Source organism: Quercus robur, chromosome 2 (genome assembly GCF_932294415.1).
Source record: "Quercus robur chromosome 2, dhQueRobu3.1, whole genome shotgun sequence".
NCBI lineage: Eukaryota > Viridiplantae > Streptophyta > Magnoliopsida > Fagales > Fagaceae > Quercus > Quercus robur.
This window is the reverse complement of record NC_065535.1, coordinates 30,223,766-30,295,854: the sequence shown is the minus strand read 5'-3', so window position 1 is coordinate 30,295,854 and position 72,089 is coordinate 30,223,766. Positions and strand designations below refer to the sequence as shown.

The window sequence follows — 72,089 nt, the reverse complement described above, 5'->3', positions numbered from 1 at the left end:
GCATTCATAGCCTTGCTATTGAATGCGGTTGCTTCCTTTTGAGAAGTTTGCCATTCACTAACAGAAGTAGTGGGCTTCTCCTATCTGTATTCAATGGAGTTCCAAACTCTCTTATCAATCGATTTCAAGAATGCTTTCATCCTTACTTTCCAATAAGCATAATTATTCCCATCAAAATGAGGAGGAATAACAAGAGAGTGTTCGTGTTCCATGACAACAGGGGTCAAGGATCAGCTCAGTGATCAAAAGATTAACAACAAGAGAGCAACCTGCTCTGATATCATTTAATAGTTTTTAAACCCCTTAAAACATAATTAGATTAACCTAGGTAATTAGCCAAGTTGTTACTTAGTCCAAATTCCAAAACTAGGTTATCACAATCAAATAATCATATCATGCAAAGCAGCAGAAAGATAAATAATACAATGATATGATCACCCAGGAAATCAAACCAGTAAAAACCTGGGGAGGATTTAACCTAGCTATCCTCAAGGTAAACTTGAGTTCACTATCTTGAAAGAATCGAAGTTCATACAACAAGACTTACAAGCCCCCACGCTTGACTTCTTATTGCTACCCATCAGTAGAACTTACTGACACAACCACGTGCAAGTTCTGAATCCACGGACTCCTTCTTTCTTAGATTCTCCAGTAAGTACAAGCACCCCTGCTTGTGTTTCTTTAAGTTTTTATGGCAGCAACTGAATGATCATCAAGCTCTTTAACGAATCTCCTTCTTGATAATCCTAAACTTGTGTAAAGGAAAGCTCTTCATAGATCTCACAAGAGATTTACACAAACAGCAATATGAGCAACACTAAAACGTGGTTAGGGTTTGCCTTTTATACCTAGGGCAAATTAGAAAACCCAAAACATTTTAAAACAAACTAGGGCTGAGTTAGAATTCTGCAGAAAAATGCCTCTGGCCCGATTTTCGATTGATCGAGCCTAAGCTTCGATCAATCGAACCAGGCCGAGAAGCATAAATGAATCCTACAACAACTTATTCCAACTTTACGTAAAAGAACCAACTTTGAGCAAGTCTAAACACGACTAAACATATTGTTTTCATCATGGTTTGCCAACAATACACATTAGAGTTCTAAATACATTAAATCTAAGTCTTTAGAACCTAACAGTTTGTTTCAATAAATAGTATTTTTGCTCTTTTCCATTTTGTTATCAGAACAATGCCCACTACAAGCATACAGATATAGATATATCTAACCCTCAACTCCCCAGTAGCACACATAAATAGATACCAAAATCTGTCAAACTCAGAGGGGCACCTTACATAGAGAGGATACACAAACAGTATACTAGAAGTGCATTTACAATACCCATTAAGCTTTTTATCACTAAAGAATGTTAAAAATTAAATTTTGATCAAAAGCCCATAAACATAATCTTGATTCTTGAATGAGAAACATAATAAAGAAAACTCCTTTATCAATTTATTCCCAACCCACCCAAAAAAAAACACAAGGGTCTGATTCCAATGATATCTATATGTCTACAAATAAAGCAATAATTATAATCAAAACCCAAAATGAGCAGGTCTCAAAAGCAGCCAAAAACCCTAATAAATCTACAACCCAGAAACAAAAACAACGACGACAACAAATCTTTCAGTGAAAATAAGTTCTAGCATTTAGGTTTCCAACAATGCGTAACCCACCATGCAAAAAGCCCAAATCTATAAGATAAATTTTGCAAAAGAGGAATAGAGAATTGTTACCTGGAAAGCGAGATGAAAAATGAAGACCAGAAACAAAGCAGAAGAGAGCTCATGGAGACTGAGAGAACAGGCTAGCATATATACATGGAGGAGTATAGACTAACTGAGAAAATAGAGGAAGAGATATACATGGGGAAGGTATAAAGTTGGTATTTTGGTAAAACCAATTATCGTTTTGGCACTATTTTGATTTTCTAAAGAAAAAAATAACGGTAACCCAATTTGCATTTATAAAAAAGCAGAGTTTTGCAATGTTTTGTAAAAACAAAAAATCTGGGTTTTGAAAATGCAAATGTGCTGATTTTTGTGGAGCCAAACGGTTTATAAAATCACGTTTTGTCAAAAACGTGCATTAAGGCTTTGCAAACACCCTATCCAAACAGGTTGAGTTGTAACCTTAGGTTACAATCTTACTCAATAAAATAAATATTACTGCATATTTTAAAAATCTAACCGTTAAATTTCATATTCTTTATGCTCTTAATACACATATCAAATTTTGTGTCAATTGGATATTATTTACTATATGATCTATAAACTTATATTTTATGCATAATTTTAAAATACAAAAATTTACAATTTAAACAATTTATTGATGACATAGCTATTGATCTTTAATTTTCTTAAAATTTTGCAAGCATGGAGGATATAAGAATAAGATATAATCCAATGGTGGATTTGTCAAAATTCACCTCCAATAATAGCTTAAAGTTACAACCAATTTTGTAGCTAAATTTTGTTCTAAAAAAATACAAAAAGTTAATTTAAGAAAATTGTACGTGAAATAGTGAATTTTGGCTAAACAAAGTTGACTAAACCAAAATTTTTTTTTCTAGAAACACTACATAATGGTACAATATTTTCGTAATACTATAATTTTGTTATATTTTATTTTGATTCGTAAAGAATTGATACTTTAGTAGTTTTAAAAATATTATGATGACAACAAATTGTCTTAATATTTTTATAAGAGAAATGCTATGTCCACAATATTTTCACAACAAATCATAAATAGTATGTTGTTACGGGTTGTTATTAGTAAGCAAAAAAGTAATTTTATTGGTAAATTTAAATTAGAACTAATAACAATTTACCTCCTATGCTTTGTTATGAAAATGTTGTGAAAAATGTTATGGATGTCACATTTTTTTTATATTTTATAATACCTTTTATTTTTAGTTGTGATTGGTTCTAGTTATTTTATTTTAGCCTATTAGGAATTATCATCTCAACAATTGTGAAAATATTGTAACAATTTATTGTGTTAATATTTTATTTTTTTAGAGTAGCACATATGTATATAAAAGAATAAAAAATAAAAAAGCGTGTTCAATAGGCCAATTCACCAACCAAATTTGAAAATGAAAAAAAAGAAAAGAAGAAGAAGAAGAAGAAGGTTAAAGCGAAAAGAGTTGAATAAACCAAATTCACTATTTCTTTGGCATTGACACTTTTTCCAGAAACACAACATAATGGTACAACATTTTCGTAATACCATGATTTTGTTATATTTTATTTTTATTTGTAAAGAATTGATACTTTAGTAGTTGTAAAAATATTATGACGACAACAAATTGTCTTAATATTTTCACAAGAGAAATGCTATGTCCACAATATTTTCACAACAAATCATAAGTAGTATGTTGTTACGGGTTGTTATTGGTGAGCAAAAAAATAATTTCATTGGTAAATTTAAATTAGAACTAATAACGATTTACCTCCTATGCTTTGTTATGAAAGTGTTGTGAAAAATATTATGGATGTCGCACTTTTTTTTTTTTTTACAATACTTTTATTTTTAGATGTAATTGGTTTCAATAAGATATTTTATTATTTTATTTTAGCCTATAAGGAATTAACACCTCAACAATTGTGAAAATATTGTAACAATTTATTGTGTTAATATTTTATTTTTTTAGAGTAGCTTATATGTATATAAAAGAATAAAAAATAAAAAACGTGTTCAATAGGCAATTTACCAACCAAATTTGAAAATGAAAAAAAAAAAAGGAAAAAAAAAAAGAAAAGAAATAAAGAAGAAAAAGCGAGGGAAAGCCGAAAGAGTTGAATAAACTAACTTTACTGTTTCTTCGACATTGACAGTTTCTTTTTAGAATAGCTCATATGTATATAAAAAAATAAAAAATAAAAAGCGTGTTCAATAAGTCAATTTACCAACCAAATTTGAAAATGAAAAAAAAAAAAAAAAATGAAGCAAGTGAAAGCAGAAAGAGCTGAATAAATCAAATTTACTGTTTCTTTGACCTTGACACTTTTTATATATAGATGTGAGTCAGCCACGTGGTTGACTACTGGCTAATGGTTTTTTTGTCTTTGTCCGCCAGTGGTGGTTCTTGTTTCTCTTAGGTCATGATAACTACCAACTAGCATTGACTGGTTCTTTTATTTCTTTTATTGATGATTAATTGTTTTCTTGGTATATACATTGGTAAATTTTATGTCAAAATTCACATAAAACAGGTATTGAGTAGAGTAGCCTTAGACTAAAATCAAATTTGTTGTTAAACTTTTTTCTTTAAAAAAATAGCTAAACTAAAAAATATTGATTGTATTTTTTTATTTTATTTTTTTTTAGGGATGGTTTAACTAAAAAACTAAGAAGACTGGAGTAAATACTCCTAGTAGAAAATGAGAGAAAATTCTAGAGACAAAAGTGCTGCAACTTGTTGAAAATGGGAAACGTGTTAAGTGGAGTTGGGACCTACAAAGTTGAAAAATGAAAAATGTTAATTTAGAGATAGAGAGGAAAAAAAAAGTCTAAAATTGTACCACGTGACAAGAAGATGCTTCTGTTTTATAATATACATAGATATGGATATTGCACCAATGACACTATATATAACCCAATAAATAATATAATATGGTAATTATTTAAAATACATATGTAGATATGTATTCTACGGTTACCTTTAACTACACATGTGACAGGTTATATTCAATTGTAGTTAAGGCTTCCGTCTACTACTTTTGTTCATATAACGGATGATATTTTTAAACTAACCTGTTTTGGAAGCAAACCAAACCCTACAAATTATAAGAGGCGTGTCACATTCATCCACATAAGCATCATCCTAATTACATATAGAACAACAATCAATAATAGACTCCAGTTCTATATATATATTTCTACTCAAGTCTCCTCGCATGTAATGTGGACCAATAAGGCAATAACACTTGCACATATCCTCCCAAATTGGCTTATAAATTGAACCCAATTTATCACATACTTTTTCTTTTCTACTACACCACAAGAAGCATGGAGGGCCTACGAGACTGCACAACCAGTTCTTCCACCGCCTCTACCCCTACCTTCCACACACTTAGACAAGCACGTCGCACTGCCTTGAACCGAGTATTTGCAGCAATTTATTCATGTGCAATCTTAGCTTTTCTCTATCACCATGCACTCAAACTCACCCACTCAAACAGTTTGGCCGCCTTCTTTATCTCCCTCTCCTTGTTCATCTCTGATATTTTCCTTTCTTTCATGTGGGTTACCCAGCAGAGTTTTCGAATGACTCCAGTTTACCGAAGTGAATTCCCTGAACAACTCAAACAGGTTGTGAATGAATCTGATTTTCCAGCACTGGACGTGTTCATATGCACTGCAGATCCGTACAAGGAGCCACCAATTAGCGTGGTGAACACTGCCTTATCTGTTATGGCCTATGACTATCCAGCAGAGAAGGTCTCGGTGTATATTTCAGATGATGGGGGCTCTCAGATCACTCTCTTTGCTTTTATGGAAGCTGCTAAATTTGCAAGCCACTGGTTACCATTTTGTAGGAAGAATAATATAGTAGACAGGAGCCCCGATGCTTATTTTGCATCAAATCAACCTTGGTGCTCTGAGACTGAGAAGATCAAGGTATGGACAACACGCTGATAGAATAATGATTAAATGATTAAATCTATAATTTTCAAATTGTTTAAATATTTATGACAAGTAATAATTTATCATAATATAGTAGGTAAAGTTTAACACTGCTTTACTTCTCATTGGAAAAGTTAAATACTGTGTTGAATCTCACTTATAAGTGAGGGTTTTTTTTTTTTTTTTGGTTGAATAATGTGGCCCTTGCATTTGAGCTTAATTGTTTGTTTGAGAATAGCTTATTTAACTAAAACTGAAAACTTTTTGCTAAAAGTACTGTAAATAAATTTAAAATATAGCTAAAATAGTACAATGAATTCATGAATAGTACCAAAAAGTGCAATGAGACCCATGAAAAAGCAAAAATAAGCTGAATAGTAAAAAAATTTGACTTTTTAAGCCAATGCCAAACACACGCTAACTCTAACTTATTCACTTATAAGTAAGAGTTAAGCTCACATGTGAGGGCCACAATATTGACAATTTTTATTGTACACCAATTAAGTTAGTCCACATCGTTGTAAAAAAGAAATTTATAATTCGTGCATCTCTAGATTTATTGTTGAAGAAAGGAAAAATTCTTATTGCTGTTTTCATGATATATATATATATAAGACTATACAATCTATACCAGTGACCCCTAATGACTATTTGCCTAACCACTTGTTCCTGACCATGTTATATAGGAAATGTATGAAAGCATGAAAGTCAAGGTAGATAATGTTCTTGAAAGGGGAAAAGTTGCTGATGATTATATTACTAGAGAAGAGGAACTCACGGCTTTCACCAAATGGACAAATGGGTTTACTCGCCAAGATCATCCGGCTGTCATTCAGGTTATTTGTTACTTAATGACTTACATTAGACTTGGGGGATCAATTTTGAGTTAAAAAAATTTAAATTTTCATTGCAAAGTACTTCTTTCTAAGCAGCCAAAAAGTAGTCACAATTATTTTTTAGGGATAGATCTAAGTTTATTCCCAGAGTTAAAAAAGCAATTCCCATCTATTGTTTGGTATTTACAATAAATCTCAGCTGGCATTTAATATGAAAAGTTGGAGTATGAGCAGGTCTTGTTAGACAATAGCAAAGATAAAGACATCTCAGGCCATTTGATGCCAAGCCTCATCTATGTCTCTAGAGAAAAGAGTAGGACTTCACCCCACCATTTTAAGGCAGGAGCCCTTAATGCCCTGGTGAGCTTTCCTAGATTATGTATTAGCCAAATTGTACCATGCTACAATTCTTGCAATTTTTCACTTACACTTTTTGTTCATGAATTTGTTTTTCTTTGTATTGAAGCTTCGAGTATCAGCTGTAATGACCAATGCACCTATGATTTTGACCTTGGATTGTGACATGTACTCTAATGATCCACAAACACCTATTCGTGTGTTGTGTTACTTAACAGATCCTAAAATTCGGTCTACACTAGGATATATTCAATTCCCTCAAAAATTTCATGGACTCAATGAAAACGATATTTATGCTTGTGAGCATAAATACATGTATATAGTTAATCCATTGGGGATGGATGGATTATCTGGTCCTGATTATGAAGGAAGTGGATGTTTTTTTTGTCGACGTGCCTTCTTTGGAGGTCCATCAAATATGATTTCACAAGAAATTCCCGAATTAAACCCGCATCATGTTGTGGCCAAGCACATCCAGTCCCAACCAATTCTGGAACTGGCACACAAGGTAGCAGGGTGCAATTTCGAGAATAGCACAAGATGGGGCTATAAGGTAAGCTTATTAATTTTAAGAGAAAAATAATAATAAAAGAGGTAAGCTTATTAATTATATTGTTCTCTTTTCTTTTCTTTCTTTTAATCAAAGCTTTTTACCCTCTTTTTTTTTATATGGAACAAAGCTTTTTACTTAATCAAATGGGTTTTCCAATTAAAATATACAATGAGTAACCGAATTAATCAATTTGAAATGCATAGATTGGGTTCAAATATGGTTCATTGGTCGAGGACTTCTTTACGGGCTATCGGCTAAAAGGTGAGGGATGGAAGGCCATATTTTGCAACCCTAAGAGGCCAGCCTTTTTGGGAGACGTACCAATTAGCCTTGTGGAAGTTTTGGTTCAATGCAAACGATGGACTATTGGCCTAATTGAGGTGGTTTTCTCGAAGTATAACCCTATAACATTCGGCACCAAGACCATAGGCCTTCTTATGGGCCTTGCCTATGCACATTATTCTTTTTGGCCTAGTTGGTCAATTCCAATCACCATATATGCCTTCATCCCCCAGCTTGCTCTCCTTAATGGAGTCAGTATTTTCCCAAAGGTATTTTTCTTTTATATAATCCCAAAAGGTATACATAAGCATGTTACAAATTGTTATGATAAATTATTGTTTAATGGTTAGACTTCACATAAACTTTTGCATCTTTAGGAGTGTAAAACCGTAATTTTCTTTTTAAGTATAGCTTTTTAAAAATTCACTTTCTCTGAGTTATTTTTTTTTTTTCAAACAATCTATTTTTATAAAACTAAAAAATAAGTTGCATCAAACAGGCAAAAAACTAGGCCTTTCTCTTTTTGTTCACCTTTATTCGTATGCATCAATTCCCAAAATATTTGACATATTGACAATTATATAATGTGGATTTTAGCTAGCTTAAGTGATAAATTTTTTTTCGTTGCATCATACATGTAAAATAATAGATTTAGAAACTCACATTAATGAATTGATTTTATGATTAATAAATTTGGAACATGAGATGCAGGTATCAGAGTCATGGTTTTTCTTGTACGTGTTTCTTTTCCTTGGAGCTTATGGGCAACATCTTCTTGAGTTTATCTTAGAGGGAGGAACGATTCAAAGGTGGTGGAATGATCAAAGAATGTGGATGATAAGAGGACTCTCATGCTTCTTGTTCGGATCCCTTGAGTACTTTCTCAAGTATTTAGGCATTTCCACAACAAGTTTCAACGTGACTAACAAAGTAGTCGATGATGAACAAAGCAAAAATTATGAACAAGGGATTTTTGATTTTGGTGTACCATCACCTATGCTTGTCTCACTAACAATGTCAGCGATAATCAACCTAGCCGCATTAGTTCGAGGGCTCACAGAGGCTTTCATGGGCAGAAAATTGGAGGAGATGTTTGTGCAAATGTTCATAGCAGGATTTGTTGTTGTGAACTCTGCACCAATTTATGAAGCCATGGTCTTGAGAAGCGATAAAGGAAGGATGCCAATAAAAACTACTGTAGTTTCAATATTTCTGGCCTTGGCTCTTTACGTGCTATTTCCTTTTACTGTTAGGAATTGAAATTGGGAGCTCTGCTCCTTATTAATCTGCCCAAATTTGTGAGTAATGCTATATACACCCAAAAAAAAAAAAAAAAAAAATCTAAACACATTTTTTATACCAGTCCAGTTGGTATGTTTTTAATAGTTTTTATTTGCGTACTCCACTAACCTCACTAACTGTGTCCAAATCTTCTGTCTCATTAATTATGCTCCACTTCATGCTCTACTAATAAAACTTGGATAATTGGCCTCTCCAATTAAGTGAGATAACCCTGACTTTAACACTGATGTTAATGTTAAAATCATTCCTTTTTTTTTCTCTCTCTCTTCTCTTCTGTAGCTTTTGTTTCTTCTCTCTGGTTGTGGCTTTTGGTTTCTTTTTTTTTCTCTTCTCTATGTGGATGACATTAACAAGAATTCTTTTGATTTTTGTCTCTTGCCATAGCTTTAGATTTTGATTTGGACTCTTCCCTCTATTGTCTCATTGTATTCTTATCTTTCTCCCAAAGTTTTATTGTCCACTACCACAGAGATTCCTTTTGTACTATACATCCAGATTTTCTTGCAACTTTTGAGAGACTTCTACTGAAACAAACAACCTTCAAGCAATGGATTAGCCACACTTGCCAAGGTTACTCCTTGCCTATGGATTAGCCTTTTCTTGATAGCTCCAAGCAATGCCTAAAGCACAGTGGCTAGCCAAATAACACAACTGACAGCACAGTTGGCCTTGAGAAGCAAAACCTATGTCACTTGCTTTGCATTCTTGCCTCTACTTTTCTCTACAGGCTTGAAGGCAGAGTCTGGACTATCAATCTCCACAACCAAGAAATTTGGGTTCTCCATTGTGACTACCACTGTGTTTCCTTTGTTGGTACCTTTTGCCCACCAGTTAAAAAAGTCCAATCTTAGAGCCATTAAAGTTTGGAACTTGGAACCTCAAACTAAAAAAGTAACACAAAAATTAAGAACCTTTGAATATATATATATATATATATATATATATATATATATATATATATATTTTTTTTTTTTTTTTTTTTTTTTCCAGAATCCAGATCTCAAAATTGAGAAATGAGCAAAACCCATTTGAGAAACCAGCAAAGAATATCAAAGAAAAGCTAAAAGGAATTCCCTTTCAAGGCTATGCATTAATTCCACCCACACATAATGTGAGAAAGTAAAAAGAAGAAAAAAAACCAAGAAGAGAAGGAGGCCCTGGGAGGTGAGTGCTTGTTCAGTTCTATGTAATTGTAATTGTACTCTCACAAAATCAAAAGTCACTCTCACTCACTCTTAAACATGGGAAAAGCCACATTATGAGGGAAGGTATCTATCTGCAGCTGTAAGAGTCCCTTGAAACCATGTGGGGTATTTGTCAAGCAATCCAGACAACAAAAGCACAGCCTTCCAAATTACTCCCTCAAAAATTTATGTTGTTCTTAATTTTTGGTGTATAATTTCCAGCTTATAGAGTCCAACTTTGGTACTTTAAATGGCATTAAGGTTTTTTTTTTTTTCCCTTTAATACTATGAATTTCAGTGCAATGTTTGGTGACAAGCTTTTTTAAGCAATCAAATGATAATTCACCATCATCAAGGGATGTGTACAACTTCAAGCAAATAACAATGTTTCAGTTTCTGCAAAATAGGTCCAATTTCTCTATTTTTTTCTGCAGAAATTGTTTTCCTACATAATGTTTCTATTTCTGCAGAATCAGTATGGTTCCCTTGTTTTTGTTTTTGTAGAAATTGTTTTTCCTGTATATAATGTTTTGTTCCTGCAGAATAGATTCGGTTTCCCCTGTGCACAGGGTTCTTATGTACTGTTTCTCATATTTATCTAATAAAATTTCTATCTTTCATCTTAAAAAAAAAAAAAAAAAAAAAAAAAAAAAAAAAAAAAAAAACATCTATTGAGACATATCTAACCTTATCTCAATTGAAGCACAAACCAAAACATATTAGTCCAAGCATTCTCAGTAGATATCCATTAATCTAGTCAGTACTTATCAAATAGAGTTTGATAAAATAATGAAATCTGGAATTTAAATAATATGTTATCCATATATTCAAATCAAATTGTAATCTCTACAATAATATATATACAAGAGAGCTTCAATGGAGGCACTTCCCATCCCAGTCACTCATTTAAGAATTTCAACAAACATGTAAAATACAAAAATTCTAGCTGATAATTTTTAGACCCCTTAAAAACAATTGATTTAACCTAGGTAATTAACCAAGTTGTTACTTAGTCTAATTTAACAAGTCTAGGTTATCACAATAACAAAAATCAAATCATGCAAAGCAGCAGAAAATAAATAACACAAGATATGATCACCCAGGAAACCAAACCGGTAAAAACCTGGGAAGGATTTGACCTAGCTATCCTCAAGGTAAACCTGAATCCACTATCTTGAAAGAATCGAAGTTCATACAATAAGACTTACAAGCCCCCACGCTCGACTTCTTATTGCTACCCACCAGTAGAACTTACTGACACGACCACTTGCAAACTTTGAATTCACGAACTCCTTTCTTGGATTCACCACCAGATACAAGCACACCCGCTTGTGTTTTCTTTAAGCTTCAATGGCAGTAACTGAGTTGATCATCAAAGTGTAGATAAATCTTCTCCTTGAAAACCCTAAGTTTGTGTAAAGGAAAGCTCCTCTAGATCTCACAAGAGATTTACACAAACCGCAATATGAGAACCACTAAAACGTGGCTAGAATTTGCCTTTTATACTTAGGACAAATTAGAAACCCTAAAAACATTTTAAAACAACTAGGGCTGAGTTGGAAATTCTGCAAAAAAAACATTCTGCCCGAGCTTTGATCGATCGAGCCTAAGCTTCGATCAATCGAGCCAGGACGAAATGCATTAATCTTTTCTGCATTAAGCTCGATTCCAACTTTACATAAATGCACAGCTTTGAGCAAGACTAAAACACTTCTAAACACATTGTTTTGATCATGGTTTGCCAACAATACAAATTAGAGTTCTAAATACATAAAATCCTAAGTCTTTAGAACCTAACACCAGCAACCCCAATTATTTACTGACTACAACCTTTACATCATCCAAAAACGTTTTTCTTTTTACATGTTTCATAATGGAACAAAAATCAAACACCATTATCACCATAGACAAGTCACTTTGTTTCTCTGCACACTTTACTCCCACATCAAACGTTCAAAACGTTCGGTAACGAAAAAATCCAAAAGATTTCCTTTCCAGAAACCAATAGAAGTAGATGAACATTTGAAGATGAAGATGAAGTAAGGATGTGTCTGTAACTAGGGCAAAGTGAGGATGAAGATGAACACTTGAGATGTCAACCACATAGAGAAAAGGAAAAAAAGAAACCAAAATCCGTAACCAGAGAGAAGAAACAAAAGCTAGGAAAAAAAAAGGGGTATGATTTTAATGTTAATGTCTAGGTTATCTTGCTTAATGGGATAGGCAAGTTGTCCAAGTTTTATTGGTGGAACACAACTAATGAGATAGAAGATTTGGACTCCCACTAACTACCACATCAACATGTGTCAAATGTTTTGTATCTATTGACTTTCTCCAAATTTAATATTGCCATGGAAGGAGGGGAAAATCCTTGCCATTTATATGTTGCAATTGGAAAATTACAAAGGAAAAATTTATGGCCTTTTATTATCTTAGTTACCAAGTTCATTTATGGAACCTAACATTTTTTAATTTTTATGAAGTTTTGACCAACGGAAAATGGTAAAGCCATCAACAAATTTATAATTTTTTTCACAAATTATTAATGTAGTTAATAGTTATTAGTAAGTAAAAAAAAGTAATGTTATTAGAAAACTCAAATGAGAACTAGTAAAAATTTGTTACATCAATAGCAAGGTAGTCAGTTTTGAACCGTACCAACTGGTACGATCGATATTTTTCGTACCGGTACCTGAAATGTTTCAAAACATCCTCATTTTCATATCAGTTTAAATATGGCAATACCTGGAGCATTTATGCTATACCAGAAGAAATACTGGATTTGAGGTGAAGTAAACTCTTGGTCTAGTTTTCTATCTAGGCTTTCTATGGAAACCCTAGAGGTGAAAAAGGGGGCTAGAATAGCAAAAGGGTTGCCACTAGGCAAAATTTCTCTCCGTGCAAATGGTAGAAACGGTTCTTTTTAGAAAGAAAACATGGAGGAGATCACAGATAGGTGTGCTAAGTTAAAGCTGTCATTGAGAGAAGATGTTGATGTCGCAATCTAGGCTCCATTGACAGAGGAGGGTCCTATTCTTATTGGTAAGTTTTGCACCAAGCAGAAAATCAATCTGGAGTCGGTGGCCAGAGTATTGAAATCGGTTTGGAAAGCGGAACATAACTTTAAAGTCAGTGATCTGGGTGAGAATAAGGTGATGTTCCTTTTCTAGTCGAAGTATGATATGGATAGGGTGTTATTGCTTAGTCCATGTTCTTTCGATAAATATTTATTGATCCTTCATAAGCTGGTGCGTGGTGAGGCGGTGAAGAATATAAAGTTTGATAGTTCACCATTTTGGATTCAAATACACAGATTGCCTACAATGTGTCAGACTAAGGAAGTTGGAATGAGTATTGGTGCGACTCTAGGGGAGGTGGTCAAGGTGGACGCCAACAGGAAAGGATTTTACTTAGGGAATTGTCTACCCATAAGGGTTATCCTTGATGTCTCTTTACCATTATGTTGAGGCCGTAAGGTGCGATTAGGAGAATACGGTTTGAAATGGGTGGACTTTAGATATGAGAGGCTTCCCATATTTTGTTATCTGTGTGGGAAGATTGATCATGATGAACAGGACTGTTTGCAGTGGATTCGAGGTAGTGTTACTCTACGGGTAGAAGAGAAACAATTCGGCCCATGGTTTCGTGTGTTGCCCGAAAAAAACCAGAAGCCCCAGCTGGTTATGGCTGAAAAACAAGGTGAAATTAGGTCTGGGGAAGGTGGAAGGGAGGTATTGGAACGAGGAGCAAACGGAGTAGCAGTTCCAATGCTGGCGACAGTGAGCGGGCATGATAATCCATCAAGGAATACGGGGAGTGTCGCAGCATTAAGGGCTGACATGGAGAAAGACATGGCCAGTCCAGCTAACGTGCACATTAAAAACCCGGATTCTTCGCTCATTTTGAATTTTGAACAGCAACTTAAGGAAATCGATGATGCAATTAACAGAAACATATCTGCCTTGAATTCAGTAACAAACCAAGAAACATACGTGGAGAAGGAGACTAGCAAGCAAGTCATGCAAGTGACCATGATGGACCGAGAAGAAGATATGCATGTAAGTGGGTCGAATGTTGCTATCCAAGCCCATCTAACCACGCTTGGGCCTCAGGAAACATTACAACAGCCCATGCATGAAAGTGAGGAGATCTCGAGCTTGATACAATCTGGGGCACATTCTAGTTTGGGGCTGTCCTCTCCAAAACAGCAAACAACCCAGTGAGTAAGGAAAAGCAGAGGTGGCACCCAAAAGAAAAACAGAGAGAATAGAGGAGTATCGGGGAAGGAGAACAAGTCGGGTAGTGAGGAAATACAATTTCAAGGAGACAAAAACTATGAAGACTCAACCATGGAGATTGAAAAGGTTGATATGGGAACAAAAAGAAGAGCAAGAACACCATTGACTAAGTTGGAAAATCAGGAAGATAATGGGAAATAGATTAAAAGGGAGGGTGAGGTAAAGGAGCTCGGCAAACTCTTGGCACAGCATTTGGGATCAGCGAAGGCTACAATGCAACTCCGCCAGGCACAAAAAGTGCCATCAGTTGGAACTGTAGGGGGCTTGGGAACCCCCTAATAGTTAATGCTCTTCAAAAGGTGGTGTTGGAGAAAGATCCCACCTTAGTCTTTCTAATGGAGACTAAGTTTGATGTTTCAGAAATGGATAGAGTTAAACGGAAAATAGAGAGGCAGCAAGGACTGGTGGTTCAAAGCATAAGAAGGGCAAGAGATTTAGCTCTCTTGTGGAGGAGTTCACTACAGGTTGATATTTTATCTTACTCCCTTGGGCATATTAATGCAATAGTAGTTGAAGAACAGGGCAGGAAAAAATGGAGGTTCACCGGATTTTATGGCCACCCAGAGACAAGTAAGAGAGGGGAATCATGGTCACTGTTGGAAGATCTTAGTCATCGGAGCAACTTGTCATGGGTATGCATGGGAGACTTTAATGAAATAATGCATGCTAAGGAAAAAGTTGGTGGTGGGGCTAGACCGGAAGGAGAAATGAGATATTTCCGTGAGACAATCAATAGATGCAGATTGAGAGACATAGGGTATGTAGGTTCGGACTATACTTGGAGTAGAAAATTGGGTAGATGAGGATAGGTGCGAGAAAGACTGGATAGAGCATTGGTTTCTACGGATTGGGCAAGAGTTTTTCCAAGGGTAAAGCTTCATCACTTGTCCACTTCGGTCTCTAATCATAGTATTTTGGTGCTTAAAGAAAATAGTCGACCAAGAAAGCAAAGGCGGCAAGCAAGGTTATTCAGATTTGAATCTATATGGCTTGAAGATGAAAGCTTTAACAAAGTGGTAGAAGAAGCATGGGAAAGGGGACGATCCAGCTACTCACAATGGCCGTTAGATGCTTGTTTGGAGGAGTGTCAGGTATCATTGAAGTCATGGAATGTTCACACTTTTGGCCATGTAGGAAAACAAGTTGCTACCCTACAAAAAAAGCTACAAATACTTGAAGCCATGAAGGATAAGGGGACGGACCTGGGTGAAATTCATGCAACAAAATTGGAGCTTAACAGGTGGCTGGGCATTGAAGAGGAAATGTGACACCAAAGAAGTAGGAACAATTGGTTAAAGGCAGGGGATAGAAACACCACTTTTTTCCATACTAAGGCCACTAACCGACACTAAAGGAACACCATTAGCAAAATATTGGATGAAAATAACAGGTGGTTGGAGGATGTAGATGAGATTGGGCAGACATTTGTGCATTATTTTGAGGAACTTTTCACTACTTCAAGGCCGACGGTGGAGCAAGAAATGCTTGATGTAGCCCATCCCAAAGTCATAGCTAGGATGAACTCTACTCTTACACGAGAATTTCAAGCAATGGAGGTGGAGAAAGCATTAAAACAAATGCATCCCCTAACGGCTCTTGGTCCAGACGGTATGCCACCTTTATTTTATCATCACTTTTGGCCTATTGTTAAATCTATTGTCATTCACACTGTACTTGATTTTCTAAACCATCGTATATCCCCCCCTCCCCCAATTTCATGACACCCACATCGTGCTTATTCCTAAAACAAAAAACCCAGAAAAAGTTACAAATTATAGGCCAATCTCATTATGTAATGTGGTTTACAAAATAGTTTCAAAAGTTGTGGCAAATAGGATGAAATCAGTGTTGCGGGAAATTATAGGAGAGAACCAGAGTGCTTTTGTGGTGGAGCGCCTTATCACAGACAACATCTTGGTGGCTCATGAAATGATGAACCATATTAGTAAGAAGAGGAAGGGTGAATGTGGCGAGATGACCATCAAGCTGGACATGAGCAAGGCGTACGATCGTGTTGAGTGGGAATGTCTGCAGCAGATTATGATAAAGCTTGGCTTTGATATGAAATGGATTAGCACGGTGATGAGATGTGTATCGTCGGTGAAATATGCAGTCCAAATCAATGGATAGCCGTATGCTCTGAACCAGCCAACTCAGGGGTTGAGACAAGGTGATCCATTGTCACCTTATCTTTTTCTTTTATGCTCGAAGGGCTTATTTGCACTACTACATCAGTCAGCTCAAAGGACAGCCATTAAAGGGGTGGTAGCTTCTGCAAATGGTCCTAGAATATCCCATTTATTCTTTGCTGATGACAGTCTGGTGTTTGGACGAGCAACAATGAATGAAGCTAAGGAAATTCAAAGGATCCTTAAAGTCTATGAAGCCTCCTCTGGTCAACAGCTCAATTGCCACAAAACCTCTTTATATTTCAGCCCAAATACTGACAATGGAACCAAAGAGAGTGTGAAAACTATGTTTGGAGCTCAGGTTATCAAACCTCATGAAACATACTTGGGTTTGCCATCACTCGTGGGAAGATCTAAGAGCAACACTTTTGCCTAACTCAAACAGAGAGTGGCTAATAAAGTATCGGGTTGGAAGGAAAAAATATTAATGCTTGTTAGGAAGGAAGTTTTGATTAAATCCGTGGCTTAAGCCGTACCCTCATATACCATGAGTTGTTTCCTGCTACCCAAGAATCTATATGATGAGTTGACTAGGGTAATCAAACAATTCTGGTGGGGGTAGATGGGGAATTAGAAGAAAATTTCATGGTTGAACTGGGATATGGTGTGCAAGCCAAAAGACAGTGGAGGTTTGGGATTTCGTGAATTAAGAAGCTTCAATTTAGCTCTCTTGGCCAAACAGGGTGGAGGCTTCAAACAAACTCCAATTCCTTGTCTAGCCGAGTTTATAAAGCCAAATATTTTTCACATTGTAGCTTTGCCGAGGCGAAAGTAGGCCGGAATCCATCCTATGTGTGGAGAAGCCGAATGGCAACACAAAGTATAATCCAAAGAGGTATGAGATGGCAGGTAGGGGATGGAAACAAGATATGGGTGTGGCATGACAAGTGGGTCCCTAGACCTTCAACATACAAGGTGATCACAGCAGAAAAACCACAATCCTCAAATGCTCTGGTTTGTGAGCTCATAAACAGAGCAACCAAAGAGTGGAATAAAGACAAGTTGGATAGTTGGCTCTTGCTCGAAGATAGAGAGGCCATTCTAAATATCCCTTTGAGCTCAAGCAGCACACATGACAGACTAATATGGACTGGAAATAAGAGTGGGAAGTTTACTGTTAAAAGCACTTATGTGTTAGTGATAGAAGAGAAGCTACATGATACCAAGCAGGGGCGTAGCCAGGAATTTGTACATGGGGGGGCCAATTCGAAAGTTGAAATCGATGATGATGAGTATCATTACTGTATGGATAGTCTATATTTTTAGGTTGATATGAATATTTTTTGAAATAAACTCATCGGATTTCATCTTGTTTGTTGATAGGGAATTCACATATTTGTTTACGTGATCCTAGATCACGATCTATCTCTTTAGATTGAATTCTTAAACATTTGGAGGGGTATTCATCAGGCATTAAAATATCAACATTTGTTTTTATAGCCACCGTGTCCTAATTTCTGAATTGCTAATATCTTTTTTCTTAAAGAATGCATCAATTGTTTTTCATTTGCTCATAATTCTTTTAGTTTTAAGAATATGACTCAAAAATTAACCTGAAAATAACTTTAAAAAATAAAATTTTAATTAGAAATTTTTACTTAGTTATATGAATGTTATTCATACTCAAGAAAAAACAAAATTTCCACTATAATTTAAACAGTCAACTCATTTTTAATACGATTTTAATTAATAATAACCCCTCAAACAAAAACAAAAATAATTTAATTAATTTGTCTTTTATTATGTATTGGTTAATTTAATTATATAGCTTTGATTATTGTTGTTTAGCGTAACAATAAATGAAGTGGGCCAACAGCTTTTTGTTTTATTTGGAGTACCTAAAACTAGTGGCGACTTCAGGAAATTTTTCTAGGGTATTCCTTACACAGTTTAATAAAAAAAGAAATTCATATATTGACGCTAACAACAACTAAAAAACACGCAAATTCATATTTGAACGAAGATTTTCTAAGTTAAAGTTAATACAAATCCACTTAGAAGATGAAGATGAATCTTTCACAAAAAATAAATCTTAGGTACATGGTTTCTTTATCAAATATTTGTCAATAATAACTAACAAAATAATAAACAATAAATTATAATTTCATTTGAAATATTAATAAAATTATTAATTATTTTTATTTAATTGTTTAATTATTTTTCTTTACTAACCACTAGTAACCTAGCACACACCTCACTGTCAGTTTTGCACAATGTAAAAAATACAAGTACACTGCATCATCCACCTGATTCAACCCACTGTCTAACATAGTTCATTTTTTATTTTTTTATTTTTTTCTTTTAATAATGTGTTGTTCTGGGTGTTGCTTTTAAGTACAGAAATACACAATTACATATTTACATATATACACTTACACAAAAAGCCAATTTAGCCAAAAGAGAACTAGAGGAAAGCACAAAAAGCCAATTTGGAAAGCCTAAGTCTAAGTCAGAGCAAAGAAAAAGAGAGATTTCAAAAGACAAAAAAATAGTCACAATGACAAGGCAGAGCAGAGATGAGATAAAAGAAAAAGAGAGAGAGAACGCCGCTCTCAGTGAGGCTCAGAGCAGAGATGAGATAAAGAAAAAGAGACAGAACTGAAATACCTTGATGTTGCCTGAGGTTCTTATCCCGATCTCGCCGTCGCGGTGTCGCCAATCTCCGATCTGCGCAACAGAATCTCTGATCTCGCCGTCGACTGCTCTGGGTGTGGCTGTTGCAGCGTTGCTGAGTCGCTTTTGCAGAGGACCTAAGGTTTCCGTTGCCGTTGGTTGTTGTCGTTGAGCTGTTCTGGTTTTGCTTTTTTTTTTTTTTTTTTTAAATGGTTTTGCTTTACTTGATGAATCTATTGCTCATGCTTTAGTTTCTTTAGGTTAGGTTGTAATCGCGTATATTGGGTTTTGGTTTCTTTTTTTTTTTTTTTTTTTTTTTTTTTGAGATTCCGTAGGTTTGCTACGCTTTACCTTGTTTTTTTTTTTTTTTTTCTTTTGATTGGGTTCCTAACATGTTGTTTAAGATTGATGACTAATATGTTGTTTAAGATTGATGATGGGCTTTTTTTTCCATGGTGGGTTGGTCCTGTTACATTTTTTTTTTTTTAGATTTTAGTTCAAAATTTTTATCTGGGCTTTTTTTTTTCTTTTTTCGCTTGAAAGTAGAACAAATGATTTTTTTTTTTTTTTTTTCTTTCTGAGGGTGTTAAAGCTGGGGCTGGGCTGGGAGGATAGTTGAGAAGTGGGTAGGGGGCCGGCTGTACAATGTTGAGGTGGCCCATTTATTTTTTCTTCCTAGTCTAATGGAAATTTTTTTTTTTTTGCAGGGGCAACGGCCCCCCCCAAGCCTCTACGTGGCTCCGCCCCTGGGTAGAATAGTGGTGTGGAATGCTATGCACCTGGTGGAGGAGTTCCAAGCTGCAAATGAAGGAAAAACAGAGCATCCAGCTGACCTAGTACCTCCGATTTTTTGGAAACCTCCAAGTCAAGGATTATACAAAGTAAACTTGGATGGAGCAGTTTTTACGAATAATAAACAGGCAGGGGCCGGAGTAATCATCAAGGATGAAGCCAGAGAGGTGATCGCTGCTCTAAGTAAGAAATGGAAGTGGTCTTTGGGTGCGATAGAAGCGAAAGCTAAAGCCATGGAAGCTGGAGTTGAATTCGCAAAAGACGTTGGAATCAGAGAGGTAGAGTTTGAGAGTGACTTACTGTTGGTGTGTAACGCGCTACAAGGTTTGGGTTCACCACCTTCCTCAGTAATGAATGTACTCGCTGGGGTGATGAACCAATTGTCGTGCTTCAGGCAGTGGAAGATTACCCACACTAAAAGACAAGGAAATGCCCCTGCTCACTTACTAGCTCAACACGCTAGGAACGTTGAGCATTATGTTGCATGGCTAGAAGAATGTCCTAGCCTGATAGAACATGCATGTGTGCATGACAAGAATGTAACTTGTTGACTTGTTTCAATAAAGTTGAAGGATTTCCCATTAAAAATAAAAAATATCGGATTTTGGCCGGAAAATGGATACTGGCCCGAAACAAAAAACACAGATTTCTTTGTAATTTTTCACTCACCTAAGATAATTTCTCAACAAATTTCACAATCTGATGCATCTCTCTTGTATCTTAGTCTCTTTTCTGCTTAACTTTCCATTTTTCTTCGTGGTCTCTATGTCTGTGTTCCTCTAATCATCTTTTTCTTCGCTTTTTTATGTCTTTATTGTTTCTTAAAGAGTTTTGCTTTGGGTGCCCACATGATGACTGACCAAACGTAAGGAGATAAGACTTACTTTTTGAAATTTGAAATGAGATAAGACTCATTGTGGATGTAAACATGTGGAGGAGATAAAATCAAGTAAAAAATAAAGAAAGATAAATTGTAAAAGTAAAAGAGAATGAGTGGAGGTGAAAAAAAATGAGTTATTAAAAACTATTTGTGGGTATATGGTAGTTGAAAATTGAGATACGTGTATCAAAACAAAAATAAAAATGCAATTTTTTTCACAATTTTTTCACAACACATTTTAAGTTTCAAGTTATTACAGATTTTTATTGGTAGGGTAAAAAAGTTATATTAGTGGTAAGAACAAATTAGAACTAATAACAAATAGCTACTTATGATTTATGGTAAAAGTGTTAAAAAAATATTATAGACATAGAACATCTAAAAAAAATTAATGTTAAAAATATTACAAATTTTATTGTATAACTATTAAAATTAAAGTATTACTAATAAAATATGATTTTAATTTTATTTATTATCGATATATGTATATAAAACCGAAACTTTTGAAACTCCCACAATTTTCCACGTCAGCATAATATTAAAAAAAAAAAACCAAAACTTTTGAAACTCTCACAATTTTCCAAGTCAGCACAATATTAAAAAATAAATAAAACATAAGCCAAAAAAAATAAAACTTTTCTAAAACTTAAAAAAAAAAAAAAAACGTAAACGCAAGAGCTTTTCTAAAACCCGAACCTGATATATACTTTACCTTCTCTTTCTCCAAAATTCAGGCCTTAAGCTCCTTCTACTAGCTCCCTCAACCCAAAGCTCCTCCTCTACCAGCTCATTCAACGTTCAGACCCACGACAAAGACACCATACCCAGATTCCTCAACCAAAACCCACCATACCCACAAACCAACAGAGATCTCCTTCCTCAAAACAAAGATTTCCTTTCTCAGACCCACTGCAAAGAGCACTTCTCCTTACTCCAAAATGCAGACCACTAACTACCATAGAGATCTCCTTCCTCAAACCCATGACAGAGAATCCAAAGAATCAAAACCTACCATACCCACCATTCCCACAAACCAACATATATCTACTGAATAGGTATAACTCTGTAAATTTCTATCTCTGTGTATGAGTTAGGGTTTTGTTTGGTTTGGGTTTTTGAATTTTTTAACCATATTTGTTAAGGTAAAAATTCCAATTTTCTCTTCAATTGAAAATCTATCTGCCTAGTTATTACTTCCTATATACTGTTCTCTCTCCACTTCAATTGTTTATGGAATTTTTTTTTGTGGTTGTGGGTGATCTGCTTTGGTCTTTTGGGTTGCTGTGGCTGAATGGTTGGCCTTTGGTTTGCCGGCATTAAAAGGTTTTTGTTTTTTGTTTTTTGTTTTTTAGGTTCTGGAGATTTAAGGTGGAAATTTATTTTAGGTTTTGAACCAAAATTGGGGTTTGGATAGTTTGGGTTGTTGTCTTTACCAATATAAACTATGCAAATATGCAATAAATTTAGTCTGATGCGGCTTCAAATATTTTGTGGTTTAATTCAATCTTTATCGGGTAAATAACTACTTGAGTAGAAATCCAAGGGCTTGCTAGTGATTACATTAGATGAGCTTTAACATGTGATTTTAATTAAACCGCAAACTCATTCCTATTCAGACTATCAATTCCGTTCCTTTGTCTTGGGATCTTTATTGAAATTTCTTATATGTGTGTAATCCAAGTAATAGGGTAGTTTATGTATATGCTAAATTGCTAAATTTCTTCTAAACGCACAGCAAATATATGGTTGCTATTTTAAATCTTCTTTTATGGGACGAAGTTTTAATATCATTGAACAATTTCTTATTCTTTGACATAGTTGATGTTAAGCTCTTTTGGAAAGTAAAAAAAATCAAAATTTGATGATTTTTGATGCATTCATTCATCTCATGCATTTAATTGTAGGAAAAGGAAACTGGGAAGCTGATTATTTCAAGAAACAACAAAGGATCCTTGAAGGTTGTTTGGGTATGCTCTCTTCTAAACACAAAGCAAATATATGGTTGCTGTTTTAAATCAATATTCTATTTTTTATAGTTTGATTGAAGGAACATGAGAGAGTTTGAATGTTAATGTTGATTATAATTCTCTTTACTGATTTTGATGTTGGGTTTCTCCCAATTATGAATATTCATTGGTTAGAAAATAAGTAAACATGAGCGGAAACACATTTGGCATATATCACTAAATCAGTTATATTAGTTTTGCAAATGGAGGATCTTGATCCATTTAATGTAGTGCACTGTAGCTCAAAAAGAAGTTTATAAATGGAGGATCTCAATTTATTTCATTTTAGGTTCTTTACATCAAACTGAAAAGCTATGAATGTTTTTTTGCAGAGAAAATACAGCTTCATGGTTTATGTTTTGACTGTTTTAAGTTTAGACTTAGAATAGTTTGGATTTCTTAGGTTTCTTTTAGTTTGGATTTTTAAGCATGGATTGAGGTTGCAAATTCTTTTTAGTTTGACTGCTTTATGGTAATTACCTCTTACTAAAACACTTCTCTCTAATAAAGAATAAGCTATTAGGGGTGAGAAAATTGGATGGGGTAGATTTTTTGTAGGCCATGTGACCCAAGTTTTTGGAGATTGTAGAAGTATAAGAGTGTTTAAATTGATTGGGAGACCATATGCAATTAAGAGCATGATTTATATCAATAGGCTACCTATTTAGATAATCTTAATTTTTTGGCGAGTTTTTTAATTCTTGGTAATTCATGTTGGCAATGACACTGATTTTGGGTTGCATATGGTCTCTTCTATTGCAACTAAAATCCAAAAACCCATGTTGACAATGACACTGATTTTGGGTTGCTATGGTCTCTTCTATTACAACTAATTCTTGGTATTTCATGTTTTACACCGATTTTGGGTTACCTATTTACAACTAAAATCTACTCTGCATTGCACTATTTCACAAAAATCTACACTGGAATGTTTCATTAAAATCTGCATTACACTGCACTATTTCAAACTTTTTGCATTGCACTATTTCTCTTCTATTAATGTTTCTTGAACGTTATTTGAAAATTGGATTTTTACTATTTTGCAGGCAGGGATTTGGCATTTTGTTATCTAGGTTATTTGGTAATACAACATCAAGATGAGGACAGTCATGTATTTACCAGTCTTTCCTTTATTTTGTACTGTTTATTGCATATTTGTTGGTAATATGTTTCTAGAAAGAATTTGAAATTGGAATATGGTTGCATATTTTAGTTTCTTAGTTATCTCAAACTTGGTTTTATGTTTGGTTTAATTGTTTCATCTCAAGATTTCCATTGTTTTAATTGTTTCTATGTAAAATTTGTATTTTATCAAATAATCATGTTTTTATTATTTGTATTTTTATTTTTATTTTTTTAATACTGAAGTTAGTATGTGAATGCTATATTTTTCTTCAATTTTTTCCCCCTTTCTATAACATATAACTGTTAATTTGTAATATATGTTTTTGCTATATAGTTATATTTATGAATTAAAATTTTGTGAATGCTTTGCCTTTAGTTTATTCCCTAAGCATGGAGTTTGCTTTCTATGCAAGATTTGCCAAGGCCCACTATAACATATAATTGTTAATTTGTAATATATGTTTTTGCTATATAGTTATATTTATGAATTAAAATTTTGTGAATGCTTTGCTTTTAGTTTATTCCCTAAGCGTGAGAGATTTTCCAAGGCCCACTTGGTTTATTATAATTTTGTATAGATTTTAAACCACCGGCTTCATGCTTTAACTTCCTTATTATTTGAATTAGATCAGGTATTTTAAATTGCATCTTTAATAGCTCTGAACTCTTACTATGTTAGTCTTGACTGTTTCACTTAACTTGAATTGTCTTTTGCGTTGCTTTAAATACAAATTTTGTATTTGTAGAACCAATTTTGTAGTCAAAGTATGATCCCTGAGTTAATTACAGTTTAATTGGATTGCAGTGAAATTGGAGTTCTTATAAAATAAAAAGAATAGAAGAAGAAAAACATTTTGAATTGGACTATGCTGAAAAATTTTGTCAGAAATGAGAGATGGACTAGGGATGCAAGGTGGTTTGAAGTTGAAAATAGGATTTTAATACAATGACCAATTTTGCTATTATGATTATCGTTTTTTATGTAGTTGAATAATTGAGTGGCAAAAAGATCACACTCCTCTTGAAATTCAAATAAGGATAAGTTTGTTATGGAAATATTCTTAGATAAGCACATATTTCTATGATTACACTATACGACAGATACATTACAAGGCTTTTGTTTTTAAACTATTGATCACTGTGTGTGATAGATCTCTCCATTGAATTGGCTTTTATATGTAATTTCTTTCTTCTAATTTGATATGCAATTTAAAGAATCTATTGTCAAAAAGTGCCTGAGACCATCTCAAGTTACATATTAGATGAAAAGGATGAATAGTTTCATTTTTATTGTTTGCTTCTTTATTATTATTATTATTATTAGTTCCTCTCAATGCAAAGTTAGCATTGGATTTTGTGGTTGGGAGAGTGGAAAAGAAGACTAGCTGATTGGAAGCATGGTAGTACTGAAGGAGTATATTCCATCTCATTCTTTATTGTGATGTCTTTGTGATCTCTTTCAAAGCAAAGTTGGTAATATCATATTAAATTTGGTAAATTTGGTACTTTTTTGTTGAGTTTTCTAATCTGTTAGATAGAGAGGTTTTTGTGTGTTTTGTTGTTGATATTCTGGATTTTAAGTTTCAGTCTTGAAATTCAATCTCAAAGTAAGCGAAAATACAAATACATGTTTGATTTGATTCTCTCTCTTATTTACCTACAATTGTTTTTGTTGTCTCTTTGGGTTTTTGTTATAATATACAAATATAAGTTTATATATAGATATTTGTATCCTGTGTGTTGCAGGAGAGTATAACTTATCGTCGACAAGTGGAACAAGAGTTTGTTGTTCCACAGAAGTATGTATTCTTTAATATGGCAAAATTACAAATATGATATTTAAGATGTATATGTTGTAATACATTCCTCAACCTGTTCTTTTGCCAGGCTTACATTAGTGATACTTCAAATAAATGTAGCACCAACTTATCAACTAAAGAAGATGGTGATTGTTCAAAATTTCATAAAGTTGATGTTCAAAGCAATGTGTAACTCACACCAACATCTATACTTTAGGAAAACAAAAGGACATATTCAGGGACTATTACGAAGCAACAAGGGAAGAAGATACAAAAAACACTTCAAAATTATCTTTCAATCTCTAAGATTTTCTATGCACATTTTGGTTTTAATGGATTTGTGATTTTGGTACTAAAGACATTGGAACAAAGGAAATTTTTTTTGCTTTTATGCACAATTTGGTTTTAAATTGGAACAAAGCGGAATTAAACTCTTCTATTTAGTTATTTGAGGATACAACTCTACTTCAAAGTTTTTTTTTTTTTTTTTTTTTTTATAAAGTTTCGATCTTTCTCGCATGCTAAGAATTTCAGTATTTGAACATATATAGAAGACTGATGGTATCCCTGGCCTCTATAGAGGTTTTGGCACTTTTGCTGTTGGATCATTGCCTGGTAGAGTCCTGCCTTTGACACCACTTGAAATATCAAAAGATATGATGTTAAAATATATTGAAGGTTTAGATATGGTTGAATCATCATTAATTATTTTATTGTCATGTGAATTACATGTGACCATTAATTTTAATCATCATTCAAAATATGGGGTGCAATTTCCAAGTTTAGGTTCAATTGGGATGGTAATGGAAAGTTATTTATATTTTGGAGTGCAAAGTGAAAGTATCCCTTTGTTTATGATGGATTTCTACAATTAACCCTATTTGTTTGTTTGTTTGTTTTAATATAAATAAAATATTTAATGACCAACTATGTGCCTTTGGATGTGGTAGGTGAACTTATTCTTTCCATTATATACACTCCTTTTGTGTCATTTTTTTTATATCTAGAAATATGGGAATGATATTTGGAAGGAGAAAAATGGCTAGGAACGCCCATAATGTATATTTTGTTATTACTTGATGGCTGTTACAATTCTAATGTCACATCATTGAAGGTTTATCTTAATGTTCCAATAATCTTTTTTTTTTTTTTTCCTTCACAATTAAAATGTGGACTAATGTGTTCTCCTCTTTAACATTTCTTATCACTTTAGGAGCTTGAGCTCTAGAGATGATATGGACAAAAAATCATCTCATATGTTTAGTTTAGTTGTTTGAGTAAGTAGTTTTGCACCAAAAAAAGAAAAAGAAAAAAGAAAAGAAAAGAAAAGTGATGGTTGGAATGAATAATACGAGTTAATGTTTCTACTATAGTTGATGCTCATCTTTTGGGACAGTAATGATATTTCATGTCCTTTTATTATGGATATAATTTTTATCTATTTTTAATTTTAAAAATTGGTAGCATTCCTGTGCATCACACGGGTTAACAACTAGTGTTTTTAATTCACATTTACCAATCACATTAATTGTCATATCAATTTGTATATGTATTGTGATAAAATTTGTAATGTTTTTATTGTTTTCCAAAAAATATTTATTTATATATATATATATATATATAACAGTAGTTTTGAAACGGTACACCGGTATTGACTGGTACCGAAATATATCATTTATTTGATTAAACCGAAATAGTCTCTAGTACGAAATTGACTCCCTTGATCAATAGTTTGTAAAAATGAAAGACATTTTTTTTAATAGACAAAATTTAGGTACAAAATTGGTTGTAGCCTAAGGTTACAACTTTATTCAATATCTTTTTATTGAAGGTGAATTTTAACAAATCCACCATTGAATTACATCTTCTTTTTATATTCTCCATATTTGCAAAATTTCTAGAGAATTAAATATTAACAGTTATGTCATCAATAAATTATTTAAATAATAAGTTTTTGTAGTTTAAAATTATGCATAAAATATAATCTTATAGAACATATAGTAAATAATATATGATTGTCACAAAATTTAACATATGTATTAAGAGTATAAACAACATATAATTTAATAGTTAGATTTTCAAAATATATATTAATATTAATAATATTGAGTAAGGTCGTAGTTTTAGCTTATAACTAATTTTGTAACTAAATTTTATAATTTTAAAAAAAAAATTTAATTTGGTACCAATTAAACAATAACCTCTTTTTTTTTTTTTTTTAGGGGTTGAGAAACAGACAGTAATCACTTAAACACTGATGATGTGATTCAATCAGTTTAAGCTAAAGTAACCATAACGCACTGAGATCTAACTGTGGCTCAAACTTATCTAATCAAAAAAATTTAGTAGATGTTCGAGAAACAACATCCTTGTAATTACTTCAATTAGCCAACATAGAAACAACATGCTTATAATCAAATCAGTGGAATTAAATATGACTATGCGGCGCCACGTAGATACTTTTATCTAATCAAGATGGTTTCAAGTAGTTGCTAAAAATCTATGATCTTCCTTGTCGGACGATATTTTGAGTTATAGTAGAGACTATAAATAGGAGTCTGTCGGTGTAGATAATCATTGGTAAATTGTCGAGGGAATTGAGAAGAGAGATCAAATTGGGCATTCAAATTGCCGCAGTTGATGCTCAATTATTATTATTTTTTTAAGTTCAATATAGAATCAATTTCTAACTATACCATCACTTCTGATTAGAATTTGCGGTGTATTTTTGTATAAAAACTTCTTTCTTGCTTCCTCATGTTTGTGTTTGTTTCTTTAAAATCTAATTATATCACAGTTAATGGGCCCTTTAATCGGACTTGCTTACGATACTCCAAACTTTGGGCCACGTGGTTCTTACTTATTACAACATCATCCACCAGTTGCATTTGTAATAATTTTGGGCCATGTGGTTCATTCAATCATTCCTATTACAAAATCGTCCACCAGTTGCATTTGTAATAAATTTTTTTTAAGTAAAATAAAAAAAACTATTAACGTATTTATTTATATACAGTTTTTTTCACTCTCAATACAACATACTTTTTTCCATTTTCAACAAATCTGCAAATCGGTAAAATAAAAAAATAAAATAAAAAATAAAAAATCCAAAATAAACATGAAACGTAGTCCTACGTTTTAGTTACCCAAAATTTGTGAATACCCAATATTGTTACGGTTAAAATGCTAGTTAATTTAAAACATAGAAATTTATAATTAAGTTAATGTAATAAAAATATAAAATGCCTAATCAATTGAACTGAAAAATGTGTTATAGGTATTAGAGCGATTGGTTTAGGGGCCAATGTGCAGGATTTCCTGGACTTTTTCTTAGCTGGAGGAACCATGCATAGTTGGTGGATGATTAAAGAATGTGGATGATTAGGGGACCCTAGTGTTGCTTGTTTTTTTTAGCTGAGTACTTGCTCAAATCCATTGATGATGATCAAAGCAAAAGATATGTGCAAGGTATCTTTGAGTTTAGAGTAGCTAGCATCACCAATGTTTATGCCACTAAAAACGGCTGCAACAACCAACTTGGTCTCATTTTTTTTCTTCATCTTTTTGGGGTTCAAAGAAGTTTTCAGAGGCAGCAATTGGGAAGGATTGTTAGTGCAAATGTTCATAGCAGGTTTTGTCACCTTGAACTGCTGGCCAATCTATGAAGCACTGGTTTTGAGGAGTGACAAAGGAAGGATTCCTACTAAAACTACTATGATATCAACACTTTTGTCTTACCCTAAGGAATTGAGATATATGGACTATCTTTTTTTCTCTTTTCTTTTCTTTTTGAATTTTTCTTTGGACAAACCTAAGGCTATAACCTTACTTAATATATTTTTATCGGAAGCGAATTTTGATAAATCCATTATTGGATTACATTTTCTTCTTATATCCTCCATACTTACAAAATTTTTAGAAAATTAAAGATCAATAACTATGTCATCAATAAGTTATTTAAATTGCAAGTTTTTGTAGTTTAAAATTATGTTTAAAATATAAGCTTATAGATTATATGGTAAATAATATCCGATTGGCACAAAATTTGACACGTGTATTAAGAGTGTAAAAAATATGCAATTCAATGGTTAGATTTTCAAAATATTTAATAATGTTAATTTTTTTTTAAAGGAAGTTGTAACCTTAGACTACAACCAATTTTATAATTAAACTTTATCATTTTTATTTACCTTTAAAATTTTATTGCTGCACATCATGAAGACTTTGGGACTTGCATTTGAACTTGTGAATCATTATGGTTATTAGATGACTTATGTTCTTGCAATTTGTTGTGAGGTTCTTAGTGCAGGTTATATTAGCTGTATATGTTTGATGATTAAGATAAAAAGAGAAAATTTTAGGTGCAATTTTTTTGTTGTTATATTTTAATTAGAAATTAAATTTAACCATGCAATTTATTAACCCTAAAACTATCCAAATTTATAAACGGACTAAACAATGGATACATGTCATCTTTTTTCATTTAAAAACTAACATATAAGTTCACTGGCAGCCTTACATGGAGTTCAGGGTGGTCACAAGACCACCCTAACCTGGTAAAAAAATTAATTATTATATATAAATTTTAAAAATTTTATGGTTTTATTATCCTTAAAAATATTTGTGACCATCCTAAAATTTTTTAGGCTCAACAAAATTTGGCAATAAACTTGATTGTAGGCTATGACAACAACTCCACTCTAGGAGTGTCCAACAAAAACCGAGACCCAACCCACTCGTCTAACCCGTTTGATCTGACCTGAGAACTGGCCGACCCGACGCCAATGACGATCGACGGCAGGTCTCCGCCTCCAGAACCCGAAAATGGCAGGTCGATTGGCGAGTTCTCTCCCCAAAATCCAAAGAAACTCAACCGAACCGAGATATGGAACATTTTCCGGTGAAGTTTTTTAGATCTAGCGAGATCTCTGCTAGATACATGGAATCTCCACTAGATTTGGCGAGATGTCACTAGATTTGGCAAGATCTCATCAAATCTAGTGAGATTATGCCAAATCTGGCGATAATCTGACAAAAATATCATAGAAATTTTTCCAATTTTGCCATTAACTCATCGAATTTTGGCCGATTTTGAGATCTCCAACTTCAATCGAACCGACCACCATCCATTGAAGGTCAGACCCATCCGATCTGATCAACCACTCTGGTCAGCAACGGGTTGAAATTCTGACCATCCGATCTGGTTAGGTCGGTTCCAAGTTGGGCACAAACCCCACCCAGACCGACCCGTGGACAGGCTTACTCCACTCAATATTTTTTTTTGAATGTGAATTGTGACAAATTCACCATTGAATTACATTTTTTTCTTATATTCTCTATGTTTGCAAAATTTAAAAAAGATCAAAGATCAATAATTATATCATCAATCAAATATTTAAATTTTGAGTTTTTGCAGTTTAAAATTACATAAAAATTTAAGTTTATAAATCAAATAATAAATAACATCCGATTAACATGAAATTTGACATATGTTTTAATAACAAAAAGAACATGTAATTCAATGATTAGATTTTCAAAATATGTAACTATATTAATTTGTTTAGTGAGAGTTGTAGTCTTAAGCTACAGCTAAGTTTGTAGCCAAATTTTCTCTTTAAATTTTGGCCCCCTTAATAATATATTAAGTCATTACATACAAAATGAAAAATCCCAATAAATTTTTTATATAACTAAAATGTTGAAAAAGATGTAACTTGTAACATTGATAATGAAACTATCATGCAAATATTTCAAAATTAAAAAATTTGTTAAAAAAAATTGTAAGACTTTATGTATTTATGTGTGTGTTTTGATTAATATATGAAGTTATCCTTTTATTAAATTTTTATTAATAAAGACCCTTGAAAAATATTCCCAAAGCCGCCATGGTATAACTTTAGAATATTTATGGAATAAAATTTGTTGCATCTGGATATTTTTTATTATTATTTAAAGCTACCCTTAAGCCGCCTATTTTGACCTGCATTGCCTAGTTCAAGGCACAAGTTGGCAGTGAGTGATGTGGTGATGTCTTGTTCTCATCATGAACTAACAAAATACAATCGAGTAAGGTGTCTTTTGCTGAAACTTCAAAAATATTTTGGTTGGTTAATTTTCACATAAGGCTTATAATATTGCTGCTGTCAGCATGGTTTTAAAAACCGAACCGATTATAAAACTGTTTTTTTTCAAAATTTCCAGTTCAACCCCGGTTTTTGGCCGGTTTTCCGGTTGTTGACCGGTTATTGACCGATTTTGAAGCTTTTAACCGGACCGGATTGGCTCCCGGTTCACGGTTGAACCGGTCGGACCGGTCCGGTTTTTAAAACAGTGACTGTCAGCACATCTGAAGGATCAATTGTCTCTGAAACTGTCACATATATCTGACGCTAGTGGGCTGGCTCCAAGATTTTTTTTCTCTAACGAGTTTAATAAGAAGATGAACCTTAAGTAGGAGATGAATTTTGTGGCCTAGATGGTTTTATTACAAATTTGTCAATAATACTAAAAATATAATAAAAGATAAACTTAAGTTCATTTGGTATATTGTTTCTTCATGTAATGAACATACTAATTATGATTGCTAAGATTGAATCTTGGAAATAATCTATTGTTTATAAATACAATACAACTGTGCACTCTTAGCATGATGGTCACTTCACAAATACAATTTTTTGTGAGAAGGGGTGAAAGGACCAGAGTTTAAGTCTTGAGGAGAACATTTCACACACATATATACTTAAATTAGGATAGAGTAAGATTTATATCTCAGATTAAAAAAAAAAAATACAATAAGCATATTAATTGTTGTTGTTAAGTGAATTTTATTTTTTATTACTTAGAATATTTTTATCAATTAGTATATATCTTTACTCTATACAATTCTTTTATTTAACAATTCTACCCAACTTTGACAACTATTGGATTTTGTAACTTTAATAAGAAAATTTTTGTTGTGTTATCATTTGTTTTTATCTTCACTCAATCACTCACATGTCCCATGTTCCTTGTCTATTTATTTTTTTATTTTTATTTTTATTTTGAATCACCTCTTGTCTAATTGTTTAATTGTCTTTTAGTGTTAACATTTACTAACTACCGATTGATTGACTGACCCATACCTCAATCTGCACTTAACAAATAACAAATTAAAAATACATTCAAATTTAACCACTCCACTTGCAAATTCAATCAAAAATATAAATTAATTATAACTTTATATAACAAACTCAACTTTGACAACTATTGGTCTTTGTAATTCTATTAAAAAAAAATTGTGTTGACATTTTTTTTTTTTTTTGTCTTCACTCGATCACTCTTTTGTCCCATGCCCCTGTAGGGAATTAACACGAAATTCTCAAACCTGTGAGAAACAAATTAGAGAAAACACACACTAAAGAAAAACAATCACACAGACAAGACAATATTTACGTGCTTTGGCAATTTGCCTACGTCCACAAAGTTTTAGGGATTTCACTATTATCAAGGAAAAATACAAAGTGCGGCAGTAGAGTTTTTCTCTCTCTCAAAAACTAAATCAAGAAACCCTAATTACCAAAATAACGGTTTCTATATCCTATGCACAGGCCTCCGCTACATGGACTAAGTCTCAGAAAATCTCCCATTAAAAAACCACACAACATTATTTTGAATCAGGTCATCATCCGAATCAAACACAATTAGGCTCCACAAAGCCCAACAGCCCCTTGTCTAATTTTTAATTTTTATTTTTAGAATCACCCCTTGTCTAATTGCTTAATTGTCATTTAGTATTAACATTTACTAACTATTGATTGACTGAGTGACTCATGCCCCAATCCCCACTTAACAAATAACAAATTAAAAAAACATTCAAATTCAGCCACTCCACTTGCAGATTCGATCAAAAGTATAAATTAATTGTAACTTTATTTGCAAGATAGATTAATAAGGGGATCATATTCAAGTTTATTTCAATTAGACTTTAAAAAAATATTTATAGTTAGGGATTCAAGATGTTCAAGTTTTTATTTTAGGAGTCAAAACAAAAATAAAAATTTATATGTTGTTTGCAAAACCTTTTCAAAAATAAAAAATATCAAGTATTCAATTTTTTCATAAAAAGATAATAATAGAAATAAATTGAAATGAGATACTATTTTTAGATAGGCGTTGTGGGATGCCTAACACTTTCCTCTCACGTAACCAAATCTGAATCCAAAATATTTGGTTCAAGACTTTTTGGTTTGCCTTAATTAATGAACCTTTAAAATTTGGTTTAGTTAATTAGGCAACCTTAAATAAATTAAACCCCTAGATGACCGATCACATCTAATACAAAACCAATAGTTGGTGGAAACTCCTAAAATAAAAATAAGAAAAAGGGACTCACATTCACACACCCCCCACCCTAAAATCACAAGCACACAAAAAGTCACTTCGCCAAAAACCTAATGTGCGACCCTAAAGAAAAAATGACTTCCGGAACTCTAAAGCAAAAGCTGGGGACGGGGGAAGGCAATTTTTGGGCATCCAAAAGTTCATCTGAACCCCTTGAACCAAAGCTAACGCCACCTGTGTCTCACCCTATTATTTTTCTGAGATGCAATGTCTAAATGGATGAAGTTGAAAAAAAATTTAAGTACTAAACTTTTTTTTAATTTGTGTCTATACTTATGGTTAATCTTAACGTTTCGAAATTCACGCAAGCATCTAATGATATTATTAGAAGAAAAAAGATTCTCTCTTTTTTTTTTTTTTTTTTTTTGAGGAACCAAGAAAGATTCTCTTTTAAGAATATTATCGTAGCAAATAAACAATTGAAGGTCATATATTATTTTACATGGAACAACGTCCGGTCCATCAAAAGACAATTGATTTGTCAAAAACACCAAAAAGAAAAGGTTAAAATTTGATTTTTTTATACGCACTAAGAATCTAAGATGATTGCTTATTTAATTTATTTGTCTGTGATTCAGCCACGTGATTGACTTCTGTTTCATCTTTAATGGTTCTTTCCTTTGCCAGCGATGGTTCTTGTTTCTCTTGGGCCATGATAACCATAGCATTGACTAGTTCTTTTATGTCGTTTTTTGATGATTAATTGTTTTCTTGGTATAAAGATTGGTAAATTAGTTTTGTCAGGCTTTACCAATTAAAGGTGGTATCATTTAGAATTTTTTTTTTTTTAAAAAGCAGTGTATTTTGATTTAAATTTTCTTTGGCTGTTTATGAATAATTTTTTAAAGTTTTCTTAAATACAACTTATTTTTATTCAATTTATGTTTTAAAAAATTAAGTTAATATAAATAAATTCACCCAAACACAAGCTAACATTTGTAATGCAATTTTGGTGTTGCGGCTAGTAATTGTGTAAGTGCATCACACCATTCTCACAAAACCTTTAGCCAAATTCTAATTAAAACGCCATTCTCACAGACAAAGGCATCAAACCTTTTTTTTTTTTTTTATTAAAAACCCTCGGGTAATCCATTAAAAGTCCAATAAAGGCTCATTAAACTTGTGGATAGTCCATTGAAAACCCATTTTGAACTAACTCATCTGCACAACCTGCTAAATGCCTAATGAGCATTGCCCATTAGAGTTGTACAAAAAGCCGATTCAACCGCATGCTCGCACCTAAATCGTCCACAAAATGTGGCATCGCACCGCCAATTACGACAGATTTGCAAAAATCTCACATGTAGGTGCAGGTGTAATGCGATTTGCGACTTTGTTTTCAAAAAAGTCGCACCACACCTATTAATATATAAGTTTTATTTTATATTAAATATATTTCATATATATTTTACATATATTTAATATATGGAAAACGAAGAAACTGCACAGCGACTGATCCATTAAGGTGAGGTGCGTGCAGTGAGAATTTTTAGGAAACAACATTATATGGTGTAGTGCTACATATAGTCCAAAACACCATCAAACCGCACCATGTACACCCCCATTTCTCATGGGCTTAGTTATGGGCCAAAGTTTTTCTCTTCCTCCTAGCTCGACTCAACCTGTCTAGCCCATGGGTTGAGTGAAAATGGGCTGTCGGTCCATTGTCGACCCTTAAGGAAAAGGTATATAGTCTTACTATGACTTGAGTTGAGTTCCAAAAGTGACATGTAAAAAAACTTTGGAGGGGATGATTGTTTCATCTTAATCTCTTTGGGTCCGGCTCCCCTCTAGTCTTGAAGTCTCCCATTCTCTCCCATTTTAAAACTGATGAAGGATACGTGGCAAAAATAAAATACAAAGATGCCACGCCAAATAGAACTTGTTGGGGAGAAAGAGAAAGAGGATGGTCATGTTTTTTTTTTTTTTTTTTTTTTTTTTGCGTAAAGGTCATGTATTTTATTTGGCATGGCATCTTTGTAACCTTTGGATTTTATTTTTGCCACATATCCTTCATCAATTTTAAAAAGGGAGAGAATGGGAGATTTCAAGACTAGAGGGTCCTTAGCCAAGGGTAAGATAAAAAAATATGAATTTCTTTAATTCCTTAATTGAGGAGTCACACAAGAGAACCAAACTGCTTTAGTATTATTTCTCAAAAAAAAAAAAAAAAAAACTACATTAGTATTATTTTATTATAATATTTTAATTGGCTGAAAACTTAAGAAATATTTTGGAGATCTTTGAGATTATTTATTTATTTATTATTTTTTAATAAAATTTTAATTTATAGCATCCATTTTGTGATGCCCTTATTAAGAATCATTATTAGTGCTTTTATGGAAAAGAGCCAAATTTTGCAAAGCCCATAAAAGGATCACATTCTTTGGCTACACGTGAGCTCACTTGATACGTGTGTTTAAACAACCGTTTTTAGTTTTTTTAGAAATACGTGTGAGGAAAAAGTATGTAAAAATACATATAATATTATTTAAAAACTGAAAACATATATTTAAACACATGTAACAAACATGCTATAATCAAACTGAGATCATTTCAAATTCTTCTTTTGGTTAGTGTAGTGCATGTGTGTTCTGAGGTAGTTGTACCTGCAGGTCCTGCACTAGAGGTCATTTCCAATCAAATTATATTGGTGAACTGGGAACAAATTAATTTAAATTCAATTGAGTCTTTTTTAATCCAATGTATATTTTATTTTTATTTTTGCTAAACAATCCAATATATATATTTTTTGATTAAGAACGTATTCTTTATCTAATAATATTGGCGTTGGGACTTGAACTTTGTTCCTTTGTTCTCAACAAGATTTCTTACAGTCCCCAATGTATCAGAACAATCCAGGGTCTTATTATTTATTATTTATATGTGAGAATGATTTTTTGAATCACATTCGGTAAAAAGAAATGTCTTAGCGCACATGCAACTTAATTCTTGTGCAATATAATATGCATGAAAATTTGGAGGATAATAAGAACTCCAAATCTCATGTAAATAGAAAATACCGCAAATTTTAGGGGTAATCGTTAATAGATTTGAAATTTTAATTGTATCAATATCTTTTTTTTTTCTTTTTCTTTTTTCAGAAACTCTTTCTAAATCTGTGTTAATATAAGTACTCTAGAGTTTATCACATCTGTTTTAAATAAAATATTTCGGGTCTGTTTGGATACCGTTTATTGCTGAAAACTGAAAACACTGTAATAAAATAAATTTTAATTGTATAAATAGTGTCGTGAGGTTTTGTTTACGATTGTTTACGAGACCCACACAAAAAATATAGATGCGCATCTACTTTCCTTTTCAGTGCACTCCATCCACTTGCAAATAAGATCATGCCAAAACAAACTTCTAGAGATGTGGTAACAAATGAAGAAGCCAAGAAGACAGTGATAATTAAAATATCTACTTCTTCTTCTTTTTCTTTTTCTTTTTTTCTATTTTTTATTTATATTTTTTTTGGAGGGGATGAAAGTGACAAAGTGACAACACTCACATATGCAAAGTCTGGCCCAATAAGGAAGTGTCTACTGTCTAACCTAAAGATTTTTGGTTTGGTTTTTGTTTGTGTGTGTGTGTGTGGTGAAGGAAAGGTAGCTAGGTTAACATGTACCATCATCAGAAAGCTCCCCGTCTAAGATAGGGTGGTCCTATACAGGACCTATACGACCACCCTCCTCCGAAAAAAACAAAATAATAATAATAATAATAATTTATGATTTGTGTACCCTTAAAAAAAAAAATTGTGTTCACCTTAAATCTTTTTTAAGCTCAACAAAATTAAAATCTTAGTCCCGTTAATAATATATTAAGCATTTTCAAACAAAAATAAAAATTTATTGAACTAAAATTTGAAAGAAGTATCCTTTGCAACATTGATAATAAAAATATCATGTAATAATTTCAAAATATAAAAATTCGTAAAAAAAAAAATTATAAAATTTTATGTATTTGTGTGTGTTTTTGTCAATATATGAAGTTTTACTTTTATTTTATTTTTTATAATTTAAATGTTTCTTAATAATCGCCTCTCGAAAAAATTCCTACAATGCGTGTTACCTCAATGTCTGCAATCGGCAATGTGTAAAGCCTAACTAGTGCTTATACTTCAGGAACTAAACATGAAGTGAACTCTAGTTTTTTTTTTTTTTTTTTTTTTTTGAGAAAAAAAGCGAACTTTAGTTAGTTAATTAATGAAGTAAAGCCAGCTCACATATGCATAGAATTTATAAGCGTAGCTCACATATGACCCCAACAAATACAATAGAATTTTTCTCCAAATATAGACTATAAATTCGTACATAACACTTTATAACTCAATAAATATTAGAGATTAAATTCTATAAGGACTTGATATAAACCCTTTAGTTTACATCCTCCAATAAGGACATGTCATATAATTATATTACTAAAATATAAATAAATCTTATTACACATAATAACATCTCAATATACACTATATTTTAGATTTTAAGTAAAAGTCCGAATTCGGTAAAGATATGATGTAAAACTCATATTTTATACCATTCAATAAGAGATTGACACATAATTTTTTACTGAAAATTCAATACATCCTACTACACATAATAACATCTTAATAAATTCAAAGTTTAGTTGGATTTTCAAATAAGTATTAGAATTGATTGAGTGTAGTTGTGTCTATTATTTAATATATAATATGTTAATATGACATGTTGAGATTGGAAGGGTAAAATTTAGGTTTTACACCATATCAATTTAATTTTTTTAAGTAAAAGATCGATGTGATGTTATTAGGTATAGTAGAATGTATTGAGTTTTAAGTAAAATGCTGATTTACAATTTTTATTAAATGAGGCAAAATATGGGTGCTAGGCTCTATCATTACCAAATTAGGATGGACTGTAAATAGTATAGTACATCATTATTGCAAATATAGGTGTGCATATATATATCTGACTGTTACCTTTAGCTACTCACATGATATGACACATTCATGGATCTATAGATTGTCATTATACAATTGTGGTAAGATTTGCGCCTAGCTGCCTAGTACTCTTGTTCTTTTCTTTTTTTTGGCTGAATTGCCTAGTACTCTTGTTCATTTAACTGTATATTGAATTGATATATGATTATTTTAGAATATGCGATTGCATCACATATTCATTGGAGGCAAAGAATGTCACATTATATTGTCAATGTGTCAAAATGGGTATTTGTCTATTTCGCTCAAAACAAGTAGTAAAATGCCTATGTTCTGAAACTTTTTAGCTATGTGCCCTTGTTTTAAACTCGAATTTCAATGAAAAACTTGATTTTTAGAAAATCGAATTATAGGCAAAAAAATTACATGGAACTCAAGTTCCATCATCCATGTAAAATTTTGCAAGTAACTCGATTTTCATTAAATCGAGTTTTTCATTGAAACTCAATTTTCTAAAAATCAAGTTTCAAAATATGAGCATTTTGCTAGATAGTTTCAGAACAGAGGTATTTTGCTAGATAATTTCAAAACAATAGCATTTTACTACTTATTTTGGATGAATGAGGGCAAATGCCCATTTTGTCCCTTGTTAATGTATACATCAACTTATTCAATAATAAGAAATGGAAAAAATGAAAAACCAATAATTGAGCCAAGCTTTAGATTTTTTAAGTCTTCGCGGACGTAATGTTGGACCAAGAAGGGCAATAACACTTACTATATATCCGCCCCAAAGTGACTTATTTTGAACCCGCCTTATTACCTCATATTTTACCCCGTTGTGCTACACCATGGAAAGCCTAAGAGACTGTACCACCCGTTCTTCCACCACCTCTGCCCCTGCCTTCCACACACTTAGACAAGCACGTCGCGCTGCCTTGAACCGAGTATTTGCAGCAGTTTATTCATGTGCCATCTTAGCTTTGCTCTATCACCATGCACTCAAACTCATCCACTCAACCAGCTTGGCATCCTTCTTTATCTCCCTCTCCTTGTTCATCTCTGATATTTTCCTTGCCTTCGGGTGGGTTACCCGGCAGAGTTTGCGAATGAATCAAGTTTATAGAAGTGAGTTTCCTGAAAAACTCAAAGAGGTCGTGAATGAATCTGACTTTCCTGCACTGGACGTGTTCATATGCACCGCAGATCCGTACAAGGAGCCACCAATGAGCTTGGTAAACACTGCCTTATCTGTGATGGCCTATGAATATCCAGCAGAGAAGGTCTCGGTGTATATTTCAGATGATGGGGGCTCTCAGATGACTCTCTTTGCTCTTATGGAAGCTGCAAAATTTGCAAGCCACTGGTTGCCATTTTGTAGAAAGAATAATTTAGTAGACAGGAGCCCAGATGCTTATTTTGCATCAAATCACACTCCGTGCTCTGAGACCGAGAAGATCAAGGTATGGACATATTAGAATAAATCCATAATTTCTTAACCAATTAAACTTTTGAAATAAGTCGTATTTTTACTAACATGAATTTTATTAACATCACTTTTATTATATTATAATTAAAATAGATTTATTGTTGAAGAATTTATGGAATATTCTTATTGCTAGTCTCATGAAAGAAGACTATACCAATATCCCTAATTAACTATTTGCCTAACCACTTGCTGTTCTTGACCATGTTATAGATAATGTATGAAAGCATGAAAATCAAGGTAGATAATGTTCTTGAAAGGGGAAAAGTTGACGATTATTATATCATTGGAGAAGAGGAGCGTACTGATTTCACCAAATGGACAAATGGATTTACTCGCCAAGATCATCCCCCTATCATTCAGGTTATTTATTGACTCATACAGTTACACTAGATCTAGGAGATCAATTTTTTGAGCTAAAAATTTCATGTCAAAGTAATATAAGGGTCATCTAAAATTAGAAAAAGGTACTTTTCGAGCAGCCAAAAAGTAGTCACACAAATTTTTTAGGGATAGATATACCCTTTTTTTTCCCTCCCCTGTAAAGTTAAAAAAGCAACTCTCATCTATTGTTTGGTGTTTACAATCAAACTTCAGCTGGTATTTAATACGAAAATTTGGAGTATGGGCAGGTCTTGTCAGACAATAGCAAAGACAAAGACATCTCAGGCCATTTGATGCCAAGCCTCATCTATGTCTCTAGAGAAAAGAGCAGGACTTCAGCCCACCATTTTAAGGCTGGAGCCCTTAATGCCCTGGTGAGCTTTCTTATATTATACATGATCCAGATTGCACCATGCTACGTTTCTTGCTATTTTTTCATTTATTACTTTTGTTGATTTATTTATTTTTTATTGAAGGTTCGAGTGTCAGCTATAATGACCAATGCACCCATTATTTTGACCTTGGATTGTGACATGTACTCCAATGATCCACAAACACCTATCCGTGTGTTGTGTTACTTATCAGATCCTAAAATTCAGTCTACACTAGGATACATTCAATTTCCTCAAAAATTTCATGGACTCAATAAAAACGATATTTATGCTTGTGAGTATAGATACTTGTTTATAGCTAATTCCGTAGGAATGGATGGATTATCTGGTCCTAATTATGTAGGATCTGGATGTTTTTTTCGTCGACGGGCCTTATTTGGAGGTCCATTAACTATGATTTCACCTGAAATCCCTGAATTAGACCCACATCATGTTGTGGACAAGCACATCCAGTCACAACCAATTTTGGAATTGGCACACAAAGTAGCAGGGTGCAATTATGAGAATAACACTAGCTGGGGCTATAAGGTAAACTTGTTAATTATATTGTTTTCTTTTGTGAAAGCTTATTACTTAATCAAATGGGGTTATACCCATAACTTATACAATGAGACGCTGAATTAATCCATGTGAAATTCATAGACTGGCTTCAAATATGGTTCATTGGTCGAGGACTACTTTACGGGTTATAGGCTACAAGGTGAGGGATGGAAGGCCATATTTTGCAATCCTAAGAGGCCAGCGTTTTTGGGAGACGTACCAATCTGCCTTGTGGATGGTTTGAATCAATGCAAACGATGGGCCATTGGTCTACTTGAGGTGGTCTTCTCGAAATATAACCCCATGATATTCGGCACCAGGAACATAGGCCTTCTTGTGGGCCTTGGCTATGCACATTATTCATTTTGGCCCAGTTGGTCAATTCCAACCACCATATATGCCTTCATCCCTCAGCTTGCTCTCCTCAATGGAGTCAGTATTTTCCCAAAGGTATATTCTTTATACAGTATATATATATATATATATAATCCCAAATGTATATTTATACCTAAACATGTTATAAACAGTTATGTTAAATTATTATTTTATTTGTTAGGCTTCACATAAACTTTTGCGTTTGACAACTTGAAACCGAATTTTTTCAAAGTATAACTTTTTAAAATTTTACTTTATCTAGGTCAATTTCTTCAAACAATTTATTTTCAAAAAACTAAAAAAAAAAAAAAAACAAGCATAAAACTAGGTCTCTCTTTTTTTTTCTTTTTTTTTTTTCACCTTTATTCATATTCATATCATTAATTCTCAAATTTTGACATTTAGGTACCAATATTAATTGACAATTATAATGTAGATTCTAGTTAACTCAACTGACAAAATTTTTGTTGTTATATGTAAAATTATAGATTATAGACTCACATTAATGAATTGATTTTATGATTAATAAGTTTGGAACATGAGATGCAGGTATCAGAACCATGGTTTTTCTTATACGGGTTTCTTTTCCTTGGAGCTTATGGGCAACATCTTCTTGAATTTGTCTTAGAGGGAGGTACAATTCAAAGGTGGTGGAATGATCAGAGGATGTGGATGATAAGAGGGCTCTCATGCTTTTTGTTTGGATCCCTTGAGTACTTACTCAAGCATTTAGGCATTTCCACAACGGGTTTCAACTTGACTAGCAAAGTAGTTGATGATGAACAAAGCAAAAGATATGAACAAGGGGTTTTTGACTTTGGAGTACCATCACCTATGTTTGTGCCACTAGTAATGGCAGCAATAATCAACCTAGCCGCATTAGTTCGAGGGCTCACAGAGGCTTTCGTGGGCAGAAAATTGGAGGAGCTGTTTGTGCAAGTGTTCATAGCAGGATTTGTTGTTGTGAACTCCGCACCAATTTATGAAGCCATGGCCTTGAGAAGTGATAAAGGAAGGATGCCAAATAAAACAACTTCATTTTCAATATTTCTAGCCTTGGCTCTTTATGTGCTATTTTCTCTTACTCTTAGGAATTAATTAAAATTGGGAGCTCTGGTTTTATTTACTCTGCACAAATGTATTAGTGCTATTGAAATAACTTAGCAAATGGAAAAATAATTATTGCTATTGAATGAGGTGAAAGCTTTACCATTTTTTTTCATAAGAATGAAACTTTTCAACTTTGTGTTAGAATCAGCAAATTACAAAGGAGAGAATTTTTGTTCTTTTATAATCTTAATTACCAAGTCTATTTATGGAACATTTTTACCTTTGTTAATTTATATGACATGCAAGTCATTTAGCAATATGTTTCATATTATTCAGCAATAAATATATATATATATATATATATATATATATATATATATCTTGTATCAAAAAAAAAAATAAAAGTGCATATAGTACCACATAATCTTAAATGATGTAATATATACTTTATATTATTAACTTTAAAAACTAAAATCCTAACCATAAAAACAAATCCTGCTATTAATTTGGCACCACTCATACACTAATGAATTGATTCTCTCAGATCTAGCTAAAGTAACTATTTAAGTGTTTCTCAAAAAAAAAAAAAAAAAAAAAAAAAAAAAAAAAAAAAAAAAAAAAAACATTTAAGTGGGGTTTCAACTTTTTCTCCAAAAAAGAAAAAAGAGAAAGAAAGAAAGTGGGTTTCGACTTTCAACGTTAGAAGACATATTTTGATGGGCCATCAGGTTATCGAAGCTTGTCTTTGATCAAGTGATAATGTCTATCTGTCGCTAAGAAAGTTGGGTACTACCTCTTCTCTTAGGCAATAGAAATTCTTTGTCCTTTCCTTACGAATGAGTGTTTTGTTTTTGAGTCTATTTGGATACCGCTTATTACTTAAAACTGAAAATTAAAAATATTATAACAAAATAATTTTTAAATGTGTGAATAGTGCCACGAGACTCAGTTTTAAAGAAAAATTTGATGAATTTCATACTTACGGGTCCCGTGAACAATGCATGGGACCCACAGAAATGAAATGCAAATGTGCAACGCTAGGGAAAAAATGCTATCCAAACTCACACTTTGTCTCTCTAGGGATAACAAGTTTATCTCTAGAGCTTGTGGGGTTTTTCTTGTAGGAGTAAGGGAAGCAATTTTTTGTCTCCTTTTGTGTGGAGTTCTTTTCCTTTTTTTTTCTTCCAACCTATCTTAATGGAGGAACTCATAGATACTTGGCAAAATATGTCTCTCTCAAAGAGGGAGGATTCAGGTTATACCCTTCGAAGTGACCAGCAATCTCAAAAGTTCATCTTGAATATTTGCTATTGGCGTGGCAAGCTAAGTCATGATGACAAGAGTTGTGAACTATGGATACAAAGCAAAGGTACCCTACTGGTTTCAGAACAACAAGTTGGTCCATCACTTCGGGTTCTCCACACCGTTCAGCAAGGAAAGGTGTAATCGTGGTGCCTGGGATGTTTGAGAGGACCTCATCTCAACCTGTATGGAGTGAAAAGGAGGTTGCTGACAATAGTGAAGTTGGCGTAGCAACTTCGATTGAGGGAGGCGGCGATGAAATGGTGCAAGAAAACGTTGAGATGGTGCAAGAGGACATTACATCAGTTATGGAATCCGAGTTTTGTGGAATTGATTCCTCATTAATGCTGACATCGTGTTCAAAGCTAGCAGTGGTTTCAAACTCTACAACTATTATGGGAATTTCTGAAAGTCCGAAATCCCAGCCAATCATTAAAGAGTCCAACCCATTTAATACACCTCTTATTTCGGTTGTGGAAGTAAAGAATGATACATTGGCAGCAAAAATAAGTGATATTGAAGCAGCATTAATCACGCATGATAGCTCACCAATTATTGCTCCTATTAACTCTAATTCCCAACAATCCCAACGGCAAGTGTTTAATGAGGCCAATATTCCAGACAAGGAAAAAATCTCAACAACAACAATTAGGGGTCATGAGCTGGATCAATCCAATCGGCCTCCACACCATGCCATCCGGAAACCATCTCCATGGCCAATCTTGAAGGTGAACTTTGATGGTGCTATTTTCCTAGAACAAAATTATGTGGGTGTGGGAGTTGTAATCCAAGATGATAAGGGTTAGGTCGTAGCATCCATGGATGAGAAAATCACTTTACCCTACTCGATTATTGCTGTGGAAGTGAATGCAGCTAAGAGAGCACTCAGGTTGGCTCTAGATATCGATCTCTCACCTATTGTCCCTGAGGGGAATTTCAAGATCACTATAGATGCCCTAATGTGTGAGGGATCATTGTTGATGAACCATGGACACTAGGTAGATGATGCAAAGAGGTTAGCGAAACAATTTGAATCCGTGGAGTTTAGTCATGTAAAAAGAGAGGGTAATAGTGCAACTCACAACATTGCTAGACATGCGAAACATGTTAGCAAGTTATCGATGTGGGTGGAGGATGTTCCTCCACACCTCTCCACTGTAATTCAAGCCGAATCGGCCTTTTGTTAAATAAAATTACATTGCTCTTTCTCATTTAAAAAAAAAAATCTTTCAATGTCAGAACACCTTTGTAGTTACTTCAATTGGCCCACGCCGTAAAATGAAACCCTTAATCAAATCAATGAAATTAAATTCGAGTATATGGTGCACCACTTAGATGTCGGCGATATCCACCTTGTTTTGTTTCTGACTTTCTGTTGTGGCCTGTCTCTGTAAAGAAAGAAAAAGAAAAAGGAAAAGTAATTATTGATGTGATATTGATATCAATATCCTGCTAATTTCAAGTGGGTGCTATTGCTATCACTGCAATTTGTCGTAGAATGTATCATCCTGCTAGAGGGTATTTTGTGAGTTACTGAGGTTCATAACCGTTTGGGTTTGGACTTTGCGCTAAATAATTGAGCACTCAAATCTTGTACTATTAGCTTGTAATGATTGATTTCAAAATAAAAAAAAAAAAAAAAAAAAAAAAAAAAAAAAAAAAAAAAAACAAAACAAAAAAAGAATAAAAAGAAATGAAAAAGGAAAAGTAATTATTGATATGATATTGATAGGATCAATTTTAGATAATTCAACATTTAAATTAAATTAAGTTAGGAATGTAAATCATTTATTCGACTTTTTGTGTTCCATTTTATACTTTATCAATCACAACTTCTTATAAGGTTTTTTTTTTTTTTTTTTTTTTTTTTTTTTTAACTTTAATTATTTTGGTAAGAAGGTCAAATAAATACATCGTAAGTTATGATTGATAAAGTATAAATTGATACAATATCTCAAGTATCAATATTTTCTAATTCTTATTTATTAATTTTTATGACAGGCTAACAAAGTGACAAAATAGCACAAGAGCTTTCTTCATTTCCGTGTTTGGTTGTAGAATCACACTTACCCTTGTCAATATATGAATATTATTAAATTATTAATTACTTGAACTTTGTACATTTAGGGTAGAGGTATCAACAGATCAGGTTCAAGTAAAATTATGCTCTACCGTCATTTGACTCGCCACTTTTGGATAGGAGAAATAAAAATCAGTTATCAACCGTCGAGACTTGTGTCATGTGATTGCTTGCCGTATTAGAACTTCAGTATGCCATAAATTTCTTTTTGTTTTGAGTTATATTAATTAGAAAGAATACAAATTCTATTACATAAATTTTATAAAATAATGTCATCTTTTAAACAAAACAAAAACAATAATACATACTTACTACAAAATTTACTACATAAGCCTTATTATGATACCCCAAATTTTGTTAATTGGATTGGATTATATAAGCGTATGTTGTATAAGTATATGTTAGTCCCACATTGGGTGTAGATTATATAAAATTAATTAAAAATATTAATATTAAATTACTTTATATTTTTAATTAATTTAATATATTCAAACCCGCATGTTAGATTATACATTTTTATTATCTTTAATAAACATGTTAAATTTTTTGTGTTAATCAAGTGTTATTTATTATTTAATGAAATATTTTACAAATAAATTAGTTATTCAACTTTAATCATCTTAATATCTCATAATTTTTTCTTCTAAATAAAAAAGCCTCTCTATGACAATTTTGGGAGGCATAGGTAAACCTAGAGATGCTCATGAAACCTTTTAATAATACATGTCCCACTTATACACCAAGAATATATCCGATTAAAACAACCGACTTCTTATTCCTACAGCTCTTTCATGAGTAGATTTTGATTAAGTGATCCACAATTTCCAATTATCTAGTGTGCATTTGGAACGCACGAAAAACGTGTGTTCCAGTGTTTAGCTGAAACAATGGTGGGTGCTGTATACTGTTTACAGGACCCACAAGTACTTTTTTCCCCCAAAAAAACAGCTTCAAAACTGAGTCTCACGACACTATTTACACATTTAAAAATTATTTTATTACAATATTTTCAATTTTCAGCAATAAGCAGTATCTAAATAGACTCCTAATGCATGATATGTAGAATTTATCACAAAAAAAATACGAATAGATATTGTGAGGGATGAGGCATGGATAATTACTGAATTACACAGTTTTCACCTAAAATGTTAGGGATGGTGGTCAATATTTTGCAATCTTAAAGCCAGCCTTTTTTCGGTGATGGACCAATCAACCTCATTGCTCGGGCTTTTTGTTTTTGTTTTTTGTTTTTTGTTTTGTTTTTTTTTTTTTTTTTTTGTGTTGTATTAACCTAATTGCTCAGGTTGAATCAATGTCAAAGGCAGGTCATTCAAATATTTAAAAGAAGTAAAAAGTTAAAATTAAAAATGTAAAAAAAAAAAAAAAAAAATTTAAATGTGAAGGAAGTGGTGTAATTGCATGGTGAAATTGCTTTTAGCAACTGGACCTAATTTGGAGCTCAATATGAAATCCTATTTTCTTGCAAGACCGGTTCGGATAAGGGATGATCGGAATGAGGGGGTTCTACTTCTTGTTGGCAAGCCACTTAACCTTAGTACCACATAGTTGTTCCAGTCTCCAATAAGCATAGGTCTCCTCACTTATCCCTCCCCCAACCAGATCTCCTTTATTATTGGTTCAAAGCCTACAATCCATGCAAGTTTGGTTGTCCAAATATAGTCTTATAACCTTCGGCACCAAGTCCATGGGCCAGATTATGGGCTTTGCTTACAAATTTTATGTCATTGCATTTCTTTTGTCTTTTTTAGAATGACAAAGTTATGTCAATCTCATTACTAGATGCTAGTATTTGAAATAGAGTATAAATGCTAGGTTGTTATGGATGAAATAAAGTATATTGATGTATTAGTCATGATTTTAAAAATCAGAACGGTCAAAAAACCGAAAAAGATAGTGGTTATCGGTTTTCTGGTCCGATTGGTGATGTCATAAATAGTTTAATTAATAATTATATAATTTAAAAAATAAAACAAAAACAAAATAACTCAAAATATTTATTAAAAATTTATCCAAGGCATATAAATAATTTTAAGCGAGCTTTCACACCTTATAGTACTAAAAAGATTATAAATAATAATATTAACATTAGGAAAAATATATATTTTTATTGCAACTTTTGCCTTTATATGTTTTCAAAATGAATTAATTGGACTTCAAGATTAAATTGAAGCTATTTTGTTTTAATCAGAAATTCAAGCTATTTTAATGTTTAGATACAAATTATTCTATTTTTAGAGTAAATAAATATTTAATATAATTGGTAATTTTTTAGATAACATCAATCAAAGTTAGTAAGTTACAAACAACAATAGTTGAGAGAGAAGGAAAAGAAAAAGGGAAAAAAAAAAAAAAAGTATGGCAGACATTGTATTTGTGGTACAAGTTTATTATTTTATAACATTTTTTACTCTCTTTAATGCTTGCCAGCTAAATGACAGTATATCATTAAAATATATTAGCCCTTGAGCATGCGCTTACGTGCGTGCTTAGAGATTTTTCAATTTTTTTTTATAAAAATTAATAATTTGCATTTATTATAATTTAGATTTTTTTTTATATTTTTCAAACAAATAAAAATGATAAATTTTAAAGATAAGCAGTAATTGTAATTTTTTTTTTGAACATAAGGGGAAAAATGTTAAATTTTAGGAATTCTCTTTTTGAATTCAAAAAGAAATTTGTTATTTAACATTTATGACCCTATTTCTAAATGAAGTTACTCTCCATTAATGATGGTATTTTTGAACCACATAAAAGTCCAGTTAAAATATGAGAATTCTCTTCTATATAGTATAGATTAAAATAAAATAAAAAAAAATAAATAAAAAAATAAATAAAAAAAACAAAACAACAACCACCACTGTTTTAAAAATTGGACTTACCACCGCACACCCTTAGTGCGGTGGTCACTCTACAAGTATAAGTGCTTGTGGGGTGTGGAGGGCAAGGGCCAAGGTTCAAGTCTTCGGAAGAGAGTTTCACACACATATACACTTAGATTAGGCTATAGTAGAAATTTTATCTTGTATAAAAAAATTTAAAAAAAAAAAAAAAAAAGGACTTGACCGACAGGTTCAATTAAGAACTAGACACCAGTTCAGTTCGTTAAAATCCCTCAAAATCGATATAAAATCAATAAAAAGCCAGGTTAAACCGAGAATCAGGGCACAAATCGGTTATTTGACCGTAACAATTTTTAAAACCATGACCACCACTCATATTTCTATAATACAAATACTTCTATATGTAAAACCCATTACAATTAGAAAAGTAGATATTATCGATGAAGGAAACACGGTGTAGCCAACAACTACAAGCCTGCAACTTAGAGATCTTGATGGTGACTTTAACCTCCATGTCAAGATCGACGAGCTCCAAGTCTAGTTTTTTGGTGCTGCTGTCATTGTAGTTGATGTCAACTTAATGAAAACGTCATTGATTCTCAACTTTCTTATATTTAACAGAGCTGGTTTAACCGTACCGGTTATCAGTTTTCACGATCAAACCTATGGTTTCCGATTAAACTTGCTTTTCCTGTAATTTCTAGTTATTTTGGATAACCAGATTGAAATTGAGTCCAGTTCTCGATCAAACCAGCTAGTCCGATCTGGTCTTAAAACCATGGTATTAGTGTTAAGATTATGTCATTTATTCAAGTTAATGGATTTTTTTTTATCAATAAGTCTGAGGACACAAAATTTTTCATAACGGTTGACATGACTTATTGTGATTGGTACATAATAAAATTTGTGCCAAAGATGAGGTCAAGTGAAAGTAATATTATTATTTATGATCACAATTACTTGCCACCTTAGCAAATTGTCCTAGTCATTATTTGAATGTCCTCTTTGAATTAATGAATTGACTCAATTGAGAAATGAGTTGTAGTTATCAAAGTCATGGTTTAAAATGTTATAAAATTTATATTTTTCTCTATCATTAGTTTTGTCTTTGCAAACGCATATTAATACAAATCATATAATTCATAAAATAAAAATAAATAAAAAAAATTCCATTGTAAGAAGACTAGTATTACTTTTTTGAGAAAAGAATAATACTATTCTCTTTTTTTTTTGGTAAACAAGAATAATACTATTCTAATGTTGCAATTTGGGTTTGTATGATGGAGCTTCTAATTTACTGGCCCAATATGCCTAAATGCAAGAGGAAATTTAAACCTAGAGGAACAGACCATGAAGTTAACTTGAACTAATGCATAACATAAGTAAGACATTTTGTAAGACACATGTTGTATATTGTGGGGAGTCAATTTTGTAATAAAGACTAATTTGATTTGACTAAGGGAACGATATATTTCAATACTGATCAATACCAGTGTAACGTTTTAATATTATCATTATATACATACTAAACTAAATGTTCTGCAAAATACTAAAGATACTACAAATTTTATAACGTAACATTTTGTAAATTGATGCAATAATAGCTATGATTGGGAAATAACAATAACATAATATAAATAATAAAAAATATCAATAAACAAATTATGATTGATGACATTAATTTCTAAAGATGAGGTGGTTAAAACCTAAAACGTGGCACTTTCAGGTCCACAACTTTTAATCCTGATATTCTCATTCTCCAATCCCACCTACCCCACCTTCTACCATCTTAATTTCTTCTTTTTCGTTTGAGATTCACTTATTTTGTTGAAACTAAAAACTCTTTGAGATTCGTTTATTTTACTGAAATTAAAAACTCTGTATTAAAATTATGGTAGATAAAAATAAAAGTTAGCTGAAATAGTACAGTGAGACCTATAAATAATACCAAAAAATACATTTATAAATAGTAACAAAAATAAACTGAATAGCAAAATAAGTTAGAAAAAATAATATTTGTCAAATAAATACTTCATCTTCCTCCTTTTTAACTCTAAACTCTCTTATGTACTTTGGTTTCTCCTCCTTCGGTCTTTCACTGCTTCAACTTTAATTTCAACTAAGAGTTTTGGCTGCAAATCTATGATGGTTACGCAGAATGGATAATTTTATATAGACACTAAAAAGATAATTTCTTATATAAACACAATTATAATAAATGTTTATTAATAAATACTATAAATATCAAATTTTATAATTAGAAAAAAAATAAAATAAAAGAAAGAAGATAAAATCTTGTTGAACTTTTTATTCTTATTTTTATGAGATCTTATTGAACTATTTGACTATTGAGTAGTAGATCGCACATGAACCGGCATACATGTCATCATCCATGATAGAACAGTCAATAAAAATGCTCTACTTTTCTTCTAAACTGAAGTTACTTGAATGTACCCTATCTTAGATATTATCCCTGCACACGATACTTCACCACCACAAAAATGGAGGATCTGAGGCTGAGAGGGTTCAACAAAAGTTCCATAACCTCTACCCCTTCCCTTCACACACTTAGACACGCACGTCGCACAACCTTGAACTATGTGTTTATGGCAGTTTACACTTGTGCTATCTTAGCCCATCTTTATCACCATGCACACAAACTCATCCAATCAACCACCTTAGCCTCCTTCTTTATCACCCTTTCCTTGTTTATCTCTGTTATTATCTGTTTGTTTTTAGATCCCTTAAAACACAACCAAATTAACCTAGTTAATTAGCCAAGTGATTACTTAATCAAATTATCAAATCTAGGTTAACACACATATATCATATTATTGTAAAGTGCGGAAAATAAAGAACATAACAATATGATAATCTAGGAAAACCAAACCAGTAAAAAATCTGAGGAAAATTTAACCTAACTATCCTCAAAGTAAAACGAATCCACTATGAAAGAATTGAAATTTACACAATAGTGACTTAGACCACTAACATCCTATTGCTACCTCGAGTAGGAAACTTACTACCACGACCACATGACAATTCTGAGTCCACGGACTACTTCTTTCTTGAATTCCCAGCAAGTACAAGCACTCCCACTTGTATCTCTTTAAGCTCTTGAATCTGCAATTGAATTGATCACCAAGCTCTCGACAACAATCTTGAGATTGGAAACTCTAAGTGTATGGGAAGGCAAACATCTCTAGATCTCACAGAAGATTAACACACACATCATGAAGAGCAACAAAGCCTTTAGAGAGCTTTTGGGTACAAAACCCTAGATCTACAAAAGAGGCACACTCTTCTCTCTCTAAAAAACATATAAAAATGTTTTAGGGTTTCCTTTATATACGTTTAAGTAGAGTTTGGGCTGAATTGGAACTCTATAGAAAAATAAATCTGCACGTGGTTCGATCAATCAAGTCTAATTTTCGATTGATCGAGCCTTGCAAATTTAGTCCAATAAATTCTGCAATCATTCGATTCCAATTTTACAAATAAACTTACTTTGAGCAAGCCTAAACCTAGACTCTATGTTTTGATCATGCTTTGCTGACATAATACAAATTGAAGTTCTAATACATTAGTTCCTAAAGTCTTAGAACCTAACATTATCCTTGCCATCATTTGGGTCATGCAGCAATGTTTCCGAGTGGCCATTGTTTATCGCAGTGAATTTTTTGAAAACCTTGAAATGGTTATGAAGAAATCGGATTTCCCAGCACTAGACGTGATCATATGCATAGCAGATCCGTACAAGGAACCACCAATAAGGTTGGTGAGCACGGCCTTATCAGTCATGGCTTATGACTATCCAACAAAGAAGATTTTGGTCTATGTATCAGATAATGGTGGTTCATAGCTCACTCTCTTTGCTTGCATGGAAGCTGCAAAGTTTGCAAGCCATTGGTTACCACTTTGTAGGAAGACTAAAATAATAGATAAAAGCCTAGAAGCCTATTTTGCATCAAATCACTCATGGTCATCTGATGCTGAAAAGATAAAGGTAATAGTATTGAGTAAAACCTTTGGGCCAAAAGGCCCAAAACTTTGTTATAATTTCTTAAGTTTATTTACTGTTTTTTAAAAAGTTTCCTAAGTTTTAGGCTTTCAAAATTTTATCAACTCTCACGTAAAAAAAGCTTCTAAATATTAAGACATTATTTCTATCTCACTTTTAAATATTATTTCACTAAATCCAAAATAAAAAATAAAAATAACCTCATTGCATGTACAAAACGCGTGTGATGAATTTAGTACGAAATATTATTTTCCAATTAAATGTTTAAATTCAACTATGTGACTCTATTGTCAGTATTATCTTACCCAAAGATTTTTAAATTAATCATATGATTGTATTGATCAAATGTTTAAATTAATTATGGAATCTAAAAAACTCAAAGAAGAGTATCTAAGTTTAGCCCAAATCTTTTTGCTACACTCATATTGAGCTAAATTTTACTAATGCCTCGCCTTTTTTTTCCTCTAGCCAAATTCTACTTTTCTTAATGAATTAGATTCATGTTACTTATGTTTCTCCGAAAGAAATAAATTCATATAACTAAAATTTTTATTATCATATAGAAATGTTACATTGCTTAATATTAACACGACATGAGTTATATCCCTACATAATTTCTAGTGTAAGTTTTGAGCAAATTTCCAAGTGGATTATTTGCGCTTCCCAAAGAAATTTCTCTTTATGTTAGCAATTATATGTAAAATCCAATCCTTTATAAATTGTTTATAATTAACATATAATTTCTAAAGTTTCAAATTAAATTTTTTAAAAAATATATTTAAAATTAAGTCATATAGTTTCCTTAATTTCAAATTGAATCTTGGACATTTAAAATGGTATGAATATAAAATTCACAATCAAACAATAATTTAAATGGATATAATTTTAAAAAGTTTTAAGTATTGATTTCAAACTAGAAAAAGTATAAGTTTAAATTTTCAATAGTCTTAAACTTAATGAGATTGAGCTTGGTGAGAGAGTGTATTTAAGTGTGTGTATGTGTGTTTTTAGCAATTAATTTGTTTCTCAACAAAAGAAATTTGATACAAACTTTATTTTCTATATCTTAACTTTTCTATCTTCCAATTAAACACAAATGTAGGAAATTAAAATCTCTTTTATCTCCTCATTTTTTTTCTCACACACTTTTCCATTGCAACTAAATAGCCCCATTTTCTATATAAAAGCCAGGTGCAAATAACATTTGTCTTCCTTTTTAAGGAGAGAAATATAGTGCATATACTAGAGAAACCTGATAGTTTTTCAAAATAAATTGAATCTCAAATTTTAAAAAGAACTCCAAGTACTAATTGCATCTTGTACATTTTTTTTATAAGGAAATTTGCACCATGTATTAAAACCAAACAGAAGAAATTAAAATAAAAAAGAAAGTATTGACAGGCTTGCTGCTATTTCTTGGTCCCTGACAACGGAAAATTATTAGTTACTCCCGAAGTATCATAAATGCGTACTCCCTCCTCTCACATGAATGATGGGTCCTACCATGAATTTAATTAGTGGGACCCACCATTTATGTGAGAGGAAGGAGTACGCATTTATGGTACTCCGGGAATACACAATAATTTTCCACCTGACAACATGTCAATTGGCTGACAGAAAAAAGGACCAACAAGACATAGAAAATAACAAAAACAAAAAAGAGTCATTCATGATTCATTTACCCCCATCTCTTCATTAATACTTCACCTACCCATTCTTTTAAACTTTCGTTTCTCCTTTCAAACCTGTCCCACCCAAAAGCTAAAGTCATTCTTCTCTTTTGTTTTAACTTTGAAGTCTCTTACATTACAGTCTCACTCTCTCGATCTCAAAGTATATTTGTTCCAAAATAAAAAATTTCAGTAAGTTGACGCTACCAATTTTTACGGTTGAACCGGTCGGTTCCTAATTATTCCCGGTTTTTAGTTCTGGTTTTTTGTCATAATCGGACTGGATTAGTGGTCCATTCTTAGTTGAACCAATCAGATCGAGCAATTCGGTCCGGTTTTTAAAACCATGGTCAACATGATTTTACTAGACCCGTTTTAGTAGACGAGATTAATTCACAATTTTCCTTTTTCAATATATATATATATATATTTCAGTGTTTAAGTAATAGAAATCGTAGATAAAAAAATAAAAAATAAAAATTGACAATAGTGTTTAGTAAAGAGTATTTGAGTCATATAAGTGTTTTTAACACTGTATTTTAATTACACATCATAGGTGTTTTTCAAATTTTTAGTAATAGTTTTGAGCAGCAAAATAGCATTATTGTAATTATTTTGAAAATTGTAGGACCTACATAATTTTGACAATATATAAAACACTTTCTTTTAGAAACAAACCAACTATTGAACACACACACACATGCACTTAATTGTGTGTGTTTACATTTTTGAAAAAAATGTTATAGATATATGGTACTAAACACTTTTTTTTTTTTTTTGTATTATGAATACTCAAAATATTTTTTTTTCACTATAGTTTTTAGATCATAATTTTCACATTACTTTGAAAACTAATACCTAAACACTGCTACCAGACGGACCATCAATTTGCTGAATAATCCTTCAGCAACAATTTTTTCACAATCACAAGTTTTAAGAAAGAGAAAATAAAGCAATGTTAGTAATGGATTTTTGATGGGGACTAACTTAAAGATGTTCGTCCATGATGATCGTCCATAGTCATTGCATCTACAATCTGACCATGTCCAGAGAAACCTTAAGAGAAGGATAACAAAGACATTGTATTTAAGAAACAATACAAGTCCCTTTGGAATAGGTCCAGGTAGGTCGTCCATAGTGCAAACATAAGGACGACCAAACAACACTAGGTGAAATCTACAACTAACTCTCTATGTGGAAGAAACTTCTCAAACTTCGCTCCATATATCCCATTTTCTCCGTTAACTACTCATATCATCCATGATGATAGTGGATCTAAACAAGTAGATCCACGACTAACTCTCTATAAAAGAAATAAATCTCATTCACCCAAGGTAAGTTCTAACCATTCACTATTTTCCATCCTTGTGTCCTAGAGAGAAAACTGACTTAACCGTCAGAGGGTCATTGGCCGGGTCACACCAGCCACCTTTGATAGTTCTTTTTTTCTTTTCAGATTCATAGCCATCACCATAGCCCAAAGCATTCTAGCTTACTGATTTTCAAGTATCATCAGATTCAAAAGAGAATCAATAACAACTTTAACAACTCATTTATTCTGAAATTTGTTATGAATAATATTGTGTGTAGAGCTCTCTCTCTCTCTCTCTCTCTCTCTCTCTCTCTCTCTCTCTCTCTCTCTCTCTCTCTCTCTCTCTCAACAATGCACTTTTTGCTATGAGTGAGAGAGGGATGGAACCCCTTAACTTATATATGAATATTTCTCCTCTCAATCTTTTTTTTTTTAATATATATATATATATATAATTTGATAGTTACATTAGGAGGGAAAATTTTAACCTTTCACATATTTGTTGAAAATACGATAAAGTGCCAGTTGACACATATTTCTCTCTTTCTAATCATTGTATAAAGATATATTAAGTTATTAAACACCAAAAAAAAAAAAAAAAAACCTTACAATATTACTGAGCCCTTTTTTTTTTGTAACATTAGTGGCAGGATACATCACAACTAGGATACGTACATGACATTTGTTCATTCGATTAAATGATTGCATAAATTGCACTAAGAATTAAGTATTATTTATACCTCATGCACAAAACTCACACTTTTGAAAAGGTTGGAGAGATCATGGTAGGCAACTTTATTTGCAAATTTTTGAAAAGCCTAATTCCCGAACTTGAACTAGCGACCTATCATTTTTGGAGGAAGGAACTTGTCATTGCACAAATGTTCAACCTCTACTAAATCAATCTTTCTAACTATGAATATTCTTTTTTGACTCTTTCAATTCTAATTTTTCCACTATTAAGTGGGAAGTTCTAAAACATAACCTCTACCTTACTCATATAAAGAGAGAATATGTCATTTGAACTAAAGCTTATTGATTCCCTTTTAAAATTATTTTGGTAGAGAAGATTTATTCATAGATCTTTAATTTTTTAAATTAATGAGATTACCTCATTGAAAGAGTTCTATAAAACAATGACGAGTATCGGCATCAAGTGTGTCAAATGCTAAATTTTTAGAATTCAGCACACCAAAAACAAAAAACCATACCTCATGAGATGTGTCAAATTCCAAATTTGTTACAGTACATTTCTAATAATAGCATTGTATGGCAGATGTTGTATTCATTTTTAGTGTATTTTTTAATAAACTTTCTCTCTCTCCTCTATTAAAAATATATTTAAAAAGAATAAAGAAAAAAATATTTAAATAACGCAGTAAAAGAATAGAATATGTGATGTATGTTGTTTTGTAAAGTGGTGTGTTAAAATAAAAAAATGTAACTTTTTGATGTGTCAAATTATCATTTTTTTTTACATTGCCTAATACTACTGTTCCCATCAACTTAATTACATTCTTGTTCTTAACAATGTTACAGATAATGTATGAAAGCATGAAAGTCAGGGTAGAGAATGTTCTTAAGCGTGGGAAAGTTAGCGAAGAGTATATCACTAAGAGCACTCACAGCAGTGGTGTTATATTGCTATATTTTAGCTTCTTAAACACCAAAATGATGCTCCAGTAATGGAGCTAAATCTATTTTTTTTTTAGCTCTATAGCTACAGTGCACATCTATAGATAGATGTGCACTATTCATGAGAGCTAAAAAATATATATATTATTTTATTCTACCAGTGATTAAAATAATTCCACTTGCACTTTTTTTTTCATTCTTTTATTCGAACCTCTCTCTCTCTCTCTCTCTCTCTCATTCACTCTCATCTCATCTCTGACTCTGAAGCTCATCTCTCTCAATTCACTCTCTCAACTCCGGTGATTAAACTCCGGTCTCTCAATTCACTTTCTCAACTCTAGTCTCTGAATTCACTCTATCCCACCGAAACTCGACATCACCGACCTACCAGCCGTCCCAAGCCGCCGATTAACCTCAAACCCACATCGCCATCCACCTTAGACCCATGCCGCCGATTGCCTCAAACCCACTTCTCTTTCGTTTTCTCTTTCTCTCTCTCTCCGTTTTTAGCTCCAATTGGGTCCCACACTACCCAACTCACCTCAAATTGGAGCATTTTGTTTCGCTTTGCACTCATCATCACTGTTTATGATCATTGATCAATGATTGGCGCAGGTCTCATCGGCCAGTACCAAATCGAACAGAGTATTAGGCATGGGTTTCGGTTTGGTTGTGTTGATTTTTCTGGGTTTTTGTTTTGTTCTTCTTCACTGGTTTTGATGGGCATGGTGGGGTTGTGGTTGTGCAATGATTTTTATGGGTTTGATGGTTGTTGTGGTGGTGTGTTGGTGGTTGAATGAAATATTATTTTATTGTAGTGTTTATATTATTTTATTATGTTAAAAGGTAAAATAGCTCCACTACTGTAGGGTGTGAGAAGGTAAAATAGATAAAGTAACTTTTTGTGTAACTAAAAAGCTAAAAATTTAGATCCACTGCTGTGGATGCTTTAATGAGCAAGAGCACAATGCTTTTAGCAAATGGACGGATGGATTTACACACCAAGATCATTCCACTATCATTTAGGTTTATTTTATGAGTAATGCTATAGAGACATAAAAATGCACAACTTTGTGCTACAACTCGCCACATAGCGAGTTGTGATTAGTGGATATGTGATGTTGGGCCGTGTGGGGACCAAGGCAGTCAATACCGTACCGGCCGGTATGTACCGTATCGGTATGTATACCGATATCGAAACATCAACGTTTCGTACCGGTTTAAATACCGGCCTTACCGGCCATACCGGCCAATTTCGGGCAATACTGATCGGTACAGAAAAAAGTTTTTTTTTTATTTTTTTTATTTTAAGTTTTATAATTTTTGAATTTTTGTTAGGGCAGAATGGTAACTTATTTGCATTAACTTATTAGTATTTTTGTTTTCTTAGTATGCAATGGTAACTTTTAAGCTTTCTATTTTTTTTATATATATATATATATATATATATATTTTTTTTTTTTCTTTTCTTTTCTTTTAATTGATACTAAAGTTTAAAATCATGAATAATTAGTTCTGAATTGAGGAAATGTTTTATGGTAAACTTTTATATTTATTATAATATACACACACACATATACATAAACATATATATATATATATATATATATATATATATATATATATATATATATATATATATTTGTTCATTTATTTATTTATAAATATAAAAAATAGCAGTAAACCCGAAATGGTATACCGGTATTGACCGGTATCCGAAATATATCATATCACTGGCCAAACCGGTACAGCCTCCGGTACGATATTGACTCCCTTGGTGGGGACACACTTCCACCACTCACAACTCGTCACATGACGAGTTATAGCACAAAGTTGTGCATTTTTATGTGTCCCTAGCGTTACTCTTATTTTATCAAAGGGTTAACTATTTGCGTTGAAAAAGAGTATTCATTCTTAACAATATTTAAAAAAAAAAAAATCTTTGACAATGTTAGGGATGAAAATTTTTTAATAATCTTTTCAAAACTTGCTAAGATGACAAATTGTAATTAGAATAATATCATTTTCAGATAAACTTATCAATAACACCACCTTTATTATGCATCTCTCACAAGAAGTCAGATCAATAGTTGTGAAAAAAAATTTGTATTGCAAGACCTTTTTCTTCATTCCAAAGAAATTAATCAAAGGGTGCTAAAAAAGTAGTAAAACAATTTAGTTTTGGGCATCTAATCTATATATATATATATATATATATATATATATATATATATATATAAAACCGAAGCCTCTGAAACTCCCACAATTTTCCATGTCATCACTATTTTCTTTTTATTTTTATTTTAGATTCTTTTTATTTTAGGTTTTATATCTTATATATTTATTATTTCTCTTCAATGTGTAATTATCTTATCAAGTGTTATAATAGTTTAGTTTAAATAAAATTCTATTAGATATATGGTTCAAGAGCTTGAAAATTCTAATTCAACTAAAATTCTATAACAAATATTTCAACAAATATAAACCCTTGCCAAGGTCAAAACTCTTCATACTCACTAAAATTTTCACAAAGAAAACACACACGGCAAATTAAAGCCATGGTAGGAAGCATGAAGGTTCAGAAGAAACAGAGAATTGAAAGAGATGATGACAAAGACGAAGACGACATAATTGAAGGTTCATACTCTTACTATTTCCATTTTTTTTGTTTTCTATTCTACACTTTTTCACTATAGCGTATTATAAAAATCAGTGCTCAAAAACTATTTTCTCATGATTTATATATAGATAAGCAAAACTAACTTTTAATTATTTTAAGTTTAATATGCATTCACACAACCAAACGTTAACCATTGTTTTCAAGCCACTCCAAAAATTGAGCTGTTCAGGCGGTTTTGTAGACTTGGTTTTTAATTTTTAAGTACTGTTTTTAATTTCTTTTTTAAATATAATCCTCAACCACAACAACTAAATCATGATCTAATATATTTTTTGTGGTCGGTTATAGATCTTTTAAGATATTCGTTAGGATTGATCACACACACACACACACACACACACACACACACACACACACACACATATATATATATATATATATATATATATATTCGTTATTATCATTTTATTTAAATAAAATTATTTTTGTTTAGTCAAAACTTAATAAAGAGTGAAACTCTATCTCTTTAACAAGTCCAACTTAAACTCAAATTCATCATTATCATTTTTTTTAAAAAAAATTATTTTTGTTTGATCAAAACTTAACAATGAGTAAAACTTTATCTTTCTAATAAGTCCAACTTAAATTCAAACTCAAATGTTGATAATCTATATAAAAACAAAGATTCTGATAAGACTCAAAAACAAAAATTCAACTTTCTTCTTTGATTAATGAATTTTATGTCAAATTTGTTTATATTGTTATTATTAATAAAATTTCAATTCAAAATATGTGGATATTTGTTTATATTGTTATTAATGAATTTTATCTTTTATGTCGAATTTTTTATTTGCTTTCATATGTGCCTGTGATTTTCTTTATATCTTATTCTTTTGTTATATTTAGAATTAATTTTCTTTCATATGTTGATCTTAATTCTTCACCTTAAATGCTTTTTATTTAGGTTCATGTGATTTTTTGTTTTCTTATTAAAAGCTATGATTTTTGGTTGATTAATTATTTGTTTGGATTAATTTCAATTAATTATTTGTATGGATTCAACATAAAGATAATGGAATTAGGTATTATAATTTTGAATTGTCTATATTGTTATTACTACGAGAAAGTTATATTGCTACTCAAATTTGAAACTTGGTGTATCTTCCTCATATCATGGCATTTGTTTATATATTTGTAGTTTATATTAGTTTTAAACATGTGTGTATATATAACTATTGGAAGTTTTGCTTTATTAATTTAAGAATTGTAAATTACTTTGTAAGTTTCAGTAACTATGCACTTGCAACTCAATAACGTTCAATGTTAAACAACACTTTTAAATTATGGAAAAGTATAGAAGGTAAATATTTCTTCATTTTTTTCAGAGTCAATAGTTTTTCCGTGCATTGCACGGGTTAACGACTAGTGATTCTAATTCCTATGATAAAATAGTTATTCCTTTTATCGTTAGGTACTTAAACCTTTAATGGCCATCTAATCTATTGGCTTGTACCATGATCAAGTCTTATTAAAGAGTAGCAAAAACAAAGATATCACGGATCATTTGATGCCAAATCTCATCTATCTCTCTAGAGAAAAGAGCAAAACTTCCTTCCACCATTTCAAGGCTGGTACCCTTAATGTCCTCGTAAGCCTTCTTATATTTGAGCCAAAATGCACTATGTTACACATGCTACTACTTCTTTTATTGTTTTTTTTTTTTTTTTTTTTTGGCTGTGTTTTAAAGCTTCGTGTCTCGGCTGCCATGACCAATGCACCTATAATCCTAACCCTGGATTGTGATATGTGCTCCAATGATCCACAAACACCTCTTCGTGCATTGTGTTATCTATTAGATCCTAAACTTTAGTCCAAAATAGGATATGTTCAATTTTCTCAAATGTTTCATGGGATCAACAAGAATGACACTTATGGTAGGGAATATAAACGAAGTTTTCAAATTAATCCAATGGGCATGGACGGATTACTGGGCCCAAGTCATGTTGGAACTAGATGCTATTTCAATAGGCGGGTTTTCTTTGGAGGTCCAACAACTTTTATTTCACCAGAAATCACAGAAATTGGCCCATACCATGTAGTGGACAAGCCCATCCAATCCCAACAAATTATGGATTTGGCACACAAAGTTGCAGAATGCAATTATGAGAACAATACCGAATGGGGATTCGAGGTAAGCCTACTAGTTTGTTTCTATACCCCTAGCACATCAAAGTGAGTATTGATTCTAAAAATAAAAAACCAAAGTTAGTAATGAATCTGTTATGCAATTTAGTGTGCATTTCAATTACTTTTTTCCTTATTTTTTGTTAGCTTATTCATTTGCTTATGGTCAATTTATACAATCATTACTTTTCCTAAGTATAACTATATTTTTGTATCCTATGGAAGTATTTAGGTGGTGGGCTCATTGGTCCGGGATGTGACATACATGCGGAAGTCTTAAGTTCAATCCACCACATTAAACAGTCTATTGGATTTCTAAAGTGTCTCATGGGTAGGGAATGGAATAGAGTGGCTAAAGGCTAAGATAATACTTTCTTATATTATAAAAAAAAAAATATATATATATATATATATATATATATATATATATGTGTGGGGATAAAATTCACCAGTCCACAGTGGGCCTTAGGACCCGTGCGGAGCCCAACCATAACAGGAAGTGAAAGCAGGGCCGAAAGACTCTCAGCCCAATCCTGTTGGGCCAGACTTGTTTAAGGGGCGTCCGAGGAGGAGTGTCTCATTGGACGCACCAAAGGGGAGTACAACGCACCCCTGTACACGGTGAGAAATTGTCCCAAGTAGAAGGAAAATGCTAGACATCTAGGAGGCAACCACAACTGCCGCATTAAATGCAAGGAAGCTACTTTTCCAGCCGCATTAATGTAAAGAAGACAGGTGAATAGTGTTATCTTGGCCAGTGCAACTCACAGAAAAGAAGGGGGATGTCCGATGGGACATGCACTCAAGTGGAGGCCCAAATGATTAACAAGTGTAAGGTCATTATCAGTTGAAGGATGCTATATAAGAGAAGAAAATCCCCATGAAGAGGGGATCGGAAAATTGACAAAGGTAGGAAGAAAAAGAGAGAGAGAGAGAGAGAGAGAGAGAAGAATTCTGTAAACAGAGCATAAGAGGCAGACATATTGCTCCTCGGATTGTTATACCATGAAGCTTAATGAAATATCCCCACGTTCAAATTGTTGCATGGCCTACTAATAATTACGTTCATTCTGTCAAGATCTAGTTCTGTGATCCACTCTTTACAAATTCATTGCTAAGGGTCCTTTGGGCCAGAACTGCCTGCTTGTTGGGCCTGGGCCCCAAAAACAGCCCTTACAATATGTATACTTTTTTCCAACTTTCAACAAATAATCAAATAAAGTTTTCAACAAAAAACTAATCCTACTCAAGTATCATGTAATAAAAAACCTTATGATCGAATTCTCATTTTCATCTAGAAAAAGTTGAATATCTTACATGGATTAAATTCTTAATGAAGCAAGCCTAAAAAGCCACATTCTAGCAATGCATTTAACTAATTATAACTTCCTAAAAAAAAAAAAAAAAACTAATTATAACTTGTAGGTGATCTATAATTTTAATGTGTAATGCGTAGATGGGCTTCAAATATGGATCGCTTATCGAGGACCACTACACGGGTTATCGGCAACACTGTGAGGGATGGAGGACTATATTTTGTAAACCTAAGAGGCCAGCCTTTTTGGGTGATGCACCAATCAGCCTCATTGATGGGTTGAACCAAGGCCAGAGATGGATCATTGGCATGATGCAAGTTGGGTTCTCAAAATATAGCCCCATAAGCTTTGGCACTGGGTCCATGGGACTTATAATGGCCCTTACTTATGCATATTATTGTGCGCTACTCGTTTGGCTTATTCCATTCACCATATATGCTTTCCTCCCCCAATTAGCTCTTCTCAATGGAGTTAGTGCATTCCCAAAGGTATGTATCTAAACATTTTACAAATTTCTTGTCATTACTTTGGGTTTTTTTTTTTTTTAGTCATGTGACTCATGTTATTACATAAATGTTAGTCCTTGAAATTATTCACTAGGCCTCTCCTCTTTTTTTCTTTTTTCTTTTTTCACCTTTATTCGTTAAAATTTTGATGTGTTAGTGCATGTTATTTATTAATATTAACGGATTTATTGTTTTTATATCAATAAGTCAAAGGACACAAAATTATTCACTATTATTACTTAGTACATGTCGAAATCTTCATAATTTAATTGGTTGGTACCTCTTGATATCTTCAAGATATCCATAATTCAAATCACCCTCCTTATTGTAACTGTCAAAACTTAGTACACAAGACAAACCTACGTTGGGACTAGAGGGCCATGGCTCCTGCCCAACGCAAGCCCTTTTAATTTCATAAAATTATTTTATTTTATTGTAGTGGACCCAAGTCCCCCCAGTGGCCCAGTCCAACGCCTCCCCCCATCTTCTTAAAATCTTTTTTTTATATAATAGATATTTAAAACTTATCTTCTTGAAATTTAATTAGTTCAAAAAGGCTTAAAAATTTGTTAAGTTAGTCTGTTACTTGTGACTGGACCTTAAATAAAAACTTTTTAACCTGAAACGTTTTTTAAAATTGTTTTCTACTTTTTTTGGTATTTTAAGCACTAAAGAACTTTAGAAAAAAAAATATATATTTTCTTAATTCAACAAAAAATTTAAGAGAGAGAGAGAGACTATTCTTTAAGAAAATTTATTTTTTATTTCTATTTAAATTAGTTTCTTGCCTTAGAGCACTCACATCATTGGGAGTATAATAGAAAAATGTGTAAAATTTATACATTTTTGCCTAAAAATGACCACATTAGTGATTTATAATGTGTAAATTTACTATGACGTTATTCATTTTGCATTTAGTTTTTTATTCTTTCTTTACATTTCCTAAGAATGAAAGAAGAAAATGGATTGTAGTTGTGTGTGAAAAAATATGTAAAAAAAATCAAGAAAAAATGATATTTTAATAAAATGTAGTGTAAAATAGATAATTTAATGTGGATTTTTTTGAAAAGTGAGTATGTAAAGAAGAAAATGTAAATTCTTATGCTAAAATAGATATAAAAAAAAAAAAATGTCCGAGTTGATAGGAATGCTATTATGTGTGCATTCATGTTTTCAAAGCACACAAAAGTTCTTTTTTTATTCATCATCTCTTTCAGAATTGTGTCAAATCATTGACAAGAATTAAAATATCAATAACCTACCAATTTATTTATAAAGTGATTATAATTTGTATTTACTCTTCTCTTTCTATATTTCTGTTATAATTATGCATTTTCAATAATAAATTCTTACAAAATAAGACTACAAAATAAAAATGAATATGGTTTTTGTCTTAAAAAAAAAACTACTTGATTTTATAAATTGCAAGGAGAATAACTAAAAACATAGTTAGAATCAATTATAAATTATTCAAAGAATTTAAATAACATCAAATTCAATTTTGATAAATTGATAGATTTAAAATGTATGAAGAAACAAATATTTTGTGTATTTTCTTTTATTAACATTTTGTTAATATTGAATAAATACTAGTTTTTATTTTTCACTGTATACTTTCTTTTCCATTTTAGCATAATTTTCATTCTTGAATTCTAAATTTCTTTGGTTCATACGTTGGCCCCCCTAAACTAAATTTCTAATTCCGCTTTTGGGACCATGTGAAAGTAATATTGCTACAACCACAACTTGCCACCTTAGCAAGTTGTAATGAGGAAAAAACAAAAGTATCCCCTCCATGTTGGTATTTTTCAATTAAGGAATTGACTCAATTGATATGGTGGTGGAATGATCAAAGAATGTGGATGATAAGAGTACTCTCATGCAACCTGTTTGCATCCCTAGAGTACTTTCTCAAGTGTCTAGGCATTTCCACATACGGTTTTAGTTTGACCAACAAATTTGTTGATGATGAACAAAGCAAAAGATATCACCAAGGTGTTTTTGACTTTGGAGTCCCATCACCCATGTTTGTGCCAATAACAATAGCTGCAATAATCAACTTAGTTTCATTTTTTATGGGGCTCATGCAAGTTTTAAAAGGAAGCAATTCGGAGGGCTTCTTTGTGCAGATGTTTATCGCAGGTTTTGTAGTGGTGAATTCCATGCCAATCTATGAAGCCATGGCCTTAAGGAGAGATAAAGGAAGAATGCCACTCACGATTACTACAATTTCTACATGTCTGGCATTGGCTCTCTATGTTCTAGCTTCACAGCTTCTCTTCCTCTAAGGAATTGGGTTTGTATTCTTGCTGTTAAATTAGTGGAAAACTTCATTACTTGTATGAAATTTCAAGTATGGAACTTGGCGGCCTTCGTTTGGGGCTACCGTAGAGACAAATAAAGAAGAGTAATAAGAGTAATAATTTAGAATATATATAGATAAGAAGAAGATATAATCTAATGTAGATTTGTCAAAATTCATTTCCAATAAAAATATATTAAGTAAATTTGTAGCTTAAGGCTACAACTAATTTTGTAATTAAATTTTATCTCATATTTAATAGTTTTTCTGTGCATCGCACGGGTTGGCGACTAGTTCTTACTAGTTGCAAACCCACGTAATGCATGGGAATAAGAAATATAATTATTTAATAAGAATACAATGTAAAATTTTAGATTAAATAGTGCATGTGTTATTTAAAAGGTTTTTATATTTTTATAAATTTTAAATAATGAAAAATATAATGTATTTTGCATTCAACAATAATACAAAGTGATGACTAATTTGAACATATAAAAGAATATAATTTTTAAAAATGTACAACCTCATTCCATGGAACATATGTAATGTGTTATATTAAGTTTAAATTATTATATACATTTAAAATTGTAACATTTTTTCTCTTCAAAAAAAAAAAATTGTAACATTTTTTTCCAAATAAAACTATAATTCCTATATTAATGAAAATTAAATTTTATAGTAATATTTTGAATTTTTATAATTTTTATTGCTTTTTTAGGGTTCATATCTCTAATTTCTAATGCCAATTTTGTTTGTTTATTTTAATCCAAAACTAAAGAATTTGGCCCAAAAAAAGAATAAAATTTATACTTTTCAATCCAAAATTTAAGAAAACAAAATTGAATTTTTGCGCCCAAAATTGAAAATGAATTTTTGGACTAATACGGACCAAAGTGGGCCAAACGGGACCTAATTGGACTGATATGGACAAAACGGACAGAATGGACCGATGTTGACTGAAGTAGACTAAAGTGGACTGATTGGACTAAAATTTCCTAAAGTGAACCTAAATGCTACGTTGATGTAGCTCAAAATGATCATAACAATAATAAATATTTTGCTTCAACTTTTAGATATGATATAGATTTGTAAGACTTATATGTAGTAAAATTTGAACTAACTATAGTATCACTGCATAATAAATAGGAATTTGTTTGTTATGTTGTTGATGTAAAACCAACCAATCATGTCACTTTCTAATTTTTCTAGTTAATAAACGATATCATGTTCATGAGTTATTTTTACTATTTAAAATTTTAAATAAAAACATTCATAAGATGCATTATTTAAAAGATCTTATGTTTGAAAAATATTAATTTTTAAAAATGCTTACATTAATTCATGTACTAATAGATTCTAACAAAATAATTAAATTAACTCATTTAGTTATTTTTTCTCAAAAAAAAAAAAAAACTCATTTAGTTATTTACTAATATATCTTACAATTGAAATAGACCGAAGTAAATCAAAATGCTATGCTAATATGGCTCAATAAAAACATAATAACAATAAATATTTTCTAACTTTTAGATATTATATAGATGTGCTATAAAGGTGACAGTATCAACGGAAATTATTAAGTTTCCAAACTTGGTATATAAGTAGTGGTATCAAATGTAAAGACTAAAGAGACCTAGTATTCATGATGAAATATTTCATTTTCACCTTTAATTAGCTTTTTATAGAACTGATAAAGGTGTTTCCGGTTGGGAAGCCTGGTCTCTTGTGTGATTCCTTTAATCTTTTGCTTAGAAATATAACCAGCATGCATAAAAAATAAAAAAAAATAAAAATAAAAAATAAAAATTGTATTAGTTTTCCGTAGAAATATAATTCGGAGTCATTGAAAATAAATATAAAATAAATAAAAATAGAGAGACCATGACAATAAAAAAGCTGAGAAGTATGTAGGACCTCAGTCTACAGTTTACAGATGATAAAGAGATTCTCTTTTCCTTTCACCATCAAAACAACATATTCTCTTGAAGGTCTTAATGAAGACAATTTTTCTAAGATCATACTATGTATCATCATTTTTGTCACATTTTGTTATAATGGTAAACAATCACATTCGTATGGATCTATTATATTTCTCCACCAATCATAGTCATTAGTCAACCACATCATAGTGGTTGCACAAAATTATTTATCTAGAATTTCTCTAATGGATAATTAATTGGCTCCTAGTTTCTATTGTGTATTGAGTGGTAAAACCGTAAAAGGAAACTATAGCAACACGATGTGACAGCATACAAAATTCAAATATGGGAAGAGATTCTCTTTTCCTTTCACCATCAAAACAACATATTCTCTTGAAGGTCCTAATGAAGACATTTTTTCTAAAATCATACTATTTGTCATCATTTTTGTCACATTTTGTTATTGATGATGCCGGAAATATGCCACCAGTGAGTCACACGTTCCTCGTACGACGCCAATGGTACCTGCACAACGAAAAGGAAGAACCTAGCGGGGAGTACCGGTGTGGTACTGGCCAAATACCCTCCGAAGGTTAAGTTAGAACTATTCTCACTGCTCTAGAGTGCTAGAGAGGGTAAATTATGCGTACCTTGGGTCACGAGGGTGCTAAGGTTTTTATAGTAGTAAGGGTCATCCCTCTTTCCCTTGGAGTAGAAGTCCTTTCCTTATAGGAGTTCTTTTGGCCGTATTTTTCGGGATCCTTTCCTTATAGGAATCTCTCGAATATTCTCTAGCGTGGGAAACAAGACAACTCCTTACTCATAACGTGGGAAGCAAGTCGACTTATGCTCGGTCCGTCAGCCTCAATTTATTTCCATCAGCTTTTTGGGCGTCACCTAGTGAGACCGTCAATCTTGGAGACCGTCAGCTATCTCCGTCAGCTATCGCACCGTCTGCTTACATATGGAAGATCGCACAAAACCGTCGGTCTGAGGCTCTCCTCTTATCCTCATCAGTTGCCCCCTACTCTACATGTTCGACGCTTAAAACCGTCAGCATGTGGAGTTATTTCTGAAAAAGAAAACGAATTATGAATGACTCCTCGAGCCGCGAGCTATTTAATGCGAGGTCACGTGGCGCGCAGTCGTTGGCTTCGTTCCTGGGCACGGGCGTCGCCTCGCATTCCGTGCATTTTCCCCCTTATATATATATCACGCCTCATTGTCTCATTTCGCCATTTCAACCTCGCAGATCTTTTAAGAGAGAACCCGTCGCTCTTACTCACGATTCGTTCCGTCAACTTTTATCAATACCGTCATTCTTAAGGTTGTTTCACTTATTCAAGATATATTTCACCTGTAAGTTCTTCTTCCTTTTTGCTTGCTTTTTTTTTATTTTTTACTTTTGCCCAAAAAAATTTTTTATTGAGAACGTCAGTCTAGGAACTTAGGGTGTATCCGTCACTTGTAGGTAGTCAGATGTCAAGTGACGCGTCGAGTGATCAGTCGTCAGTCCGCGACGGAGCGGGCTACGACGAAGTTTTTGGCTCAGGTCAAGAGTCCGACGGTTTTTCTGAGTCGTCAGGAAAAGAAACGTCAGCCCAATCCCTTAGTATTGACGTAGAAGACCGTGTCGAGGGAGTTAGGGAAAAGGTGTTAAGTGAGGTTGAGGTCGAGGGGATCGACGAGGAAATTGTTGATGACGGGAACTGGGAGGAAGGCGACGAGGAGATTGATAGTGACGGGGATAGGGATGATGGTAACGAGGTCAGTAGTGACGGGAATGAGGATGAAGGTGACGAAGAGTCCAGTGAGGGAACTTCAGGGAGTTCTGGAGGTAATCGTCCCTTCATCCTTCCGGAGGAGTGGGTCGTCAATAAATTTCTCCCAAAGATGAGCAACAGAGTTTTTAATGAGTTGCGTATTCGTTTCCAAATCCCAGACCACATTCCCCTTCGTCTCCCTAGAAAAAATGAGAAGTGTTATACAGGGAGGACTGCTGATGTGGGGATGTACGATGCCATGTTCGCAGCTGGCCTTAGATTACCACTGACGGCTTTACATCGTCAGCTGGCGGATTTCTTGGGATTGTTCGTCAGCCAGATTGCTCCGAATGCCTGGAGGATCTTTATTGGTGCTGAGGTCCTTTGGGGTCGCTTGAGTGGGGGGAACCGTCAACTTTCGCTAGACGAGTTCTTTTATTGCTACAGACCCCAGCATAAAGTATCCGCCAAGGGGACATACCATTTTGCACCTCGTGAAAAGAACTTAAGATTAGTGTTTGATATGCCGGACTCAAATAGGAATTGGAAGAATAGATTTTTCTTTGTTAAGGGGACGGACTGGGTGTGCCGTCCGGATGAGTGGGATACGTTGCCCGGGGGTTATTTTGATAACACTTGGGCTTATATTAGGGAGTCAGGTTGCCCCCGTCTCTTTCTTTTTACCGTCCCTTTCCACTTTCCAGGGAGTTTTCACCGTCTCTTTTAACACCGTCTATTCCCTTTTGTTTCAGCTATCGCTCGTCCGGAGGTATTTGACGAACAAAGGGAATTCATCCGTCGGATACTCAGCATCCCGCTCGAGCAACGTAAGTGTAGGGATTTGATAACCCTAGACACTCTACATTTGTATTATGGGGGTCCTGAGCCGACGGTCGAGGCTCGGAAGTTGGAAGAATTTTCTAGAAAACGTAAGTAAATGCATTATTTAATCCGTCGGCTTATTTATTCCGTCTGCTCTTACTTATCCATCAGTTTACTTTGTGTAGAGATGGAAGCTGTGAAGCAAAGGGTGAGGGCCGCTGCTGCCCGTAAGAAGGAGGAAGACAAAGTCAAGGGAAAAGAAGGAGCGTCAACCCCTCATTCTTCTTTGAAGGGTTCAATCAAGAGGAAGGCTGACGGAAAGGATGATCCTCCTTCTAAGAAGGTGGCCGTCACTCCTATGGACGTGCCCTCCAAGAAGTCGCCCCCCAAGTCTAGT

The 72,089-nt window shown here is 32.6% G+C and overlaps 2 protein-coding genes and 1 pseudogene across 3 annotated transcripts; all 3 read left to right on the top strand.

Moving 5' to 3' along the window:
* Nucleotides 1-4,910: 4,910 nt before the first annotated feature.
* Nucleotides 4,911-9,046, top strand: LOC126713278 (cellulose synthase-like protein G3). Of its 2 annotated transcripts, XM_050412988.1 has the most exons (6): nucleotides 4,915-5,627; nucleotides 6,320-6,469; nucleotides 6,704-6,829; nucleotides 6,936-7,379; nucleotides 7,583-7,930; nucleotides 8,373-9,046. In XM_050412988.1, exons 1-6 carry the CDS (start codon nucleotides 5,016-5,018, stop codon nucleotides 8,919-8,921), a joined length of 2,229 nt encoding a protein of 742 aa, XP_050268945.1. In that variant the 5' UTR covers nucleotides 4,915-5,015; the 3' UTR covers nucleotides 8,922-9,046. The 2 variants fall into 2 exon arrangements, with proteins under 2 accessions (XP_050268946.1, XP_050268945.1); XM_050412989.1 differs by lacking the exon at nucleotides 7,583-7,930 and having other exon boundaries at nucleotides 4,911-5,627.
* A 30,892-nt stretch (nucleotides 9,047-39,938) lies between these two features.
* LOC126713277 (cellulose synthase-like protein G3) lies at nucleotides 39,939-43,519 on the top strand. The gene is made up of 6 exons (XM_050412987.1): nucleotides 39,939-40,612; nucleotides 40,849-40,998; nucleotides 41,268-41,393; nucleotides 41,496-41,939; nucleotides 42,054-42,401; nucleotides 42,876-43,519. The coding sequence occupies exons 1-6, from the start codon at nucleotides 40,001-40,003 to the stop codon at nucleotides 43,422-43,424; spliced, it is 2,229 nt and encodes a 742-aa protein (XP_050268944.1). The 5' UTR covers nucleotides 39,939-40,000; the 3' UTR covers nucleotides 43,425-43,519.
* An 8,545-nt stretch (nucleotides 43,520-52,064) lies between these two features.
* Nucleotides 52,065-67,608, top strand: LOC126713276 (cellulose synthase-like protein G3; annotated as a pseudogene).
* The last annotated feature ends 4,481 nt before the right edge of the window (nucleotides 67,609-72,089 follow it).

Excerpts from the sequence above, each read along its gene's own strand:
- LOC126713278 (XM_050412988.1), top strand. The coding sequence starts at position 5,016 with ATGGAGGGCCTACGAGACTGCACAACCAGTTCTTCCACCGCCTCTACC. Across the intron at positions 6,470-6,703 it reads ATCATCCGGCTGTCATTCAG|GTCTTGTTAGACAATAGCAA; the intron begins GTTATTTGTTAC and ends GAGTATGAGCAG. Across the intron at positions 6,830-6,935 it reads CAGGAGCCCTTAATGCCCTG|CTTCGAGTATCAGCTGTAAT; the intron begins GTGAGCTTTCCT and ends TTTGTATTGAAG.
- LOC126713277 (XM_050412987.1), top strand. The coding sequence starts at position 40,001 with ATGGAAAGCCTAAGAGACTGTACCACCCGTTCTTCCACCACCTCTGCC. Across the intron at positions 40,999-41,267 it reads ATCATCCCCCTATCATTCAG|GTCTTGTCAGACAATAGCAA; the intron begins GTTATTTATTGA and ends GAGTATGGGCAG. Across the intron at positions 42,402-42,875 it reads GAGTCAGTATTTTCCCAAAG|GTATCAGAACCATGGTTTTT; the intron begins GTATATTCTTTA and ends CATGAGATGCAG.